Here is a 71,835-nt window from a genome sequence, read left to right as displayed (position 1 = left end):
TCTCTTCCCTCATTCTTTTCCTTCCTTCTTTTCCATTTCTTCCTCCTTCTCATGAAAGGGAGTAAGAAGAAAGGAAAACCTCGACAACAAAAGGCAACTTTTCGTTTCTTGGATAAAATGAACAACTCATATGTCTTTTTTTTCTCTTTATACCTAAGTTCCACTGAAGATGAGAGGATTTTGTGACTCAGTTTGAGTCTAAATACATTTCCACTGCTAGCTAACTGTTACACTTACTAAACAGCATGCCTTGTCATCTTTATGGACGACAATAATTTTTTTAGATAAGCATAAAATACTACATCAATTATGTCCTCTCATATTAAATGCTTCAGACTGAGCAGTGGGGGGACATGGGACATCTGTTTCAAACCCATTCAATCAAGCCTATTTCATTCTAAAGGAAAACCTACCCAAGGAAATAGGCTCAGGGCCTAAACCGCATTACTCATCTCACCGCCAAACTCAGGGGAAAATCCTTACATTTACAAACTGCCTACACATATATAAAGGGGTTATTATTGATTTTCCTTATATATTCCTAAATTTACTAATTTTGGTATCAAAGTTTACACTGAGGGCCATCCTAGCGGAAGTCCACCATACTAAAAAAGGTCAACATAGAGAAGTTCGACTGGTCCCAACATAAATTATCCATTAATACACACACACACATATACATATATATGAAAAATATGTGATGCAGATCGAACATAAAATGATAGTTTTAATTATAAACTAACAAAGAAAAAGAATCAAATTCTTTTCAAGCTAAATTTGAAGAAAATAATCCTAAAGGGTGAAAACCTAAGCCTCCAAATGAGTGCTTTTTATTTCAATTGATTAAAACATGCATCTTTTACAAAAAAAAAAAAAAAAAAAAACAATATGAGTTTATATACCTGGATTATAAAAGACCTTAAAGTCCTTAAAGCACTACTTGCATAACTTAAATGTAATAGGGCTAAAATGGACACAAAATAAAGTAATGGTAAAATAGTGAATAACATAATGATAGGAATTGTAAATAATGGGCGACAGACTTGTAATTAGGATACCGAGCTGAATTGAAGAACTTGCTGATTAAGTCGTGTCAAATGTCGTATGGCAAAAATGACACGTCGTGTGAATTAAATCAAAAGAAGCAGAAACTCCTTTTTTTTAGTCACATGTCATGTGGGTGCCTTGACAACTTTTCTTCGTTGGTGCTTTTAGGGTCATACGTGTTGCTGTTCTCACACGTCATGTGAGTCCTATTTCAGTGAATTCTCAATTTCCTTATTGATGACCTCATCATTCTCTCCTTCCCAAAAAGGGTTGGACCCCAAGTCTTGGATTGTGTACTTGAGAGACATATCTGGCTTGAAAGGACTCAAATCCCACACATTAAATGATGGAGATGTCTTTTCCAACCAATCCGAGAGTGCTACATGATAGGGATTGACATTGACTCTCTTGGTGATCTTGTAGGGGCCATATTTCTTAGGCCGAAACTTGCTACTTGGGGGACTAGCTAAACACTCTTTGATCAAATACATCACGACTTCATCCCCGACTTCAAATTGCACATTCCTTTGGTGCTCATCGACCTTAGCCTTCAACTTGACATTCCTCTATTCAAACTTCTCTTTAACTCCATAATGCATTTGTTGGGATTCATGAGCTAGATTTTGAGTGGGAATACTAAACTTTTCTCCTCATAGTAGGCTCACTATAGACCATCTCAAAAGGCAACTTTCCGATTCCCAAATGAATGGCCCCGTTGTAAGCAAATTCCATTTCAGCTATCACAAAGTCCCACATCTTCGACTTACATTGCACTCGCTTCCTTGGGAGATTCCCCAAGGTTTGATTCACCACCTCGGGTTGGTCATCAGTTTGAGGATGGGCGTACTAAACTTCAATGACGTGTCGAACAAAGCCCAATTGGTCCTTCAAAAGTGACTTGGGAACTTGGTATCTTGGGCTTATGCACTCTCTCACATAACCCATCTCAACTAACTCCTCGATCTTCTCCTTCATGATCTCGCTCTCCTTATGACTCATCTAATAATGTAGAAGACTCGATAAACTAGCTCCCAACACCAAAGCAATATGATGTTGGATGTCCTTCAAAGGTGGTAACTCATTTGGTAGCTCTTTGAGAAATAGCTCATGGTAATCCTCTAGCATGAAACTCACTTCATTAGGAAACTCATGTTCCTCTTCTACTTGCACCCCGCCATTAGGCTTCACCATTACCATGTACACTATTTGGCTCTCTTCACAGTCCCTAATGAAAGACTTGTGAGTTGGACACACAATTAGAGTTGCATTCTTCTTCTTCTTGTTTAGCTCTCCTAACATAGGAGTGAGGATGTACTTCACCTATTCCTTTACAAACTTGTAGGTGTTATGCCTTCCCATATAGGTGGAGTCTCTATTGTATTTCTAAGGTCTCTCTAAAAACATATGACATGCATCCATGTCCACTACATCATAATAGACCCCGCCTTTGTAATCCCCAAAAGCGATTAGCACTTTGAAATGTTGATTGACCCGAAGCTCCCCAACATTCTTAATCCACCCCACATCATATGAGCTAGAATATGGTTCCACAATCAACCTAAACTTCTTCATGACGGTATTACTAATTATGTTCTATTAGATCCCGCTATCAATGATGACATTGCACTTCTATCATTGCACTAGACATCGAGCTCGAAAAAATTGATGTCGTTGATCCTCTTCAACCTGGTTGGACATAAGTAACCTCCTCACAGCATGAATGACACGAGTCTCATCGAACTCCCCATCATCCTCATCCTCAAACGGTTCACAATACATTCCATCATCATCATAGTCATCTTATACCTCTCTACCATATTAGCACTTCTTTTCTTGGGACACTCATTAGAACGATGCATCAGCTCATTGCATCAAAAACACTTGAAAGGTGCCAATTTGTCATATGGGTTATTGTTTCTAAGTGGTGGTGGTGCTCTCACAACATTAGAAGCCTTGACCCCACTTGAACTTGACAATTGCTTTCTCTTATCTAAAAGCCTTAGTGGTTCCCGACTCATTGATGAACCTTCACCCCCTATCCTTCGATAGCTCTCTCAGCTTCGTATACTCAATTATGACTTCGCCTTAAATGCTAAATTCCTTGCATCTTGCACCCGGATTATTAGTTGAGTCCCAATCTTGTGCTATATATTGTTTGTCAACCCCTCTATATACCTCGAAGTCTTTTGGCTCTCAGATTCCGATATTTGAGCCCTTGTTGATAGCCTCAACAACTTCGATGTGTACTCATGCACACTTCGAGTACCTTGTGCATAATGTTGATATGAAATAAAAGGCATTGCTCATAGTCCGGTGGTAAGAATCTCTCCTTCAACATCGCTTTCATCTGTAACTAAGACCGAATCGGTTCCCGACATCCCCTTCTCCTTTTTTACCTAATATGATCCCACTATAATGATGCTCCGCCCTGCAATATATAGGCAACCAAACTCACTTTTCATTGGTCCAAAATTCTCAGATACTAAAAAAATCTCTCAACCTTCGACAGCCAATCAAGAAAACCTTTTATATCTAACTCTCCCCCCAAGATGGCAAATCCACTTTCAATTTGAATGCATCATTTATATCAAAATTGGCTTTATTGGATTTCTAACATGCTCATTACCACCGATTAGATTTCTCCTAACAAACCGTACATTTCTATCATCATAGTACCCATAATGTTGATCGTCAAATTCAAACTCATCACTATCACTAGCATGCTCATCAACTAGAAAATAGTTAGGTCCCCCTACCTCTTGTGGTCTCGGACCCCTCGAATTCAAGTTTGGTGGAAGCAGATTTCTTCTAAGTGGAGGTGAATGTGGTGGTGGTGGTTACGGATTAGGAACTTCCTCATGTCTCATTGGATGCCCTCCCAAGGCTTGTTGGAGCATATCTTGAAAATCAATTGTCATTTGTTTAACGGTGGCTCTCATTTTCTCATCCGAGTTTCTTCTTTGCTCATTTGCAACTATTAATTAGTTGCTCTCTAACTTCAAGCCTCAACTCATCAATCTTCTTGTCATAAGCCACCATGATTTTTTTTTGTTGGATTCTTGGTTGAACCATGTCAAAAGAAGTCTTAGGTTAGAAAACGATTGACTCTGATATCAACTGATACAGACCGAACATGAAATGATATTTTTAATCGTAAATTAACAAAGGATCAAACTCTTCTCAAACTAAACTTGAAGGAAATAATCCCAAAAGGTGAAAAGGCAATCCTCCAAAGGAGTGTTTTTTGTATTTCAATTGATTAAAAGATGCATTCGTTACAAAAATATAGGTTTATATACCCCTCAAACTCTAGGCTATAAAAGACCTTAAAGCCCTTAAAGCACTACCAACATAACTTAAATGCAAAAAAGGCTAAAATGGACACAAAATAAAGTACTGGTAAAATAGCAAATAGCATAATGGCGGGAACTGTAAATAAAGGGGTGACAAACTTGTAATTAGGACACCATGCTGAATTGAAAAACTTGTTGATTAAATCTGGTCACACGCCGTGTAGGAAATGTGACATACCGTGTGGCTGAAATTTGAAAAATCCAAACCCCGTGTGAACTAAATCAAAAGAAACAGAAATTCTCTTTTTCTGGTTACATGTCGTGTAGCTGTCTCACACGCTGTGTGGATCCCTTGATAGTTTTCCTTCACAAATACTCTAAAAGTAACACGACGTGTTGTTATTCTCACATACCACGTGAGCTTTGTTTCAGTGAATTCCAATTTGCTTATTGATGCCCTTAAATGAGTACCATTACATTCTACATTTACCAATGTTATATTAAGTGACAAGCTTTACTTTAGTCAATATTACATTTCCGGTAAAAAAAAAAAAAAATAAATAAAAAGATAAGATTACACCAATCTAATTAAATGTTTCAACTTTGTTAGACTACATATTTTTTTACATCTACAAGTTAATGAGTTTAACACCTAAAGGTGATTCTGTTTCTTATCCCTCTCTCTTTAATTGAAATTCAAATTGAAATTTTTGGTTGCCAGCTTAAAAAGAATTACTTACGGGGTGTTTGATATTCTATGGGGATAGAGATAAAATTGAGATATAGATAAAGATAAAAGATTGGGATAAGAATAAAAATAAGATAGGAAAGTTTATTGTCCTATGTTTGATATGTGGGATAGAAATAAAGATAAAATAATTTATTTTACTATATTACCCCAATCCAAATTTAAATAGAAAGTATATATTATTGTAGTATCAACGTGGACTGAAATTAATTAAATTTAATCTATCAACATAACTTGAAAAATACTTGAAACACTGTATTAAATTTTCAAAATACAAAAAATGGAATAACTTGAGAAATACTTAGAACACTGTATTAAATTTTTAAAATACAAAAAATTGAATAACTTGAGAAATTCTTGGAACATTGTGTTAAATTTTCAAAACACAAAAAATGGAATAACTAATATACTTAAGATGATAGATTAAAATTAATTAATTTTATTCGACATTGATACTACAATAATATATACACAAACTTAGGTTTTTAAAAGTTCAAGACTAAAATTAACTTCAGAAATATTTGGGACACCCTACTAAATTTTCAAAACACAACAAATGAAATAAATAATAAAATTTGAGGGATAAATTTGACTTTTCCATCTAAAAAAGTTATTCGCATGTCTTATACCATCCCCCTCTGGGTACAACTTTAGTGGGATAAGAGGATTATCTCTCCCTTGTCTCACTCTCATATCTCTCAAACAAACGCGAGATAACTTATCTCGTTTTTTTATTCCTATCACACCTCCTATATCCTTTTAACAAACATCATGTGAATAGAAAAATGAACCAGTTTTTATTGGAGTTATGTGATCTAAATATTCCATGGTGCATACTAATTTTATATAATATTTATGTGAAGAGAAAAATCAAAATATGTAGGATAAATGCCTTTTCTTGATGAACTTCAAAGCTAGACCTTCTTTAAGGGTATGATCAAATCTTGTCTTTACCTTTAATTCTTTAGAACTTACAAATTTTTGACCAAAAAAGACTCCCACTTGTCTAATTTCCATTATAATTCTCAAAGGGTATCAATGCATTCTTGAAACGTTTATTTTGGGTTAATTACAAATAACTATTCTATGGTTTGGCCGATTTGCAGACCGATATCTGTAGTATTTTTCTTTTACAAACGCAACCATGCGGTTTGTAAAATTATACAAACGCAATTTCGTGGTTTGCAAAATTTTGTATTTGAGTTCACTTTGTCAGAATTTGATCGATAACAACCTCAAAATAAAAAATTTCAAGAGTTAAATGATATTTTAAGTAACTTTAATTCTTCAACCTTTTAGGTTTAAGGTCATTTAGGTGTTGTTTTTTTATGAGAGAGAAAGATAATGTTTAGAGAGAGAAAACTCCGAAAATGATGATGTTGAAAAATTAAAATATAGTTCCATAGTAAATATGATACTAAACAACTTTAATTCTTGAAATTTTTCATTTTGAGGTCGTTATCGACCAAATTTGGCAAAACAAAAAACATGTAAAATTTTACAACCACAGAGTTGTGTTTGCAAAAAAAAAAAACACCACAGGTACCGGTTTTCAAATCGGCCAAATCACAAGATAGTTATTTATAATTAACCATTTTCTTAAAAATAAAAATGATAAAGGGCAAAAAATGCTCTTTATGTTGGGAGAAAAATGCAATTTTATCTCTAGTATACTATTACTGAAAAATTTGAGTATATAAAATATTTTATAGGTTAATCTTTCATCGGCTCAATATAATGGTATTTTGAATAATGTTAATATGTAAACATATTCTATACCATTTCAATTTATTGGCCAATTGCTATTCCCAAAACATATTTGCAATTCTTTCCATATATCTCGAAAAGAAGCAATATGCGGAATCCTCTGTCACTTATTTAGAGATTGTATTAATACTCCAAGATGATACTAAACAATCATGTTTCTTTCATCATATGTACTCAGTTGTTCATGATGTAGGAATCTCTTTATTTTTTTAGAACAAAATTAGATTTTTCTTTCACAGTGAGAACTCTTATCATAACATTGCTCTATGACAAGTAATTCGTTCTTTTAAGTTGTATATAGATCAGAATCAGACCAGAATTCTTTGTTGTAGGAGATGAATTTTGACGATTACTTACTTCAAACTCCATATATACTTCATCATAGAAAGGATCTTCATTGTTATCTTGAGTTTGATTAACTCTTCTTCAATGATGCATTTTCTCAACATAGTCTCTCATTCCATATAGCAAGAAAAAGAGAAATTTCATATTTTAGTAAAACTCAAGTGGTTCAGTTGCAAAGTCTCAAACGTTAGTTGTATGTACTATATTCAAGCTAGACATTTCATGAAACATGATCAATTACTCAAGAAGGTGGAAATAGTTAAGAAATACGTCAAATCTTATATATTGAAGGTAACAAATTGTTGAGCTAGAATTAGGATAAGAGGAGTTGTTGTAACGATTTGTTAGAACAGTTATATTTTGCTGTAATAGTTCTCGGAGTGGTATCGTGTATCTTGAATTTATGAAGGATGTTGAGAGGACAAGAAGGTGAGAAGTGAAATAAATGGTTGAAACACTTAATAATAATAATAATAATAATAATAATAATAATAATGGGGTAACTAGATTGAAAGAGACATAATATTGGGAAACAATATTTTAAAGGGTCTAAGATTAAGTGCCAAAATGTTGAAATAATAGGGCCCAGGAAGGAGGAAAAAAAAAAAAAAAAAAAAGAAGGGGGGTGCAGCCGACCATTGGCTTGGTCAAGTGGGCCTGGGGTAGCGTGGTTACAAAGACAATTCTAAAATTTTGAAGTCCAATATAATTAAAGGATTCTATTTTCCAATTACATCATCACTCATTTTCAAGAATTCCATATTTATATCCTTGCTCTCCTTCTTTACTTTTCTAATTAACAACAGATTATGCCTATTACCACTACTGAGACATGAATTCATATCTGGGCTAATTTTAAACCTAGAAGTAATTAAAAAAATAGCCTTTAATATATTAATACTTCATCATTTTGGTATGTCAACAAAAAAAAATTAATAGACATTTAATTTTCTACAATATAAACACTAATTTTTTAAAAATAATAACATTTTTATATTTTTTTCTATTTTTAGTTATAATTTTTTTTATAAATTAAAATTTAATTCAGAAATTAAGTTATTTGAATATAAAAAAATAAAAAAATTAAATTATTCTTTTTTTTTATGAAAAAATGATATAATAAAAAAGAATTAAAAAATGTTATGAAAAAAAATTCATTAAAAATTCTTTTAAAAAAGAGTCCATTTAAAATGGTATTAGTTCTATAATTATTTGGAAAATAAAGTTTTAAATAAATGAAATAAAATTGGTGGGATTAGAACACAAAATCTCTTACTTATAAATATTCATATTAAACTAATTTCATCACTCTTAAAAATATACTACACATACAGTAAATGTAAATCAATATTAGAGAACTACGATGGACGAAACTACCATTGCTTAATGATGGAGCCGGTGGCTGAAAAGTTACTTAGACTCTCGCAATTGCCTCTATGTTATATGTTTATTTAAAAAAAAAAAAAAAAAAGAGATTGAATCAGACATGCTAATTCAGGTTCATCTTTTACATATAAATGCATATGTTGTTTGTGTGTTTCACAAAGGAGTGGAGTGGAGATGTTGTTATACAACTGTTTTTCCCAATTTATTTAAAAAATGGAGTCATCTATCTAATTAACCAGCAATAAATAACTACGAATTACAAATTGAAATTACTCATCAACTTCATGACATAAAATATACATTTTTACTATAAAAACAATTGAGTTAAGATTCAAAAAATACTTATTTTTTTTGTTACAAAAAATACTTCTAATATTTGGTGACGAAAAGTATTAACGTAATAAATGGTTTAATTAAGGGTATACCATTCACAAATTGTATCAATTTCAAACATTATTACGAAATTTTCTCCGCAGTCACAAGTCTTGTTATCTTCGTTGTACTTGTATCTTATCATTTATTGGTAATAGATGAAAGATATGTGTAATCATGTGAAAATAATAAATAGAAAAAAAATACTATCTCGTATTTGACACGTGTTGGATAAAAAAATTGAATATTTGTTGAGTTTGAAAGTAGTTCATCTATGAATCTACTTTAAAATCAACAAAAGTAAAAAAAAAAAAATCTTTCTTTTTTTAGTAAATTACGTGGGAAATTCCCAAAAAAGTACAAAAACTAAGAAAAACCAACTCTATTTAAACTGATGTCGTTGCGTAGAATATCCTGAATGCCTGCAGGAGGCACATCACACTCATGATATCCTAGGGGTAGAGATCCTGCGTAATTCGCTAACCAGTCTGCTGCTTTGTTGTCTTCCATGTAAACGTGAACAAATTGGATCCTCCAACCCTTCTCCTTAAACGTTCTGTACCTGTTAATCAGCTATGAGAAAGAGTGGGTAGGCTGCATGCTGAACTTCATAAATTCGATAACAACAGAAGAGTCCGACTTAACTACAATCTGCCGAACACCTTTATGCCAGGCCAAATCTAACCCAAAAAATAAACCCCACAATTCCGATAGGAGTGCAGAACAAATTCCTAGGTTTACCGAGAATCCACCCCTCCAAGCAGCATTACAGTCCCGTAATAAACCACCTGCAGAAGCATAGCCAGTTATTGTACGACAAGAACCATCTGAATTAAGTTTAATCCAAGGCGAGTCCGACGGTGTCCAGGAGATCCAGATGTGAGAATCTGATCGGGCTAGGGAAGGACTGCTCTACAAAAATTCTCAAGCTTGAGTAAGGATCGATTGCTTATCATGCCTAACCTGAACAGTACCTTCAAAAATAAATTGATTCCAGCCTTTCCAAAGGAGAGATGCAAAAATCACCGGCCAGTCCACCTCATCAACCTTGTAATTCGCCTGCAAATTTCCAGTCATCCAGGTCTCTAGCCCAGACGCAAAGAAGATCATGTGAACCCGCCTAAGAAGGAAACATATCCATGCGTCTTTAGCCCACTTGCAATCCCGTAAAAAGGTGAAGTTCAGATTCGCTGTTATCGCAGAAACAATAGGCCTTCGAAACTGCTAGGTGTCCCCTTTTCCGATTCGTGTTACACATTAGTCCGCCATTAGTTGAAGCAAATAGTTATTTTAGAATCGATAGTTTGCAAGTGCAAGTAAAAAGAATTCCAAGTATATTAAGTTAATCTCTTATCTTTTTAATAGTATTACTGTTAAATTATGATTCAATAAAAAAAAAAATTTGATTTTGATGCAATATCACTGCTCACCACCACCATTAAGAGTGTAGAAACTCATCCCTTTCTCTTCAATGGGTTCAACCAATTCTAGTTTGATGACTCAACTCAATTACGAGTTTTTTAGGACGTCACAAATCGATCTTCATTTTTTGTATACTTGGATATGGAGAGTTGAGTTTCAATCTTAATTTAATAAGTTCTTAATTATCTATTTTTCATTTTTAATGGTTTGATATTTGAAAATGATAATTTGTCACGTTTCTTTAATTATTAACTCTAGTTAGTATATAGTACAAGTTAATTTTGCCTCTATCTCTATCTCTAATAGTTAAGAGAATGAACATATGAAAATGAAAATGGTCATAGGATAAGTTGTTGGAAAAATTGTTATTATTTGATTCTCTTCTATTTCTGAAAATGTTGAGTTTAATGACTTTAATTAATAGAATTAATTTCACATATTAATTTTAAATGTATTTTTTTTTGTATTGAGTAGTTAATTACAATTTAATTCTTTTTAACTCAAATTAATTTATGGACTTAATAATTTTTTTTATAATTTATCCGATTTCTCGGTTCGAGACTCGTCAGAGTCAGACATCCTGTAGGTGGATCCTATTCCAATTAAAGCTTCCTGTGTATGATAAGACTCCAAAAAGACATAGCTTAGAGGACCTGACCTGAGACCCTTAACCACTCAATCCGACCTTAATTGGTTATGGACTTAATACTTTATTAAGAAAAAAATTAATAATATATTTCTTAATTAATATTTTATTATTTATTATTATTTTACAGAATTTCTTTTAAAAAAATAATTGTGAAAGGGTAAATATTAAAATTATAAAAAAATACAAATAATTATTTTTTGTAAAAATAAATAAATTATTTACTTTTAATTAAAATTCTATAAAGAATTTATCAAATTTTATTTTCAAAATTAATTTAATTTGATTTAAATTATCAATAATATATATTTTTTTGAAGCAATCAATAATATATATTAATTTAAAAAACATATAATATAAAATCATTCAAAAAGTGTAAATTTATTTATCAAAATTATAGAAAAGCTTTATATCCGGGTTATTGTTCTAACATTTTAAATAGAGATATTAAACCATTCAGCATTTATCTTTAACACATTATTCACATATTTGATATGTCTAATTGGAATTTAATATGGTGTGACAAATAATGAAGTTCTCGTGACCAATCTAACAGAGATTTGACATATCTAATAATGAGGGGATAAAGTTAATTAGGTTCAGCGTACAAAATATAGTATTAATATTTAAAAAGGAATACCAATTTAGATTTTGATAACAAAATGTGATACATTATTTATATTATCCTGCTAACGGAGTAATATGAATTACGTGTTACGTTCTGTTATTAAGAAAACTCTTTCTGAACCAACTGATATGCACTGGTGTGAAATAAGCGAACAATATATCTGTACTTTTTAATGATCTGTTTGGTATTGATCCAATTTGTCAATTTCAAAGTTTTTAATTGTATAATTTATGATTTTAATTGTAAAATTACTTTTTATTGCTGAAGTTCTTTCTTTTTTCTTTTGTCCCAAAACAGTTTGTGATATAACCATTTGAATGGAAAAAAAAGTAATAAATTTATATTTGGAATGCTAATCACGAGTAATCTATTATTATTAGAAGACGAGTGATCTATCGCTGAATAGTAAATAAGAATCATAATGTGAATAATTGAACAGAATATTGTACAAAACAGGTATATTATATATTATATAGTGAAGTATTAGGGGGGAAAAGCATAAAAATGCAAAATATTAATTTGAGTTAAGGTAAGCAAAAGCAATGGAATATTATATTGGAGTTGGAGATAGTTCAACTGTCCAAATCAATCTATCTATTCATTGATTCCTTAAGTTGTATTCTTCAAAATTCGATCAACCATCAATTATAATATTAAAAATTAAGACCTAATTATTTAATAATTAATCAAATTTTTTTTAGTAAGCAAAAAAGTTATAAATACGAGATAAGAGGATCCTTAGGAGACTTTGGGTTAGACAACATTAATTAAAAGGAGGTTATTTTTCGAATCCTTGGAAATAAGTTTAAATGGAGATGGGGTAACGAGGGTTAAATGAATGGTTAGAAAATTTTGAAATAATCCCAATTTCAGTCTCACTAAATTGATAAGATAGGTTCACTAAATCAGTCTTGATCACATGCACCTTAATGAACATGTAGAATTTGCTCATTCACCATTAGATCTAGACTTATTAGAATCATAAGGTGGAGATTCAAAGTATCCTAAGACTTAGATTTAATAAGCCTGCCCCGTTAGATCTATGCTTATTAAATCTAAGTCTTAGGATACTTTGAATTTAAATTCAAAGTATCCTAAGACTTCGATTTAATAAGCGTAGATCTAACGGGGAATGAGCAAATTCAGTGAATTTGCTCATTCCCCGTTAGATTTGGGCTTATTAGAATCATAAGGTGGAGATTCAAAGTATCCTGAAACTTAGATTTAATAAGTCTAGATCTAATGGGGAATAAGCAAATTCACTTGCTCATTAAGGTGCATGTGAAAATTCCTGTCACTAAATAACCTCACTCCATTCCCTTTAATAAATCTTGTCAAGCCTTCATCCAAACAGACTTTTAGTCCACTCTCTAGAAATTATATAAATAATTGACTTTTAGTAGTTTGAGAGTGACTATGATATATCATTTTCAACAATACTTTATCTATTCTTTATTTATTATTTTATTATTATTAATTAATGAGGCACTAATATGTGGAGGAATGCTTTTCTTTATTAATAGATAGTGTTATAGTATTAATTCATTTGGGCTTATAACAAGTGAGCCCATTATGAATTATGATGCTCAAATAAACCTCGGCCCAATATAAAGAAGAAAGAGGATCCTTTAGGTAGGATTCGGGCATTGATCGAAGCCATCTTTCAGTCATTGCAATATGGCTGAAGGTTATTAGTCAAAAGGTATATTGAAGGACACGTGGACCAATCAGAATGATGATTCCAAATGTATGCTCCTTATGTGCATAAATGTAGTGACACGCAAAGATAGGACCCGCTGACCTATGAGAAGTTGCCACGTGTTTAGGATATTACTTTTTGTTATCTTTAAATATTTGAACCACTAAAGAGTTGAGGTAACTGATTCTAACCACTTTAAACACTTTGTCAACTGACTTTACCATTAGAGAGGGTTTGTCGGTCTCCAGCCCATTTTCTGACGGTTCTTGTGTTCGCAGGTGATCGGAATCTTAATCGAGAAGGCAAGTTACAAAACGATGGTAACATATAGGATGTAGATAGGATGAAGAGGCTCTTAATGTTTTGATGGGCCACTAAAAGAATATTGAAGCTGATTTTTAATTTTTCCTTATTAAATTGGGAGCCAAATTTAAGGGGTTAGAGATGCTGAAGAGGAGAATACTGTTATTGACCTTTAAATATTAGTTTAAGTTTTTTAGTTCAAATAGTTTCGTATTAGAGTCTCTTAGATCCAATGGTTAAGGGTTTCAAATTCTCACCATTCCATTTATTGATCCAATTTAATAAATAATTAGATGAACCTGTTGTACAGGTTTCAAATCTAAACATGAAAGGATAGGTTAAAAATAGATATAAAAGCTATTATTGGGCATTTCGCTACAAAGCTATTAGTTAAGAGTTTTGTTTGTTCGTGTAAACCTTGAATTTCCAAATAAACTTAAAAATAATAGTAGACCCATTTGGTTAGGGGTGAACAGAACCAAACCGAAAACCTAAAGACCGAAAAAACCGGACCGAAAAAATCGAACAAACCGGGCCGAATTATAATTTGGTTTGGTTCGGTTCCAATTTTTAAGCTAGTTTGGTTTTCGGTCCGGTTTGGTTTGGTCTGGTCCAAAACCGAACAAAACCAAATCAAAATACAATATATACTACTTTTAGTTTTAAGGTTTTAAATTAATTAACTAATTATATATAGAAAATAAAAAACAATTAAATATGTTTTTTTCCTCTCAACTAATTATATATACAAAAAAAAACTAATTATATGATTATTGTCTTTATATAATTATTTAGTTAGTCAAAACACAAGTAATTGTAGGTTTCTAGTGTTTTCTTTGGTCCTAACATGAATCAAACCGAAGCGGACCGAAATAATTCGGTTCGGTCCAGACCAAACCGAATTATAATTTGATTTGGTTTGGTCTTAAAAAATAGAGATAATTTAGTTTGGTCCAATTCGATTTGGTTCGGTTTTTGAACCGAACCGGACCATGCTCACCCTACATTTGGTAGAAGGTTGTAAAGAGACATACAAGTGGGAAATCGTGGAGAGCAAGAGGTTGATGTAGGCATAGCCAAGATAGAACGTAGAAGAAGAGATGTCCCTCACACCGCCAATGTCATTCCTTATCCAAAAAAAGCAGCGACCTTCCAATCAAAAATGGCATCATCAAGGACTCAAACGAAACCAAAGAGCCATCCCCTATACTATACTATATTAGAGAAATCATTAAACACATACTTTATGCTACGTCACAAGTGATTATTTACCAAACTTTTGTTTACCCCAAAGATCACAATTTTGTTTACTCAAAGGTTACCTTTCTTCTATTTTACTTAATTTCCAATCCATTTCATCATTTTTGACTTTTTTTTATAGAAAGCGGCAAATTTGGGCTCGGTTAGCAAGGGTGCAACGTTTGCTGACTCACTTGGGGTCGGGGAGGTATGATCAAGCTTGGGAGGAAAATTATGAATGAGCTTAATATCGTTTTCTGTCACGAGAAAATGCTCCAGTGTCAGAAGTCTATGGTGAAGTGGATCACTTGTGGGGACCAAAATACTAAGGTCCTGTTTGGTAAAGAGCGTTTTAGGATAAAAAGAGCGGTTTTGACCAACTTTAGAGGTTTGACCACTGAAACCGCTAATTGGAGTGTTTGGTGGAGAGAGGTTTGGAAGAGAGTTTTGGGATGAAAACGCTAATTTAGAAAAAGCTCTTAAAAGAAACTTTTTCAATTAGCGTTTTGCAATATTAAAATTAATGGACTTCTTTAACCCTAATGGATAGACTCCCTTTTATCCTGCACCAAAATTAATGTCCTTATTCGTCTTTTTACACAAACCGCTATTATCAATCACCTAATTTTTACCAAACAGGTCTACACAAACAGCTAATCATTCCCAAACAGGCCTAAGTTTTTTCATTCTTCAACCATTATCAGAAGGCGCGTAGAAAATTGAGGGGCTCAAGAGGTGGCTGGGTGTGGAATAAAATGAAATTGTCGGGTATGGTTCATGCCTTTTTTCTTCATTTGTATACTGAGGAACAGCCTTCGAGATCTCAGTTGGCTCTGCAGGTGTCTTTTTCGGCTTGGGAGGGGTCAGCTTTGGCTAATCTTGTGTTGCCATTTTCTGGGACTGAGGTTCATACTGTTATTTTTTCTATGTTTCCGTTGAAGGCGCCAGACCAGATAGGTATTCTTAGGATATGGTGAGGGTGGAACTTGTGAGTGTGATCTTCTTTGCTACGACATTTTGGAGGTGTGATAAGGTGTTCTTAGGTAAGATTGTGTTTCTTAAGCTTCTAACTCTATGAGATCTTTCTTATCCTCCAAGGTTGCCACTCCTCTGACTTTTGAAGGAGATTTATATTGTTTGGAAGCCTCTGGGTTCGACCAAATTAAACTATGACAGGGCTAGCAAGGGTAACCCGAGGCTCGCTTCAGCTAGTGGTCTTTTACAAGGACTGGCTCGGTGGCTTCATGGTTAACCTTAGAATTTGTTCGTCTGTCCTTGCCAAGCTTTGTGGCTTTTCTTCGGTTTGGAGCTAGCTTGAAATAAAGAGTTCCGGAGAGTGAGAGTCGAGTTAGACTCACAGGTTGTTATCAGTTTAATTTCTGAAGATACACAAACCCGTTATGTGTTGTATTAGCTTATCTCTAGTAGTGACGGGAGTACACAAACATATTGATGGAATATATTTTGATGGAATTCTGTCAGAATCTACGGACGGTTTATGTTCCGTCAATAAATTCCGTCAAACATGTATTTTCTAGTAGTGGATGACATGAGTTACTGCGCAAAGGCTGGAAGGTGACTCCGAGTCATGTTTAGAGAGAGGGAAACCTGCAGCGGACTGAATGATAAACTACGTAAGATTATTGTCATTGGCTTTTCACGAATGTGATGTACCTCATGCATGCATCCAGGATATTGTACATAATGGCCCTATAGGCTCTACCTCACCCATGACATGAAATAATTTTACTTAATTACTTAGTCTTCCTTGATAGCATTGTTATATTTATATAAGGATTAATTTACATTGTGAGTCAAATGCGGAGAATTTCTACGGTGGACTGGATGTAATGGATCCAACCAATGAAAAAAGAAAATCATACTACTTTATTGAGAGATGATTGGTGTAAGGAAAGAAAGTGTACAATTGTAATGTTTCTAATGGACCAGGACCATAATAGAATTTCTCGTGAAATGCATCCAAATTGATATATTTTAACATTATATGCGTTTTATTTTTAAGCTAATTTAATAAAAAAAATTCTAAATAATAAATTGAATTGATATCTAAAATTTATCTCAAATGAAGAATGGAGAAAGATGGAGATGGAGAGTTGTCATTGTAACGATGGTGAATTGAAAGAGGCGATGAAACAGTGAGTGGGATTGTGTCTCCTATTTCTTTCTTACTTTTAGTGGGCTGCTATATACCTCAATATTTTTTCCACCTACCGCACTTTTTTTGATAATTTTACCCTCCTCATAATTTAAACTTAAAAATTCAAAAATCTCAAATCTTTTCTAGCTTTTTGGTTTTTCAAAAAAACCCGACCTAAAACAACATGCCGCCAAAGCCAGGAGCGGGTAAAGGCTTCATGAAATCTCCGGTAAGTTTTTTTTTTTAAAATTACTCAGAAATCACGGCCTCATGATAAGGTAAACGGAATCGCCGTGCCGTTTCCACCACGGGTGGAACGGACGAACTGCCCCTTCCACCCGTGGTGGAAACGGCACGGCCGTTCGTTCCACAGTACGGTGGAACGAAATGCGCAATCATTCCACCGTACGGCGGAACGGTGCGCGCTGCCCGTTTAGGCCAAAAAAAAAATCGAAATTCAAAAAACGAAATTTTAATTTAAATTTATATCGTAGGATTACCTCGTGTTCGAAATCATGGTATTCGGGAATGCTCGGGTCCATTTTCGTCCAATTCGGGTTTTTAGGCTTGGGAGAGAAAGAGAGGAAAAAAAAGTTTTGGTTTTCGATAAAAAAATTATGACAAGGGCATAAATGTCAAAAGAGTGCGGTGGGTGGAAAAAATATTGCGGTCCTACTTTTACTTTCTTTGTTTTCTTCCTCAATTTCCCTCTCCCTCTCTCTCTCTCTCTCACTATATTACAAATAAAATAACTGAATTAAATGCCACATTGTATGATAGGGTATCATTAATTAATTGAAACTTATACATTTTATGGGAAATCAATGTAATTAATTAAAATAGGAATTGTTAACCAAAAAATGATGATAAATAGAATGATTGGAGAGATTAGCAAGTCACGTGGGGTAGCAAATGGCTCTCTCTCTCTGTACTGTATATAGTAATTCAAAAGAAATTAAACACAAATAATTGAAAGTTAAAGTTGCTGTAAACTTAAAGGCAAGCAATGTTTGTATTTTGGGATAATACTCTAAATTATTTCATATACTTCCTTCATGTTTTTTTGTCGGTTATCTCATAAAATAACTTTAAAATTTGCAATGGTGGGTAGATTTTGACCATCCAAGTCATTCTGCGTTTTCCTTTTCAGCCAATCACTCTTTTGTTTTAATGGTGCACATTCCAAAGGAATCCTAAGATGATAGAGCTCATAATTCTAAAAAAAACAAAAGGCTAAACCTTTCTTACACAAAGACTAAATTTTTTCTACTGAAAGAAACTGTATTAGTTGAAATCGTATATATAAGTTATTCTTTTCCATTCATTCACAAACTGTATTTTTTTATTAAAAGAAAAAAAATGAACTCTGTAATGTAGTATAGAATGATAAAAAAAATATAGGGTATACAAAAACAACGCCTAACTAGGACATCAACTCAAAACGTTGGCCACAGAAAAAAAAAAAAAAAAAAAAAAAAAAAACACTTACAAATATAAAGATCGGTGTGTTAACTACGAATGAGTTGTTACATAATACACGTGCCAACTTTTTACAAGCCAAGCCAAAACAAACGAATCAGAGATGTCTGCTGCAAACCCTCCATCCATCGATCTTGTGACCTTAACCCCCTCGGCTCTGCTCTGCTGTGCTCTCAAGACCAAAAAAAAACCCAACTCCATCATCATCATCATCTACATAACGATCTCCAAATTTAATTACAAAAGGCCTGTGCTCCCAAACGGATTATTAGCCTGATGATGCTGGTGTTGGTGATGATGACCCACGGGATTCACTGGAAATGTCCCGAATCCAGTTGTATCCCCAAACGGATTTGGAGAGCTCATCATCATATGTTGCTCTTGTGCCTGTGGATATGTAGCCTGGTATCCTCCAAAAGGATTTGGGGCCTGCTGATGACCCCCCATTCCTGCCATTTGAACTGTCACTGGAGGAGCAATGCCGTTTGACATTCCAAATGGATCATGTACCTCAAATGGATTCGGAGCTGCTGCTGCACCGTATACAACACCCTGCTGTATAGGTCTATATGCCACTTCATCATACAAACTATTCAGAGTCAACGAATCCAACCCACCCGCCTAACATTCATCACCAACTAATTCAATTAGACACATCAACTATACCCAACAAAATAAATAGTTTAAAAAGCACACAAGGCCACCTACCAATTGCCTGTCATTTACTGCAGAAATATTAGTGCTTGGAGCGGTAACCAAGGCAAGCTCCCATCCAGTAGGATCAAATTCTCTTGCCTGACTCGCACCAGAATTGAATGTTGGTGCAGCACCTGTAAAAATAAATAAAGGGATTGTATCTACTAGTAAAACTAACAAGAGAAACACAAATGATATTAATGAGAAAAGAAAATAAGGAACAATACATTACCTGCTTCGGTTGGAACTATAGCCAAAGCCAATGCGTTTCTTTCTTCAATGGCTGATGCATCAGCAGTATTATCATAATCCAATCCCTGAAACCACCATGTGCAAGAGAGTGGAAAAAGAAGGAAAAAGAAAAGGGGTGTAAGTTCAAAGAAAATTAGTATATACAAAGTCCACTAACAACTGAGAATTCACCAGTAAATCTCCAGTCCCAATGTTGTTTTGAGGCGGTGGAGGAGGAGCAGGAGAAGCATGCTCAATATTGGAGGGAGCAACATCAACTGAAGCCACTGGCTCTGGTTCATCACTGGGTAGTTCGATGTCTTCAGGTTCAGAAGGACCATCATCCGGTCTGTATGTCAACTGGAGCTGTTCGAATTGACCACATATTAGTCCTAAAGCAGCTGCCCTTTAAAAGTAATATTTCTTCACCAGGCAAAATAATTAACAGAAATGAATGGACACAAGAAGAAAGCAACTAAGCATGTGCTATTATGCAGCTTTCTCTGCTATAGATCTGTCAATAAAACATGCTCATGAAGATTAAGGATACATCATTCTCAACACAATGCACTTTCTCAGATTCATTTTTTATCCTTTTTTTTTTTTTTTTTTTGCCTTGTTGAACTTTTTTACATATCTATAGTTGCTTAAATCAAATTGTCATTCTTTGAAAGCAGCCCATCCAGACATGAAAGTTCTCCATCAGCCCAATTCAACCAGACATGAAAGTTCTCCATCAGCATGTTCTTTAAAAGCCAAACACTTCAATTCCACAACATAAAGCTGGTCTAACAGCTATCCTAACAACCCTATTGTTCCTGGATCCATTACATCATTTGATAAGTCATCCAACTATAGGTCTAGACAATACCCCTGCCCCTTGCAATATAGCTAACAAAGTTCAAAAATGGTCAAATCCTGATAAATCTTACGCCTTGATTTTCAGTCTCTCTCACAACTCCCCAAATTTGATGTCAAATGATCATTAAAGTTTATTCATCACTTTTAACTATTTTCCTGAAATATTTGCAGATTCATAATAATAATAAACAATAAACCTGAATATCGTTAATTCATTGAACTAATAAACTCTAATTTTTCACATATTAAGCAAAGAATATACTAAAGCCTCATGCTACTGCAACAAATATATTATTGAACAAATCAAAGTAATTGTACTTACCAATGGCTCATTTGGAACTGAAACAACTCTGGGTGCCTCTCTTATGTACTCTTCCATGGTTAAAAGAAAGGACTGAGGGGGCTGCAAAAAAAAAAAAAAAAATACAATTAACTGACTGCGGATTGCCAGCAGACAATTACGCCAAGAAAACAGTAGATTATGGCGTTGTATCATATACTTCTCTCAGAACGGGAAACTGGAAGTTCCTCGCAAGTTGCAGTCCTTTACAAACTTCATAAAAATCAGAAAGACTACAAGCCTGCAAGAAAAAATAAAGCCAATTAATACAACTATGAATTGTTATAGTTAATGGGACCTCACTTTCATAGTCCCTAGTAAAATATAAGGACCACTTGCCAAAAAAAGAGTAAAATATAAAGACCTTCCTTACAATATTGAACTTTTGAGCAAAATCATGTAATATGAAACTGAATTAGGAAAAAAATTTGCGACATGACCTGTTGTCCGGCTCGTTTGTAGACATCAAGGGCTTTGATAGCTTCATGTCTTGGCATCTCAAAAAACTGGAAGCATTCAAAAACTTTGATTTCAAAATAATAACAGCAAAATATCATCCCATTTGACAATGCAACTTTTGCATAACAAATATACTATAAAAACAAAACTACCTTATCCACAAGATTGATAATTCCATCATTAATAGCACAATATATTTTAAAGCTCTCCTTCAATACCTGAAAATTCCATACATCAACAATTTCATAAAATCATTTCAAATACATATAGAGGATACATAAATTCAAGCTTCACCCATATAGTTTTCGATTCAAACACTAAAGCCAGATTTATTGTCAGATTGTACAAAATTCCATTTCCTAACATGACTTTATTGGTTGGCAACGAAACATGTTGGCAACCAAAATTGCATAAACTGCAGTAAGTGGATTTCCTCTGTTACCTCTCTCGCTGAGTCTGGGTTTCAGAAAGAGACTGAACTCTTTCCATAGTAGAAGTTAGATTGATTTTCTTATTCTTTCCCTACCAGTCAGATAACCTTAATAGATTGACCATCTATAACTGACCCCAGGTACAGTTTGTTGTTTCACAACAGAAAAGAAACAGTTTTATTGTTAAGAATCCCATTGTCTATGAGCAGACATCCTGTCCACACTGTCATTAACTTTCAATCTTCTTAAACTAGAAATAATGATAAACATAGGAAACTATTAGAAGGATTTCCTTGCAGAACTATACTGAAAATCAGCAAGATTCCCTCCAACCAAAACCACCCACCAATATATATATATTTATATATACACACACACACACATATATATCTCATGTTGAACAAGGAAAGTTGTTGACAAAATCAAATAATGTAAATTTCAGTACATAAAACTAAGACTCTATGTATTACAGAAGTTTCAGAAAAGAAAGAGAAATACCAACGCTAGAGCATATTGAATAACATAATTGGCAACAGCTGCACCTTCTGGCTGTAAAGAGAAATACAATCTCAAAATCATTTCCACATTACCAATGCACCATGGAAAAATTAATATCAACAGTGACAGGAGTTCCATGGGAAATTACCCGACAACCAACAAGGCGATACAACAGCTGCTGCAATGAGGGCAACTGTTCCAACAGTTCTTCGCTGTCCAATTCCCTGGTTCTGCCGTAGCCCTGCTTAAGGAAAAAAATAATTTATAACAATTAATCCAGAGTGATGAAATTAATTCACATCCTGCTAAAATATCAACATTGTTTAATTCCAACAAAATCAGTATCAGCTTTAACACCAAAGGTCTGGCTTTTACTTTCTCAGGTTTATTAAAGAACATCACAAAATAGAAGACAGAAGACAAATACAAAGGCAATCACAACCTTTTATGTATGACTTTTTCTATGCCATATGGCAATGCAATATCTGACGAACTCTTGAAGAAAATATGGCAAACTTCAATAACCTAGGCCTGTTTCTCACCTTCATATACATGACTACCAAACTAGATTCTCTTCTTGAACTCATATGTCATGTATAGAAACCAATGAGTACAAGAATACCAAGAAGGATAAACCAAAATGTGACCATAAAACAGCACTAATGTAAATATCTTGTTGCATGGAATTTTATGTGTTAAGAATGGACAAACACCAAACTCAAATAAATTGAAAAGCAAAAAACTAGCAAGAATTAATGATTGAGAAAAACTAAAAATATACTTGAACATTATTTAGATCAAGAAGTGTAAAAGTATCATTGGCAATACCTTTTCCTGCTGCCCTTGGACAGGTTTTGGTACACGCTCCGCTTCAATGTCATACTTCAAAATTCTAAAGCATTCAAGCCGCTCCTCCAAAAATAAAGCATAAGTACGTACCCAAGCAGAGCAATCCCATGCTAAAGAAGAAAATGGAACCAATGAAATAATATAAGAATATATTAAATTGTATGCATTTGTCATTAAGAAAAGAAATAGAATCCAAAAAGAGAGAGGTGTGGGGGCATATATAATATATATATATAGAGAGAGAGAGAGAGAGAAGGATACGAAAGTACCAATTGGACTCGAATCATCCTTAAAATTTGAAAGTTGAAGAATACGTCCTCTCTGTGAGAAATTCAATAGTTCTTCTCTGAAAGTAGGATCACCCTCTCTTAGTAATCTATGGATGACAATCAATGTTTTCAATGCAACCTGTCAGACAAAAAGTGTGACATAACCAATTAAACTATCTATCTATTTTCATTGTAGTCATATAAAAGCACTACTGTTGCTTTGCAATTCACAAAATGAAATCTCCTCTAACTTAATACAACTTAAGTTTTAAGATCAAACTGCACATATAAATTTCTATTTAATGTAGAAGTTAATATTATGCCAGAATATAAATCTAAACAAAAGTCTGGGGAGTTGAGAGACTGCGTGAAATTTTACAGACAAAAGAAGTTTTAGTGCAAAACTCGCTTCCTGTAGAAGAAAAACAGAAATTAACTCTCTTATTTCTATGACACAATTCAACAAACAAATGCAATATGAAATGAATTTTTCTAGTGGGGAACTTTTTCCACTAATGTTCTAACTTAAGCATCCAAAATCTCAAGTGCAGACTGTAGGTATATTAGAAAACGTGAAGAATGTACACAATGAGTTGTAAGTTTAGCAGATATAGAAGCCCCAAGGAATATATGAGCAATGAAGCTTGCAAATCGCAACAGAATAATTCAAGTCATAATACTTCATCCGAAGGGTTCATAAGATATACAAAGTGGGATATAGTTGGTATGCAAAGTAACTGAATCCTACTAAGTACAAAATCAATATATTATTAAACAACACACCTATTTGGATTTTCAATCCCAATTAATCTACTGATAGAAATACTGAGAAAAGCAAAAGCATCATAAGTAATCTCAATTATGGCAGTGGAAGTCACCAAAATTTAACAAATGACATGAAATGAAATGATTAAATAAGTACCGTCCAATTATGAGTCTTGGACAATCGGCGGGAAAGAGCATGAATACAATAAGCAACATCGGCACGAGGCCGAATTGCTGAGGTCGCAACCAAGATTTCTGCGGAAACGATAAAAAAATATCTATAAACACGCACATATCTCTCCAAAGAGATAAGAAAAACAAAAATTGGATCTGCTCATCAAAAATCACGAAGAAAAAAAAGAAACTGACTTCTAAGATGTCTGTCTTTGGGCGGAGTCTCAACGTGATTGGTTGCTTTGACTATGGCGACATCGAGTTCCTAAATTGAAAGAAAGAAAATGGAATCGATAAGAAAAGGGGAAGAAAGAAAACAAGTGTTAAAGAAGAGGAATAGGGCATAAAAGAAGTACCGCATAATCGCTATTAACATGAGCGAGACCCACTTTAGTAGAGTCCTTAAGAGCGCCATAGGCTCTTCTCCAAGTCTGAAGCGTTCCCATTTCTGTAATATTTGGGTTGGGTTTATGAATTGCAGCGATCAGATCGGCTTCTCTTTCGTATGTATGGAGTAATAGTACGTGGGGATTAGACCTTGTTTTGCTCCCTCCACAAATCCTCCCTTCAGAGTCGAGTATGTGGAATTTGATCAACGAAGACGAAGGAATCTGGAGATGGCTTCTTTCTTTCTTTCTTTCAGTTTTTTTCTTTTATATAAATATTATTAAATTTTTTATATTTTATATTTTAATGTCCAACTAATATGCTTTCTTTTTAGTTGGGTTTTACAGGAGGGTTGGCTGTGGGTGGCCCCCGCATTTTGGTCTGTTATCATTTTTAATTTTCGGTCCAGTCAGACGGTGTGTTGTTATACTTCTCCACGTCACTCCAAACAATTTATAATAATTACCGTTTTGCATATTTTACGGTTCAACTAAATCTCATATATCTATTTTTCGGCATAATAACCATTTAACTCCTTAAATTAATCTAAGTCTTCAAAATCAATTAAGATTTTAAATTTCAAAATCTAATAAATTTCTAAACTAACTAAAAATCATCAATTGAATCCACATATTAAATAATAAACAAAAATCATCAATTCAGGTGTTATCGAGAATCATTCGGTTGAACAATTTCAAACTATATTCCTCAAATTCATTTTGAACCAATATAAAAATTAGGGTATTGTTATTTATCGCCTCCAAATTCCTTATCACCGTCCTCATTGGACAATTTTGTCATTGGTATAAAAAAAAATTTCAAAACTGGGAAAAAATATTTGAGAGAAAATTCAAAATTTAGCCTAAACGGATGCGGCATACCATTCAATCCATAGAGGGAACAAATGCCGCATCTGTTCCCACTATGGGTCGAGCGGTATGCCGCATCCGTTCCCGAGATGAGTCAAACGGTATGCCGCATCCGTTCTCACCATGGGTCCGATGGTACGCCGCATCCGTTCCCGCCATGGGTCGGGCGGTACGCCGCATCCATTCCCACCATGGGTCGGGTGGTATGCCGCATTTGTTTAGACCAAATTTTGAAATATGTAAAATCGTAAAATTTTTAGTGACGAAAAATACTAAATCATTCAATTTTTTATGACGAAAAATGAAAAATTCTCCTATTTTTTGTGACGAAAAATATAAAATCGTCATGAAAAATATGTATTATTTTCATGAGTTCTTTGATAAAAAAGATGTAAATCTTAATGTTTCCGACTCGTAATCATTCATTTTCGGGGTTCGGATTGTCACACATCAATTATTTTCATAATTTCAATTATTGTTGTTCGGGTTTATGATTTTAGAGAGAAAATTTTCAATTTTTGATCAAAATTATGAGAAGGGTAAAAAAGTCCAAAAGAGGCGGTGATAAAAAATTTGGGGAAGGTATTTTTTTTTTTTTGGTAAGAAGGGAAGAAAAAAAACAAACAAACAAAAACCTAACCCGGGATCAGTCTAGGAAGACTGACCCCAATCCTATCCTCAAGAAGAGAAGGTAACAGAAAAGAAGGAGGAACGGAAAGGGTAGAAACACCTAACATCCCCCCATGCCCAGCAGCTGCCAAGCGATCCGCCACGCGGTTTTGCTATTTGGGGAAGGTATTTAACAATTGACAAAGATTATTATAATTTATATTAAATAATTACAGTTTCTGATTTTAAAATGCGATGAAAACTTATATAATAAATTTTATTTAATTTAAAAATTTATTTGGTGATTTTGATAGTTTAAGTTTCTAATTAATTTTAAAAATTAAATCTTTAGTTTGGTACTAAAATGGGGTGTAATGTCTTATTTTTTTTACCCATAATTTATGTTGTAATTCTGTCTGTTCACCTTCACGTTTCGTTTGTGTTTGGCTTACTTTTTCCAACAAAAAGCAATCGTTTGATACAAATTTGATTTTGAGAAAAATCTTGCTATTTGTTGTCTTTTGGGAAATTAGTTTTAACACAAAATAGTTTTAGTTCAATTTAATTTAAAAAATATTCATAACTTTCAAAGTAATTTCGAAAATAGCCCTATAAATATTCAGTTTTTCTTAAAGCAAGTTTTGTTAATCACAACAATATCAAATTGACGCTTTATACATTTCTAATTTTTCTATTTAAAATATTTAAAATTTCCATATATATCATCTCAATAATAAAAAAAAACTGTATAAGCACCGTATAATATTAAGTGATATCATATAAATATAAACACATACATGTGACACGTACGAAGTCTGGACCACTATCCGAGAAATAGGATATGTGGAGTCATCGTAGTGAATTTGCTCAGTGTGACTCAGTCTTAGAGTCTTAGCTCGAGAAGTCTCCATAGATCCTATTAAGGGTCCCCCTGTTACTGCAATCACACTCAATCTTGTAAATCACATACCAAGTGGCTTGAGGGACACTAAGCCCTGATATAACGGCACATGTTCACCTATCAATAGGTAACATGTAGCACATTCCGCACCTAAACTTATAACCATCTCTCATAGCACAACAGATGGAATATTCTATTAAAATAAAATCATAGCATAACAGATCGAAGAAAAAACTTGGAAAGTTCAGTACAAAATTGATAAGAGAAACAATTGGAAAAATTTCTTTATATTCATTAAAGATTATTTGCAAACAAAAAAGAAAAACAAAACAAAACTACTCTATAGGAGTAACATCGTCATCCAGCTCATCACCAGCCAGAGGGAGACATTCGAGAGAAGAAAATTCACTCTCATCTAGAAACTCATCACCAAGCTCATGGTCGGTTGGAGGAAAAAGATTCACCTAGAATTGGAAACCAGCATCCGAATGTCTGCCACGCAGATTTCAAAAGAAAATAATTTGATGGAGGTTTATGATGGAGTTTTAATATGCTTTTAACTGTTTCAAAACTCATATAAACAAACAAAATACTGATCCACAAGGATCTACAATATGCAGTTAAGGTTAAGGTTATAAAAAATAACTTTCACTTACAGTGGATCAACAAGATTCCCTAACGAGATGGGTGATTTAAGATGCGAACTTCATCTACTTCGTCACTAGCAGAATAGGAACAACAACATTCTAATCGCAGGAATCAAATCCTCGCACTCAAATCAACCTTCTAGCCGAAATTGTGTTATACATGAATTGGTTTTTGCTTCTTAGAATAAGAACAGAGAGCCTTTTTTCTTCTTTCTTTTCTCAATATGGAAAAAACGAGTTACACAAGTGGCCGAATTCTATGTGTATGAGATAGGGAGTGGGTAGTTTTTTTTTTCTCTAAAACACTCCCTCTTATCCCTTTGATTTTTATTTAAAATTTATTAATTAAATTAGATTTAAGATAATCTAATTACCTTTTAATTTAATTATCAAAAAATTAAATCATAATCTAATTAACTTATTTACATATAACTATGTATTAAATTGGTTTATGTAAATTAATATCCAATATTAATTTACATAGATTATGTGGACCTTTAATTCAAATACCTTTAATCAAATTCAATTCGATTGAACATGTACTTGATTAGAAAATAATAATATTCAATATATTATCTAATTTTAAACTAAAGTATTATATTAGAATTAATTATACGTATAACATCTAATGTTATATTATAAAGTTCTAACTATAATATTAATTTTATTTATATAAAACTATATATTATTCAATTATATATATATATATATTCTGAATTTACATTTTCAATTTAATCTAATTAACATGAAAACTAAATTTTAGATTGAACTTGCCCCTATTATTTCTCCCATTTGGACCAGACCGGAACTGAATTCCACTATTCATATGTGTCGAATAACACTGTTCTAACCATTCTTAAGCAAAAACCCTAATTCTATAGTAGTTCTATTCCATGAGTGATCTAGATAGGTATATCTTGAGATGGTGGTTAGATCAAACTTATGTTTCATCTAATCCAATCATTAGAGTGAGAACCTAATATTAACCTCATAGTAATGTTGGGATTTAGTGTCCTATAGACAATTGTTCTAGGATATAAACCTGCTGTAAATGAATTGTTCTTTATGTCATTTGTTTTAATGAGATATGGTTACATAACTACATAAAGGCATCTACTTTTAAAGAACTAAATAAGTCTAAATAAAAGAAAATCCCTAAGCTTATTTAAAGTGATTATAAAGTGTTCATACAAGCATGAAGTGAGACGAAACATTATAATAAACTAATAAACTTAAAACCACCCCAAGTCAAGTGATATGTTTTGAATAGGGATTGACATAACACTGTTGAGACTTGCATGTAACAATGTTTTATGTCGAGACAGAGAGCTGGTCTCACAAGCCTCAGATATGCAGATATCTGGACACTTGCTGGATCCAATGAAAAGGGTTCATTAGGATTGGGGACCCGACTTGAGATAACAGGATGGGTAGATTCATCCTTGTCACCTGTTCATCTCATTGGTATTAATAGGTATAAGTAATCCTCAGACTCAAAAGAATGTTAATTAGTGATTCTGGATTAATGAATGTGATGCTTTGATCCTGTTGTAACACGATCCATAACAGGGATGACTCTGGGGTGTGTACGGCAGACGTTGGGTATCACAGGAAGTAATTGCATGATATTTAACATTGGATTGAGCATTTGTCACTCCTGATAAATAGGAGATACGTCCAAGGATCGCTTGTGGAAGACTTAACTCTAAATCCTTGCAAGGTGATAGCTTAAGACTTGAAATGTAGATTTCACTTAACCTATCTAATTTGAGTTAACTCGGCATGTACAAGTAAAACGAACGTCTCGCTATATATGACTTGACATCATCCATAGTCATAAGATTCTGTTCAAGGATGTAGTTGATGAAGGATCGAATTATACTGTAACTAATACGGAAAGGTCAACGACGGAATCAACATGTCTTCTTATAGCTCTGGGGGAATGTTTCGGATCTGCCAATCACAGTTCGCGTACTCATTCTGTTATACAAAGATTAAATATAATTTTGAGAAATTAATTTAATAGTCGTATACGGCTAGAAGCAATAAGAACCTAATGGGTCACACATAAGACTTGGAGCCCAAAAGAGAAACAGATGTTAATTAATTGACGGAAGCCCAACTGATTCCACTAAGGCCTAGTAAACAAGAGGGCGATTTCTATGTGTCAAAACACATAAGAAATTAATTTAATTTTAACAATTATAATTATATTATGATTCTGAATTAAATTAATTATAGGATAAATAAGTCAGGAAGTTTAATGAGATTAAATTACGTCTAATTATTATCCTATTAATAAGTTATTATTATCTTTATATTCAGATATAATTATAGATAATAATAATAAGAGTTTTATTCCGAATTAAATTCTTATTTAGTAACCTAATTTTATCTGATTAGGGTTTAGTTGGAAGAGGTTATATAAAACCCCCTTTAGTGTGAATTTTGACACACACATACCAACCCGGGAGAGAGAAAAATCGACCCCTACTGTAGTGGATCAATTCTTCACCGCTTGCTTCCGATCAATCGATTTTCATCTCTTTCTTTTGTTCTTTGATCTTGTGTTGATTAATTAGAGACAATCTACTTTGATTGCTATTTTACGGTTGAGTTCTAACTTCGTTTGAATTGTGTTTTTGTTTTGTGCTCGTGAACTCGGAGTAAGAGTTGAGGGCACTTCGATTGCAACAGTAGATAGATCTTCGAAAGGTATTTTCTTCTATCCCTCTTTATATGAAATAACGATTAACAGATCTTGGTTAAAGGAAATAGGTTAAAAAATTTATATTTCCGCTGCCAAACGTTTGCCTATTTTACTTCAAGTAATCCTTTACTAAATGATATCATGTTGAACATAAGGCGTGGTATAGTCATCCTTATATAGTGTTCAGACATTCCTTGATCTCTTAGTGAACTGATTAGTTCGAATAAGCAATATCCATTGCTTCATTCGGGTGTGGCCACATTGTTCTTAGTTCCACCAATCAATTGGTTGGTGATATCTGCTCTCCCTAAGGTGAGTATCAATCCCATCACTTCATTCATGGTCCCTCAGAATGATTCAGCACATACTTGGTTAACTTGTACTTGGCACCAAGTTACTGGCCCGTTAGGCGATAACCTAAAATATGTAGTGTCTCATCCAGGTCTTATAATGACTTTGGGTCTAAGGATTCATCTATGGCCATTACAGAGAACCACTTGTGACATTGATAACCATGTGGTGTTCTCACATCGGATCAATCCAGAGTTTACTTCCCAAATCTTTAATGTCTATGGTTTAATACTCCATGTCTGTGACTAGTGAAACACTATCACAACCAAGGCACAAACTAGTCTTTAGTTATTTTTCATTCCCACGATAATAATAGACAAGGGATATTTAGATCAGTATCTTATCGCCACACAACTTCACTTGACTAGGTCCTCAACCTGTCAAACGTGTGTAGATCACTAATCTTGGATACTCTGTTAATCATCTTGCACAAGTAAGCATGATTTAACATATTATTGCATTAACATTAATGATACCATTAAATATAACATCCCGGGACTAGGGCATACCCCAACAGTTTAGGTGATGGTAACCCATCTCACTCTCACCTCTACTGCGGCAATGGTCTGAAGGGTCGAATCATTCATAAGTTTCTTCTTAGACTCTTCAGCAGTCAACAACCTCTGCTCAAGTTGAGATATAAAGCATTAAAGAGATTGCAGGAGCAGAAGCTCCTGATCTAGAGCCCGCTTGGCATCCACAAATGAACGACTCTCTCTATGCAAGCTCCCTTAACAACTTCTGTGCATGATTCTGCATGATGGAGTACTAAACATTGTTCACTCTCTCTTCATTCAACTTCCCATCTAATTGGGAAATTTCAGCACGACCCACAGTGGCTTATTCCTTCAATGGTCGGACCCCATCACCCTTCCACCTCATGACATTGGGAAGATAAGCCACAAAATTCCTAACACCTTGCAGCATGCCCTCCAAGTCGGCCATACGACTAATATGACCCAAAACCTCATGCTCTCCAGAATGAGAAGCTTCATCAACTTTTTGAACCCGAGCAACCAAAGTAGCAACTTCCTTAACTTGAGCCTCGGGTTTAATTGCTCGAGTCTCATCTTCGACTGCTTGAATCTCAACCTTCTTTAATTCCTCAACAAGATTAGCACTCGTCCAGGCTTGGCTCAACTCTCTCTCTAAGTCCTCTGCTCAATAGGCAAAACCTACAAAATCTTGTTGTGTCATTTCTAATCCACATTTCAAGCCTTACATACTCCCTAGTAAAAAAAGGTGTCTACTGACTCACATCCTGATGCGGACATCCTAACTGGGATCAATAATAACACGCGCCTTGGCGGATCTCCTCTCGGCGTTCCCATAGAGGTTGTATCCAAGAGGGCGGATCCCCTGGACACGCGAGCGGGGCGGATCTAGACGTACGCCCTGAGGCGTACCAACAACTACACTGGGCGGATCTCAAGTTTACTTCCTGCCGAAGGAATTCACCAACAACCTCTGACGCTCCGTACCTGCACCTCTGTACCTGTTGTCTGGGCGCATTACCTATCTTACCCTCTTATTATTAACTGTATTGTAACCCTAGTAGGGGTAGTCCCTGTCCTTTGCTTATCTTTTAGAGGTTGTATTTAAACCCTCATTTTGTAAGGATATGGCAACTTTTTATCAATCAACTATCATTTCTCTTTGAGATTAAGGTTTATACCTTGTTTATCAGGATTCACTCCTTCTAGTCTAGCTAGAGAAGAAAATCTTTGTTGGTTTACGATTAAAACCTCCATTTATCGCTTTCAATCTGTATCAGTTGGTATCAGAGCCAATCGTTTCCTGACCCGAAACTTCTTTTGGCAATGGTTCAACCCCGACAACCGCAAGATTCCATAGAAACCAGTGATCGGAGATATGAGGAGCTGAGAGAGCACCTCGCGGAACAAATCCAGGCCAGCCTTGAGCAGCAGAAACAAAACGACCAACGGTTCCAGGAGCTAACCGCTTCCCTGGAAAACCTCAGATTGGAGATCCGTGCAGTGGTCAGACCAGCCGCCGGGGAGTCCGACCAGAGAAGGGAAGGAGTCCTTGAACCATGACCCCAAAGGCAACCCACGCCACCTCGACTGCCGTTGACAAATGTCCAACTTCCATAAATGGGTCCTAGGGATCCTGAGGTAAGAAGACCCAACTTTGTCCTTGTACATAACGCTGATAGTGATAGTGATGATTTTGAGGATATTGGGGACAATGGTGCCTTTAGAACTGTGAGGAATGGTGGTCCGATTGATAACCGGCGTGTGGGTATGGCTAGGGCAGAACCAGACCTAGGAAACTTTGACAGAGATGATGCCTTTAAGCTAAAAATAGATTTACCATCTTTTGGTGGCGAGCTGGATATAGAGGGATTCTTAGATTGGTTATCGGAAGTTGAGCGTTTCTTTGAGAATGCTGGTATTCCTGATGAGAGGAAAGTTAGACTGGTGGCGTATCGCCTGAAGGGTGGCGCATCAGTTTGGTGGGATCAGATGAGGGAGGAAAGAAGAAGAGGGGGCAGAGATCCGATTAGATCTTGGCTACGGATGAAGGCGATGTTGAGGGAGCGGTTCTTACCGCCGGATTATGAACAGTATATTTACAGCTCCTACCGGGGATGTTCTCAAGGGACCCGAAGTGTTCACGAGTACACCTCAGAGTTCTTGAGGCTATCAGCAAGGGCCAACTTGTCTGAAACTGAGAGCCAAAAGACCTCTAGGTATCTAGAAGGGTTGAGATACAACATCCAGGATCGTATTGGCACACAGATGGTGGTTCGAGTACAAGATGCTAGGAATTTAGCCCTCAAGGCTGAATCCCAACTGACTGGGAGATCCAGGAGATCCGTCACTACTGAGTATACGCCTGGAGGAAGAGATAACACGAAGTCTTACGACAAAGGCAAGCAGGTGGCGAGTGCCAGTGGGGCCAGGGTTAACAGTGTGGGAAGGGGATCCGTTGGAGATACTAGGCCATACAAAGAAGCACCTATACCACCCAAGAGCAACAATCCGTATGCAAGGCCAGCACCTTTCAAATGTTTTCGGTGCAATGAGCCAGGACATAGATCCAATGAGTGTCCTAGAAGGAAGAGCGCCAACATGGTGAAGAGGTACGAAGATGACTATGACGAAGAGGATGAAGTATTTTGTGAACCCTTGGGAGAAGATGATGAGGTGGTGGGTGAAGAGAGGTACGCCATTCATGTGGTACGGCGTTTGTTAGTCTCCAGCCGGATAGAGGGCGATCAAAGGCACCGACTATTCAGAACCCGCTGTCTTATGAAGGGTGGGCGATGTAATGTGATAATAGATAGTGGGAGCCAAGAGAACATTGTGAGTAGCAGCGCCGTTCAGAAGTTCGGGTTGTTGGTAGAGGCGCACCCTGATCCCTACAAGGTGGGATGGATCAAGAACGTGGGCGAGTTGAGGGTGACCTAGAGATGCAAGGTGCCGATTGAGATTGGTAACTATCATGATGAAGTCTGTTGTGATGTGGTGGACATGGACGCATGCCACCTATTGTTGGGCCGACCCTGGCAGTTTGATAACAACGCCACCCACGCCGGAAGAGAGAACACTTACAGATTTGTGAAGAATGGGGTGAAGTTTGTCCTTACACCAATGGTGAGAGAGCCAAAGGCCGACGAGAAGTCTACCTTGGTAGTCTGTCCTACACACAAATCGTTTGTCAGCGAATGTGAAAAGAGCCAAATGGTATATGTGGTAATGGTTAAGGCGAATCACGAATCCGCCCAAAGGGACGAAAGGGAGATGCCGAGTGAAGTGACCCGCCTACTTGGCGAATATCAGGATCTGTTCCCTAACGAACTGCCAAGTGGGTTACCACATTTGAGGGACATCCAACATCATATCGATCTTGTGCCCGGGGCTAGTTTACCAAGCCTCCCACACTATCGAATGAGCCCAAAAGAGAATGACATCATGAGATAGAAAGTGGAGGAACTCATCGAGATGGGATACGTTAGGGAAAGTATGAGTCCTTACGCCGTTCCAGCTTTACTTACACCGAAGAAGGACGGGTCTTGGCGGATGTGTGTTGACAGTAGGGCTATTAACAAGATCACCATCAAGTACAAGTTCCCGATTCCAAGGTTGGATGACATGTTGGACCAACTTGGCAGATCTCGAGTCTTCTCCAAGATTGATCTCAGGAGTGGGTATCATCAGATACGAATCCGATCTGAGGATGAGTGGAAGACTGCCTTCAAGACAAGGGATGGATTGTATGAATGGTTAGTTATGCCCTTTGGGATGACCAACGCCCCTAGTACTTTTATGAGACTGATGAATCAGGTGCTTCGCCCAGTGATTGGGAAGTTCGTAGTTGTGTATTTTGACGACATTTTGATCCACAGCCAGACCTTGGCGGAACATGAAGAGCACTTGCAGACAGTGTTTGACCTGTTACGGAAACACCAGCTATACGCCAACACCAAGAAGTGTGACTTTGTCATGGAGAGCTTGGTTTTCCTTGGATTCGTGGTCAGTGGGAATGGAATCCAAGTTGATAGGGAGAAAGTAAGAGCCATCCGAGAATGGCCTACTCCGAGGAACGTGTGGGATATCAGGAGTTTTCATGGGCTAGCAACGTTCTATCGCCGATTTTGACAAATTGTTTGAAGTTGAGTGTGATGCCAGTGGAATTGGGATTGGTGGTGTCTTGATGCAAGAAAAGAGGCCCATTGCATACTTCAGTGAGAAGCTCTGTGAGGCACGGCAAAAGTGGGCAACGTATGATCAAGAGTTTTATGCTGTAGTGAGGGCGTTGAAAGTATGGGAACATTACTTGGTGGGAAAAGAGTTCATCCTCTACACTGACCATCAAGCTCTCAAATACCTGGGAAGTCAGAAGCAACTTCGAAGCTCCATGCACGCCCGGTGGTCTGCCTTCATAGATAAGTTCCCCTATAAACTTATCCATAAGGCGGGAAAACAGAACATAGTGGCGGACGCCTTGAGTCGGAGGGTTGCACTAATAAAAACAGTCAACCTGGAGACCGATTGTTTCGAACACATCAGAGGAGAGTACGTGGCGGATCCTGACTTTGGAATTATCTGGGAGAAGTGCCAGCGCCAACATGGGGATGGGGCGTATCACTTGATGGATGAGTATCTAATGAGGGGAAACCAACTTTGTTTACCCTGCACTTCTATCCGCGAGAAGGTGGTCCGAGATCTACATGGCGGATCCCTGGGGGGACATTTTGGGCGAGACAAGACATATGCAGCAGTGAGTTCCTGTTATTTCTGGCCCAAAATGAGAAGAGATGTGGCGTACCTGGTAGAACGATGCTATATCTGCCAGACCGCCAAGGGACACGAGACAAATGCTGGCTTACAGCTACCTTTGCCTGTACCAGAAACCATATGGGAGGATCTGTCCATGGATTTTGTCCTAGGGTTACCCAGAACTCAGAGAGGCATGGATTCCATCTTTGTGGTTGTTGACCGGTTTTCGAAAATGGCACACTTCGTACCATGCCGTAAGACTAACGACGCCTCAGCAACTGCCAAGCTATTCTTCAAGGAGGTTGTCAGACTACATGGTGTACCAAAGAGCATTGTCTCAGACCGTGACACAAAGTTCCTGAGTCACTTCTGGCGGACCTTGTGGGCTCTTTTTGATACTTCTCTGAAGTTTAGTACCACCGCCCACCCTCAGACAGACGGACAGACAGAAGTGGTCAATCGGACTTTGGGAAACTTACTGCACAGCAAATGTAGGGATAAGTCCAGGATGTGGGACGTGGTTTTGGCACAAGCTGAGTTCGCCTACAATGGATCTGTACACTCGGGAACTGGGAAGTCACCCTTTGAGGTGGTATACACTAAGACCCCGAATCACGTTCTTGATATAGCCCACCTTCCCAAAGGAAACGTGACTGCAAACCAGCTAGCCAAAGACTATGTCCAGATGCACCAAGAGGTGAAGGAGACTCTTGAGGAGAGAAACTAGAAACTAAAAGCTAAGGCGGATGAGCACCGCAGGGACCTACAGTTCGAAGTGGGAGATGAGGTTATGGTTCACTTGGGAAAAGAGAGACTCGCCAACGCCACAAGCAGTAAGCTTCGACCGAGAAAGTACGGGCCATATAAGATCACCAAGAAGGTCAATGCCAATGCCTATCACATAGCTTTTCCAAATTGGCTTGGTAAAGTCTCACCGGCGTTCAATGTTCGTGACCTTAGCCCGTGGAAGTCAGATGGCCCTTTGGAGAACAACACAGACCAGCCAGTGCCGAATTCTTTTAAAGAAGGAGAGAATGATGCGGACATCCTGACTGGGATCAATAATAACACACGCCTTGGCGGATCTCCTCTCGGCGTTCCCATAGAGGTTGTATCCAAGAGGGCGGATCCCCTAGACACGCGAGCGGGGCGGATCTAGGCGTACGCCCTGAGGCGTACCAACAACTACACTGGGCGGATCTCAAGTTTACTTCCTGCCGAAGGAATTCACCAACAACCTCTGACGCTCCGTACCTGCACCTCTGTACCTATTGTCTGGGCGCATTACCTATCTTACCCTCTTATTATTAACTGTATTCTAACCCTAGTAGGGGTAGTCCCTATCCTTTGCTTATCTTTTAGAGGTTGTATTTAAACCCTCATTTTGTAAGGATATGGCAACTTTTTATCAATCAACTATCATTTCTCTTTGAGATTAAGGTTTATACCTTGTTTATCGGGATTCACTCCTTCTAGTCTAGCTAGAGAAGAAAATCTTAGTTGGTTTACGATTAAAACCTCCATTTATCGCTTTCAATCTGTATCACATCCTCAACTGATGTCAAAGCCTAATCAGAAACAGAAGGTGACAACTGTATAATATATAAAGATAAATTTGTTGAAACACATTTCCACACTGATTTTGATTTGACAAATCTATTTGAATTAGAATTAAATCCCTAAGATAAATTTCCAACACATTAAATTTAAATGCTTTGATTTATTTGTTACTAATGTGTTTGTTGAGTATTGTTTGGAGTATTTAAATATACAAGTGCAAAAGACATTAAGATAAATCCCAAGCCTAATAAGCAAGGTCAAGATCCAAACAAAGTCAAACATATCGAAAGGCTTGTAATCCAACTCAGCCCAGCAAGTAGAAGGATCTAGAAGATTGGCTAATTCCTTCAAAATGAAGCCGCTGAGTTTAATAGACAAGAAGACAAAGCAGAAGTTGACTTGATAAACTTGGGGACAAAGGCTATCCAAATGAGGAAAGGTTCAGACGCAACAGAGAAGCTGTCTAGGAATCTTTGCCGAAAATGGAGAGACAATCTGACGCTTACTGTTGAGCCATTTCCGCAAGTGCAGGTATACGCTTGTAGTAATAAAAGATATCGATCCCACAGGGAACATTTTTTAACAAAAACTTATTTTGAATTGGTTAAATTTACTTTTAAGGCTTATAATATGGAAAATCATTAAATCGGATTTGGTTTTGAAATTGCTAGAATAAGAATTAGATTAGAGTATAACAAATGTTAGAAAATGCTTCTGATTTAGGGATAAATTTACAAAATAGAAATGTTTAGTTCTTTAGAAAAGTAAACAAATGTATTCGTTTGCATTAAGCAAAGAAAACAACTTTAAACTTTGCATAAATTAAAACAATGAAATAAACGTCGATTCCTCTAATTTTAGGGCTTTGAACTGCAGTCAATCCTCCTACGGTCGGGTTAGATCGCTACCTTAACCAAATTGATACTCTACTAATGATATCAATTTGCCTAAGTGTTCAACAAAGTTTCCTTGTAAAGATTTTGAATTTAACTACGTTTTAATGAAAACACCAGCATCCACTTCGGATCCTTTACCAAAGTGCTGCATAAAAATCTATCGAATAGAATGAACTTTATTAGATGAAATATGAATTTGATACAAGTTTACAGAGAACAAGAAGTATGAAAACATTTGATGACTTGCAAGTGAACGGGTTGTCAATACTTTCCTTGGGTTTCATTAGAGTTTGTCAGACTCAGGGCGGATCCTCTACTCAATCTTCTCGCTGTAACTTCGTAATAGAGATACGGTCGGCTACTACCAAAATGTAAACTAATATGAACAAATATAAATGCTACTGTGTTTGTAATTATTGAATAAACAACGTGTGTACATCATATTGCTTTTACAGAAATGAACTCTAAATTCGAAATCGCTTGACTCAGAATTCCTGCATTAATTCTATACTAATCTTCTTTTTTTTTTCTATATCTCCAACTCTCCATCAACTCTTTATTTATAGATGTTGAAGAGTCGTGATTGAAGTGTCGTGTCCATTGTGAAGGGTCGTATCCTCTGCGAAGAGATGTTTTTATCCACCCGAACGAACACGTTTCGTCAAAAATGAATGTGTGCGAATGGCTCTCCAGGAATTTCTGAACTTGCCGAGAATGCAAATTCTCGGCCGAGAATGGGGGAGAAAATATTTGGTCTTTGGACGAAAGGGAGGGAGATCTGGACGACGGGTGTCGCGACCGAGAATTTGAGATTCTCGGTCGCGGCTCACAAATTCTCTACCGAGAATTTGGTTTCCTTAACCGAGAATTTGGCATTTTTCTCTGTTTCTGACTTCGTCTTTGTCCTCGTTTTGGTGTAATTGATCTTCGTCGTTTTTGACTCCTTTTGTAGGATTTTTATTCTGTTTTTAACCTCTTTCGTTCCTATTTGGATTTTACCAAATATTTAGGTACCTTGCAAGAAAGAAACATATTCGAACGTAAAAGTATTCTAAACAGGTATAAATAGTATGAATTCGAAGCAAAACTGATGTAAATATTAATGATATTTTAGGTATATTTTGGGCTTAACAAATCTCCACACTTAATCTTTTGCTAGTCCCAAGCAAAATTTCACTGAATTTATTCTTTAACTAATCTCTTTATGAAAATAAAACATATATCTTGTATTACTTTTTAAATTAGTTAAGCCGAAAAGATTAACTTCGCATGGCAAATTTATACGCAAAATATCAAACTAACTTAGTATAATAGGCAATATATCATTCGTCTTGTATTTTTATTTTTGATTTGAAGTATTCGGGACGATATAAGCATGAATGTTATTGAGTCTTTCGTCTCAAGGCATTTCAAAGCACAAAATTTTCTTCCCAAACCTAAACTAATATATGAGAAAATGAATAAGTACTTGGGTTAATCTTATTTACTTAGTTACGCCCGAGATAAGAGTGGTCTTGATCGTAACCTTATACGTATTTTATTGCTTTGTGTTCGCTTAAGAGGTACCGACCATGCCATGGGTGGACGCAATCGTTACTTTAAACTTAAACACGCTTATTATTATTATTATTATTATTATTTAACGTTCCTTCCATACTTCGATTGTGATAAGGGTGGTCGCAACCGTGGCTAAAAGTAAACGGTACTTAATTTTCTTCCCTTTCATACCTCGATTGTGATAAGGTTGGTCTCAATCATGGCCAAAAGTTAAGAATTCAACTAATTGATTAATTAATATGAATTATAAAATTTAAATTGTAAATTGGGAAAAAGAAAGATAGCACATGCATCCTATATTGACTTCAAATTCAACATGTATTATGGCTAAAGTTTCCTTAAAAACTTCAATTGGTGTTAATGTAAGACGAAATCAAACCGAGCTAAAATTGTTAGTTCAATTTAATGCCTATAAACCTAATTGAAAATTTAAAATAAGATTTATTGTATCATGAATTCATGATATAAAATAGAGACTTAAATAAAGAAATTGTTTTACTTAAATACATTCACTCGAGACGTTTTTTACTTAAATACGTTTTAATGAAAACACCAGCATCCACTTCGGATCCTTTACCAAAGTGCTGCATAAAAATCTATCGAATAGAATGAACTTTATTAGATGAAATATGAATTTGATACAAGTTTACAGAGAACAAGAAGCATGAAAACATTTGACGACTTGCAAGTGAACGGGTTGTCAATCCTTTCCTTGGGTTTCGTTAGAGTTTGTCAGACTCAGGGCGGATCCTCTACTCAATCTTCTCGCTGTAACTTCGTAATAGAGATACGGTCGGCTACTACCAAAATGTAAACTAATATGAACAAATCTAAACGCTACTGTGTTTGTAATTATTAAATAAACAATGTGTGTACATCATATTGCTTTTATAGAAATGAACTCTAAATTCGGAATCGCTTGACTCAGAATTCCTGCATTAATTCTATACTAATCTTCTCTTTTTTCTATATCTCCAACTCTCCATCAACTCTTTATTTATAGATGTTGAAGAGTCGTGATTGAAGTGTCGTGTCCGTTGTGAAGGGTCGTATCCTCTGCGAAGAGATGTTTTTATCCACCCGAACGAACGCATTTCGTCGAAAATGAATGTGTGCGAATGGCTCTCCAGGAATTTCTGAACTTGCCGAGAATGCAAATTCTCGGCCGAGAATGGGGGAGCAAATATTTGGTCTTCGGACGAAAGGGAGGAAGATCTGGACGACGCGTGTCGCGACCGAGAATTTCGACCGAGAATTTGAGATTCTCGGTCGCGGCTCACAAATTCTCTACCGAGAATTTGGCATTTTTCTCTGTTTCTGACTTCGTCTTTGTCCTCGTTTTGGTGTAATTGATCTTCGTCATTTTTGACTCCTTTTGTAGGGTTTTTATTCTGTTTTTAACCTCTTTCGTTCCTATTTGGATTTTACCAAATATTTAGGTACATTGCAAGAAAGAAACATATTCGAACGTAAAAGTATTCTAAACAGGTATAAATAGTATGAATTCGAAGCAAAACTGATGTAAATATTAATGATATTTTAGGTATATTTTGGGCTTAACACTTACTGACCAAAAGCAACTGAAGCACTGATCAAGACACAAAGAAGACTACGTTCCTATTGGCCGCGACACTGAGCACTAAGGACGAAAGAGACAGTAGAGCCGTTTTCTCCAACGGTTATTTCGAAATTTGAAATGACTAATGGGTTCAAGTGTCACTATAAATAGGCCTCTCATTTGCTTGAATCGACACAGTTCTTCAACAAGTCGAAACGCTGACCAAATTCTCTCTTGAAGTTCTGTGCAAAAAGAAAAGCAAAGCAATCTTACACCAACTCTCATTTTTGTGTAAACGATTAGATTAGATCTTACAAAATGTTCTTTGTTATAGAACAAAAACCTTATCAATTATCAAATTGTTAGGAGACTCTGAGTTGCTCGGTATTTAGCACTCAAAGGTAGATAGTGTTGAGTATAGGATATAAAGGATGGTACTCTGTATACTCGCTGACTATTGTAAGGGGTTTGTGCTCTATCCAAAAGAGCTCAGTAGTGGATTAAAGCTCGGAAGGATTCCGGAGACTGGATGTAGGGGTGGGCAAAAAAACCGATCAAACCGGTAACCGAACCGGAAACCGGTAATCCGAACCGAAAAAACGGTTAACCGAACCGGCGGTTTTCTTAATGGTTAAAAAAATAAATGGTTACCGATTTCGGTTTCGGTTTCGGTTTCGCTTGGGAAAAACGCGATTAACGGTTAACCGAACCGTTTAATAAATATAAATTAAAAAAATATATATATTAATATATAACCTATATTATCAATATATATTATATTTTTTTTTTGGTTTTTGAGAAAGAAGCAGCATTGCCTACCGCGAAGCTAAAATTCTCTAGTGTTATCAATATATATTATAATATAAGTCATAACATAATATATTTTTTTAGCAGATATATTATATATTATTAATATATAAAATTAAAAAACAAAAGCAAAAACCAGTGAGTGAAACCCTATTTTCTTCTCCTCTCTCACTCTCACCCAGCACTATCGTTTCTTCGTTTCTTTCCTTAACAGCTGCCGCCGACCGCCTCTCTTCCTCTCCTCTCTCACACCGACCGCCTCTTCCAATCCCGTCGTATCTCTTCCTCTCCTCCTCTCTCACACCGCCGCCGTCTCTCTTTCGATCTCCCACAGTCGTTCCGATCTGTCACTGTTGGTGATTGATTAAGGTATTTCTGCTACATAGCTCATTTTGCTATTTGTTTGTTTGGTTGATTAAGGAACCTTTGAAGAAAGTTTTAGATTTTTAGTTTGAAAACTATGATCAGGGACAAGCACCTACTGGCCCTCTTATTTTCGCTCCTGTTTCAAAGGATCTTACTTCATTGTATGTAGATCCGTATCTGTTTTTTAATTAATTAGTCAAAGTTTTCTTTTCACCATTAGAAAGGATGAAACAAGAAAAACAACATAGAATTGTTGGTCTTATTGTTTTTAGTGTTAAATGCCATTTAACGTGTATATTTGTTCTGTTTTTATTGTTTTTAGCATCAGGCCAAGCCATTGCATTAAATCTCTTAATAGCAATTTTCTAACCCAGATTAGGAATTGATTAATTAATCTTGGGATCTAATCAAAATAGCATAAAAATTCAAACCCAGATTAGGAATTGAATTAATTATAGAGAGATGTTGAATATTAAAAGGAACTAGTTTGTTTAGTTATGGTTGGAGGAGCAGTAATGGATATGATTATAATAGAATTAGTTTATTATAATGAATATGATTATAATAGAATTAGTTTATTATAATTCTTCCCTTTTTTTCTGTTTTTCCTTAGCTTTTCACAGTTGTCGGATGAAACGACGCAGTTCTCTTTGCTTATAATCAAGGTTCTAAATCCTGTTTGCTGGGTGTTTTTTGAATGGGGCGTCTTAAATATTTTAACAGGCCATGTTAAATTTATTTTGTAAATTTGGGAATTTTCAATGAGTTTGATTGTTCAAAATGACTATGTTGTAGTTGCTCCAACTTAGTGGTCCTATTCATCTCAACCAATGCATTTAGATAATATCTTGAAACAACCAATTTGAGACCATCAACCTAGGTAACATGAATTTAGTTACTTTTGTTATATTAAATTTAGTTAAAATTTGATATTTAATTTAACTATATGTTTTTTTTTTTTTTTGTAGAGGATTCTTGTGTCACTGATAATCATCCTCTTTGCACAATTGATGATTGATGATCGAGAAGATGTGATGAATAGGGATTGAAAAGATTTGATGAATTAATGTTGTATTAAGTACTTTGACGAAATATTATTTACGTTTCTTTATGTTTTAAATGTAAACTTGATGGATTGTTTTTTAGTTCGTTGTTTATGTTTGAATTCTGAACTTTTATATGAATTCGTTTCGTTTGAATTATTCTTAATGTGGATTTTTTTAATATTGTTTAAAAATTTAGGTTTGGATAAAAATTATGATTAACCGTTGGTTTTTGGTTAACCAGTATGAATTGGTTAAAAACCATTAACCGAAAAATCTAACCGACATTAATGGTTAACTGGTTGTTCGGTTAACCGATTTATCTGGACCGATTTCGGTTTATATAAACCGAAAGTAACGGTTCGGTTAATTGTTTTCCTTATTGGACCGGTTAACCGAACCGTGCCCACCCCTAACTGGATGTAGGTAGGAGGCCGAACCAGGATAAAACTGCTGAGTAACCTTTTCTATCTCTTAACTCCTTTATCTGCTTGCTTTTTATTTTGTTTTGTAAACGCTTAACTGAATGAATACTGAGTTGTGTGATTTGGTACTGAGCTCAGGAATAGACTCCCAAGTGCTATTTTCCGACTCAATGTTAGAAGTAGCTTTAGTCGTTGATCAATTAAAGCTGCCTCTGACCTTACCCAATATCATTGTGCTAAGAATCAAGTGAAAAACCTTAACTCACCCCTTAGGAACTTATTGTTGAAACACTTTTCCACATGATTTTGATTTGACAAAATTATTTAAGTAATTGATAAAAAATATTCTAACACATTAAATTTAAATGCTTTGATTTATTTATACTAATGTGTTTGTTCAATGTTGAGTTTATTTATCTATAAGACATTAAGTTTTAAAGTCTAAAAGCCCATGAGTGGAAGTCAAGCCCAAGTCAACATAATCAAGACCTCACGGCCCAAGAAGATGAAACGAAGTCGTTTCAAGCAAAACGATGACTCAGCGTGTAGAAGGATCGAGAAGCCTTCTAGCAAAAGCTTCAAGGAAAAGCTGCTGAGTTAAGCGACAAGCAGTCAGGACAACGGCAGACAAGATTCAACTTCTAGACAAAGTATTTCTACTTTGGATAAAGTTCAGAAGGCGCAAGAAGCTGTCTGGAAGACTTTGCCAAAAATGTCGAAACATTCTGTTTGCCAGACGAAAAGCTGCCGAGCACTGCCGTGGACAAAAGATGCATGAATCTTATTGGCCAACGACACTGAGCGCGTACTGAGTGACAACGACAGGAAGCCGTTTCCCTCCAACGGTTATTTCGAAATTCGAAATGACCAGGTGCCTCAAGTGTCACTATATAAAGGCCTCTCATTTGCTTCATTTGACGCAGATCTTCAACTAGTCAAAACGCTGACCAAATTTCTACACGAAGTTCTGTGAGAAAAGCAAAGCAAAAACCTTACACCAATTTCCATATTATTGTGTAAAAGTCTAGAGTGATTTTCAATCATCTAAAGTGTCTTATCAATTGTTGTTTAGGACAAACACTATATCATTTCTAGAAGAATAGAAATGAGAGGCTGAGTACTCGGTTATAGTACTCAACGGTAGATATAGGAGTGAGTAGAGGTATAGAGGAAGGTACTCTTGTATACTCAGCTTCTATTGTAAAAGGTTTCGTGCTCTACCTTTAAAGAGCTCAGTAGAGAATTCGAAAATCTCGGAACGTGTTCCGGGGACTGGACGTAGGCGGAGAGGCCGAACCAGGATAAGTCTGCTGAGTAATACCTTTCTAACCCTTAAACTCCTTTACATATTGCTTACTATAAAACTGACTAAGTAACGAGCTCACGCTGAGTTAAGTATACTAAGAAGCTGAATTCAGGAATAGACTCTAAGTGTTATTTCCTGACTCAAGGAAAGAAACAGACTTAGTCACAAGTTGACTAAGCTTGTGTTTTCAAACTACTTAGTCACGTTGTGTAAACCTTTTCATAAGAAAAGAAGTCAGCCTTAACGGACAAAATTTTAAATAGTTCCTACCCCCCCCCTTGGAACTAACTTGTCACGTTATAAGGGACCAACACTTATTCTTGTATCACAAGGGACCAACAGAATTAACCAAATGATGACTTACATTGGTAATGCGGCTAACATGCATATCAATCACCTGTAAAATTGCCATATTATGAAAAACCTTACTCTCAGTAGGTACTAGAGTAAGACACCCAAGATTATGGGTAATTTAGGGATCACTTAAAGAAATATGACCCATATGTCAACTCGTGATAACAACTTTCTCTATCAACTTGTACAAGTCTTGAGGTTCAAGCTCCTCCGAGTTCCCATTTGCCACTGACTCGATTTGAATCTTGTATGTATTGGTTACTCCATTGTAGAAGTTCTGCACTTGCATCCACATAGGTATGCCATGATTTGGAACTCTTCTCAGCAGCTCCTTGTACCTCTCCCAAGCTTCGGATAGAGATTCACCTTCTTCTTGAAAGAAATGAGATACCTCATTTCCAAGTTTGATGGCCTGTCGAGGTGGAAAGTACTTCATCAGAAACAAGTTGCCATTTCTTCCCAAGTAATGATTGAACCTGGCTGAAGATTTTTCAGCCAGTTCTTGGCCTTGTCCTTCAATGAAAATGGGAACAGTTTGAGTCTGATCACGTCATCACTCTCATTCCTATTCGTTCGAAAAGTATTGCACATCGTAATGAAATCTTGAGTGTGAGCGTTTGGATCTTCATTCGGATACCCACAGAATTGCACGACTGTTTGCAGCATCTGAATCATTGAAGCTTTGATTTCAAACAGGTGGTTCCCCTCATTGAGTAATACAATGCATGATGAATGACCTTTAGTAGATGGTCTGGAATAATCCTTCATCCGCAGCCTCTGATTACCATTGTTGTTATTATTACCATTAACTCTGTTATTTTCACCATGACCCTCCTCATGGTTCTCTGGTTGTTCAGGTTCTGGTATCTCATTCTCGCGGTTCATCTTGGCAAGTCTACTTTGTCTGAACAGTCTCCTTCTTCTTCTGTAGGTTCTCTCGATTTCAAGATCTACAGGAACAATATGAATACATGTTCTTCGCATAAACATCTAAAATTTTAACAGACACTAAACAAACATGTGATTTACAGGTAGCAAATTAAGCGTACTAATTCTGAAACTTAAGCCGTCAATCCCCGGCAACGGCGCCAAAAACTTGGTCTCTCGAAATGGGACACTAGCAAGTATACTAGGTCAATCGTAGTTGGGCAAAACCAAGTGTCATTTCCACAGGGATTGGGTTAAGAGCAGGAATAGTTACCTTAATCACTAGATCTAATAACTTTGAAGTGGGTGTAGTGAACATGCAATAAAGCAATAAAAACAGGAATAAATTGAATCAAATAACAGGTTGGAACAACTACTGGTCTAGCATTATACCGAATGGCAATTGCTCGTATAACTAATCTATTAACATAGACATCTTTAAGGTTCTTGGCTTGAGTTTCTCCTTTTTAAGTTATTAAGGTCAAGTGTCCCTTTTTCCATAGATTCTAAGAATAGTGCTTAACCAATGCGAGCTAAGTTATTCCAGCATTATGATTTAGGAGCATTCATAAATGAAATCTCAACATATAGTTATATTCGTGTCCGTCCAAAACAATACGCATCAAATGGTTGTTTCCATGAATCAGGAGCACGGTCATGTCATCCCTTTTCACTACATCCGTCCCAGCCATTGGCTAGACGGGTCCAGCACCCTCCTAGACTAAAATTTGTGCTTGGCACAATGGTAGGCTTTTTAGTGACGGAAAATGTTAAATCGTTCAATTTTTTACGACGAAAAATACAAAATTCTTTAATTTTTTGTGACGAAAAATACTAATCATCAGAAAAAAAAAAAATATGCACTATGTTCATGATTTTTTTGATAATCAAAATGTAAATTTTAATTTCCGACTCATAATCATCCATTTTCGGGATTCGAGTTGTCACATATCAATTATTTTCATAATTTCAATTATTGTTGTTCGAGTTTGTGATTTTGAAAAAATAATTTTCAGTTTTTTATCAAAATTATGATAAGGGCCAAAAAAGTCTAAATCGGAACGGTAACTAGTAATTTGGAGACGGTATGTAGCAATTCACTCTATCAATTAGCTGAATTGCAGATACATAAATAATTATCCATGAGAACCAAATCAGTACTTCTGGTCTTCATGAGTAAGCCGAAGAAATGTTAGAAGGGTAAAAAGAGGTAGAAAAAACCAATCATTTCCATTAATTCAGTTTCAGCTTTTAACATCAAGGAAAGTAACTTTTGGTTAAAAGCACATGACTAATTGACGAAAATCACCTAAAGAGTCTTAAAAAGAATATTATATCTACTGTTTGAAATAAATAAAAAAGAAAGAAGCCAAAGCCAACCCTTCAGTTATGCTTTCTTTATTCTTCAATTCTATGCTGGATGATAGCAACTGATTTGGATAAAAGCTTCCACTCCACATATTTAAAAGGCTAAAAAGCTTATCAAAATAGGAAAGGGAAGTTGGGCATTTGACATAAACCATGGGAGGAGACAAGGGGAACTGGAAGGGCCCTGTCCGCCAAAATCACCCTTACTAAGGATGGTTTCGGGAGCCTGTCGCCGGAAAATCGGAGTTGGGGGGGCAAGATAGTGTGGAAAAAATTTATATACGCAGATGTAAAATTACTCCCTACCACCGTAGCAGTTATGGATCCGCCACTTACTAAGGATGGTTTCGGGAGCCTGTCGCCGGAAAATCGGAGTTGGGGGGGCAAGATAGTGTGGAAAAAATTTATATACGCAGATGTAAAATTACTCCCTACCACCGTAGCAGTTATGGATCCGCCACTGAACATGATATTACAAGTCAAATGAAGTTTTCCTGGTAAAAGGGTGTACTTTTTACAAGGAAACGAAGGCTATGCCATAACATTGACCAAAGATTAGAATTTTCGTTCACTGGATGAAAATAGAGCTTCTAGAGAATATGAAATGGCATATATAGGAAACAGTAATAACATAATCAATAAGTTTATATATATATAATAAATGGTCCTCTTGTTTGTCTCTCCTGCAACATGGAGCTCCTAGACTAGGGGAGCAAGAAATTATTACATAAAAACCCACCCATATAGTCTCCTCTTCTAAAGTAGTGTTTGCAGGAACAAGATTCCAAGTAGACATCACTACGGAAAGGCAGAATCTAATAATCTTGTTTAGTTACAGCAATTCAAATGCATGTAATACAACTAATCTGAAGGATGTCAGTCAGATTGATAGATTCATTTTCCAGAATTCCACCCTTGATCTATCTGTTCATGCATTTTATGTTTTAGGCAGTTTCCATAGATGCTAAGCTGCTGCTATTTATGGATTTCATTATGATCAAACTAACAATAGATTCTTGTGGCTGAAATTGGCCTGTACTTCACAACAATCAAGCATGTATAATAACTTTGTTTGGATTTTAACTATCATCTTAAGTTTTTAGTTCAATTTGTTCCTTGATAAGGCAAACTACAATTTGGATTTGAATTTGAAAATTGACACCTTCACATTAGCATATCCTCAAGAAATGGAGTGCTCCAGGGTAGTTTAACAGTTCCACTAGTCACCAAGAACATCACAATGTAGATTGGCAGAACAAGTTTTAAGAAGAACATCAAAATCTTTTTACCTGCAAATTACAAAAACAAAATTTGACCAACCTACCAAGTAGAGATTTAATTTAACTTGAAGACAACAATGAGAAACGTTTTCTAAACTAAGCAGATCTGCTGAATCAACGTTTATTCCTTGTTCAAAACTAGCAGGAGGTCTTAAAATCAAACTATACTGATATATAGCAAAAGGATATAATGAAGTGAAGTACCAGAGGCTTGAAATTTTCCCTCGGCTGTGACGGTAACCCACTCTCCGGTCTCCCGTAGCTTCTTCTCAACGGGAGTCTCGAAATTACCGGCAGAATTGGGCAATAACCCTTTCAAAATAGAATCCCGGGGCTTGGAGTCCCTGATTATAGACACAAATCATTTAAAAGAAAGTAGGATGGGAATGGGAATGGAAAGGAAAGAAAAGGAAAAGAAGTAAGAGTGAAGAAGGACAAACGGGGTGTCAGAATCGCGATAACTGCCGGCGCCTATAGCACGTTCAATCTCCATTAGAGAGAGTTGTTGTTGGATTTTGGTTTCCAGAGATCTCCTGGGAGTTCTGGTTTTTGATTTGGGCTTAGAATGGGAAGGAGGAGTGGAAGATGAGGCGTCATTTTGGGGGTTTAGAGAGGCATGGACGAACGACTTACTGATACAGTGGCAGGATAAGCAAGCCATCTTCTTTCTTTGTTTCAGCTCCTCAGAGTCAGAATAAAAAATCTCTCCTCCTGCCCAAGACAAAGTTTGATATATTTGGGACCTGATTCAACCATCCCTCTCCACTATATTATTATCCAAGGGATAAAGGTCCAAATTTTGTAAAGTTTACCCTAACCTAAAACTTTTTTGTTCTCAACATTTATAAAATGGAAAGATTTATGACCAAGACTAGAGCTGTGGCAGAACTATAAATCCAACTTATATGGACTGAATATAAACCCCTTAACTACGACGATGTCATTTTAATCTGGATAGGAAAAAACTTAAAATGCACAATTCTTGATAGGACAGTTTGAATTTATCAAAAAACAATACACGGATGAAGATGGAAAAGTAAGAAAAGACTCATCCACTCCTATAAGGGGTGAACGGCGGTCATGCTTTAGGCAACTCATTTCAAGCATACATTGGAAATGATATTTTCTGTCCGGAATTTTTAACTGTGGAGTATCAAATAGGCAAAACAGATGAAGCTTCATAATAAAACGCCCAGGTTAATACAAATATGCACAAAATCATTATGATTTATTTATCCCATCAAGTAGGCAAAGTCCTCAACAAATGCAACGCTTGCTTCCACTGTGGCTTTTCCGACAAGACTATTCTCCTCAGAGCTGGCACTGCACCAGCAGCTACTATTGCAGAATGATTTTCAACGTTCATGCTCAGATTGTAGAGGATAGACGTTGCTGCTTCAACAGCCCTCTCGCTTCCTCCTCCTATTACCTTCACCAATGGGAATATTCCCCCATTTGAAGCAACTGCTCGAGTTGCATCTACCACCCCCTCAGATATTATTCTGTTGAGTTCCACAACAGCAGCTTCCTGCACTTCTGGAGGAGAATCGGATTTGATCTGCTCAATTAGTCTTGGAATGGTGTCATAAAGAGTTACTTCTATGTTGATTGGATTGTCATATATTAGGCTAGGACTAGACATAGAGCTGAGTTTCACCATACATGCAGCAACCCAATCCTTGTACTGAAGAGGGATATTTGACTTCAAAATTTTACTTAGTAATTTGGTGAAATGGGTTGAGTTTATGGTGCGGGAAAACTGATCCGAATCAAGAAGCTTTGTGAGTAACCGTGATGCTGCAGATATTGCAAGACCAGCTTCTTCAATTTGAACAGCATAAACCTCCGGTTGTTGATCTTCAATATCAGAGTCTATTTCTGCAAAACATTATGACGCATGATGAGATGAGCCTATATGGACCGAGAACTACAAAAAAGAGAAAAAGGAAACATTACTGGACCAATTACTGAAGCAGTGTAATTTAGAAAATGCAAAGCATGTCAAAACTCAAACCCAGTTAAAATAGCTATTCAATTCAGTTCTCATCTCTTATGTAATGTATTGCTAGCGCTTCAAAAACCACATATGCTCAGCTGGTTAAGATCTTGCACCCATTGATCAGCCTACAGTTTGAATACTTAGGCTGGTCTGCAATCTAACACTAATGCTCACAAGCACACCAATTTGGTAAAGACAAGGAGGTTGAGCATTTGGCAGGGTTGAAATCCTAATCCTTGCGCACTTGTTAGTTGCTTCAGTTATGGTGATAGCTGCTTTAAAACATGAACCCTCATATATGATGAAGTTCGATAGATATCATTATGAACAAGAACCATCCTCACTCCACCTACCCGATTTCAGCCATGTCATACAAAATGGAAATATCATGTGAATTTATGGAGTTTAAAGTCATCAGATATCATGTGCCGTACCACTTAATACTTTTTGTTGGAAAACAGCATCCAGACAAGATTCAATATTTGCTGAGATGATCGTTTTCATGCTTGGATCAATAATTGTCACAAATTCAAGAACATTAGCTGCTTTTCTTTGCAAATTTGACGATGGGTGCTTCAGCATCTCAATAATGCAACCAATGATGGAGGAATCGAACAAATCTCTACATAGTTTGCAAGTTGCAGACAGTTAATGCAAGATTCTGTCTGTGTGTGTGTATAAATATACGTATATAGATAATTAATCAAACACAAAAGTTCACTTGTTATATGAATAAATTTAAATGTTTATAGAAAGCAAATCTCATCATAGGCAGGCATTATTCAGACAAACCTACAATCCCAACCTATTATATATATTTATTTATTTCCTCTTTTTGCCTCTTATTTTGTTACTACCAAATACTGTAAATAAAAAAATGGATAAGATAACTGAAAGGTTACAATTTTTTTAGCACTAGCCACATCTACGTATGTGTAAGAATGAAAATGCAATTGGAATTACCATGGGCAAAGTAGGCCCAACGATCTGCAGCTGGAAGCTAATGAAAGTGAGCTTCAAGAGTGCAGTCCTCACATCTGATGAGACATGAAAACGTGAAATGCAAAAGAAGATTACCCGGTATTCAGTTTTGTCATCGAAATTTCATCAACTTTTGTACTTAATCCACCAGATTCATCCAGACCTGTTGCTGCATCTACTTCTCTTTTAGATCCATTCACTGGTCCATTATAAAACTGCAGTGCAGCAACCTACCTGGTAAACTTGTGAGGAAAAACTGCAATAAGATGCTTCAGAATGAAAGGAAAAACTTACTTTAGACTTCATTTCTTTGTTAGGGTCTAATATTCGATCTAGCAAAGTCAATACCTGCATGTAACATTTTTCTCATCATCAAACCAAATCAGAATCATCATCTATACAAAACATTTGGCACAGAACAAAACTGATATAAAATGACAAACAAGTAGGAACCTTTTCCATCATAGTTTCAGAGGTCTCTGAGTTCTTTAAGATGTTAACCAAGGGAGGCATAATCCCTTCTGCTTCAATCGTCTGGCACACACTATTGCTGCACCCATAATAAATAAATAAATGAAACTATAAGCACCACATGTCGGGAAAATACAAGCTAAGACTCGGGCACACATTTACTAAAATTAAGTTAGAAGAAAGAAACTTCCTCCAACTGTTCACAAAGTCAAACAGTCTTACTTCTAGTTTGATTTAGAAACCTTGACCTCCTTTCTTTAGACCCACCAGGACAGTATTGGAACTCTCAAGCCACTGAAACATCAATCTCAGCGCTTCTCATTCGATTTATTTATAACAAAACTGCATAATATTGTTTGCATTGCAACTGAAAAGGCAGACAAATTAATCTGATTGCTTCTCTGTTGATATAAATTGCTATTGAAAAGTGCATACTATTTTTAGCATGTGGTCTGTACACATGAATGCGTTGATGTGACAAAACAACATATTTATATAATAACTACACACGTGCGGTCATCCCTATTTAAATTTTCTTAATTGCACTCCACAACATCCAGAGTCTTATAAGATGACCATAACATCCAGAGTCTTATAAATCTCACAACATAAGATGGTGTAGTTAACAAAATGAATTTATTATAAAAAAGGATCATGGATTGTGTTTGTACGAAGATCACTTGATCAGATAAAGGAAAGGATGATGGAGTTCATTAACAAAATCTGGAGTGAGAATAACCATACTCCAATCTAGATGCTTTTGGTACACTTGAAGCAGGCAACAGGATATTCACATTTTTTACCGGATTTAGACCAATTTAAAAGTTGTCGCAACATTCTTTAAATGCTATTTATCATACACTATCCAAGAACGAGAAAGTTAACAAACAGCATAAAGTTCAAAGGTTTAGCCATGACTAAATCGGAAGTTGCTCAGTGCCCTTAACCTTGTAACCATGTAATTTGGTTGACCAACAGTAATGAAGCAAACACGTATATTTCCACAAGAAACTCCTGATATAAAGACAGATATTTGAAACAAGGGGATCAACAAAATTACCTAGCAGACAATCTCTCCAAAGCACCGAGAACAGCTACCTTGATACCATCATTCTTATGATCTAAGAGACGGACCAAATGCCTGATTGCACCAGCTTCCTTAAATGAATTTCGCATATGTTCATTAATTGAAGCATCCGCAATTGAATTTGCAGCCCTTGATATGGCCAATTCATCATCAAGTTCCAGGATTAAGACTAATCTGGCCACACCATCCACCCATGGCAAAATTGTAAATCGCTGATTGGTTGAGGCTTCATTTTGAGATGATTTTGCATCCTCCACTTCTATGGAACCAGAACGAGCAAGAAATTGCTGCTTAGACCGTCCAATTATTGCTTTCATCTTTGCCTCCTCAACGTTTGCTTTCTTGTCATCAACATTTAATCCAAGAAGCAACTCAGAGGCACCAAATCTTGAAGGGGTAGTAGAAGTACGTTGAATCCTTGTACCATCAGGTAAAATAGGCCATGAATGCAATGGTGGGGTAAATGATTTATAGGCAGCTGCACCAATTAGTGGAACAGGTATTAAACCTTCATCTATGATAAGGATCCTATAATAGTTGTTCTTTGCAAGTTCCACAAGGGCATTTCTTGCTTCCTTCCTAATGACCCTGTAGTCATCTTCAATATCAGCTTTTAAGTACTCTGCCTGCAGCAATAACAACGGAGATCAGGCTTCTTATAATATCGCAAGCAACTATTAAAGAAGAAGCACATTTAGATGCGTAAAAAATTGAAATCCTCCATGTAAACTACATATGAACTTGTTCCTTTAATTTCATCCTGAACAGAAAAAATAATGGGAAACAGAAATGTTGAATCTCATTTCCCACATAAAACTTGGAAGGTACAGATCTCTTATTCATTGATGCAAGAAACTCTTAAAAATCAGCATTAAGAGAAAGAATGAAACAGAAATAGAAGAAGTGAAGGCATCATCAAACAGAGATGAACATTATCATATTTATAGTCCTAGTGCAAGTATCATGATGTGAACTTAGAGCACTGTGTATTGTTTTGAAGGAACGTATTGCTAGTTCAAGTTCAACATAATTCAATTAGAAAATGTGAAACATGCCAGGTCTCAATTAGCCTACACAACTTCCAGTAATCAAATTTTGCCAGCTAAGTGACACTATTTACATTCCTAAAAATGTACATAGAAAAGAAGATAAGAAAAGCTCCTTAAGACAACTTTATTAACCACCATCTCCAACCAGTCTACACTAATTCTTAAATAAATAGGCCTGAAACTACCATGTCAAAAGGTTAAATCTTGGATACACAGTAATATGAGGTTTGCGCTTACAGATCATTAAACTATTTACACCCATGTTTCTTTTTCACGGGATGGAGTGCAAAAGAGGTAAAATCCTAGAAAGTCCAACCAGAAAAACAGCTAGACCCACTTCTTTGCACCTTAATTTGATCCAAAACTGCTCATTAAACAACGAATGTGACGGTGTTTTGCAGCCATGAGAATCCAACCTCACCCACTTCAATGTTTTTCCCTACTACATGCTTTTTGTTTTCGTTACATAATTTACCATATGCTAAATTTTCTCCAATTTAGAAGACAGAATTCTCACCAACTTAGGAATAACACCTGCTTCAACCATAATCTCATGGTTGGAATGGGTCAATGCCAAATTTGCCAAAACACCTCCCGCTGCTTCTTTCACTCTGATGTCCTCATCCCCCAGGAATTTAATGAGTAATGGCACAATATCACTATTTGCAATTTTCACCCGGAGCTTCTCATCTGCAGATAAGTTCCACAAAGTACAAATACTTTGCTCCTTCACCTGAATAACAAAGTTAATCCACTCAATCTTGCAACACGAAAATCATGTTGAGAAAATTCAAATTGTAACTTCATATACCTCAGAAGTCAAGGAAGGTTGATAGAGCAAACCAGTAATCTCTTCTATTGCTCCACTTTCTACTACCACATCTCTATATAGATTAATAGAAGAAATTGACCGCAGAAGCCCAGCAGCTGCCTCACAAGTAGAACTTGACTCCGACTTAAGCAGATTCACAGTGAGATTGATGCATCCCTGAAACTGCATAATGTTATCGATGCACTTCTTCCCTCCAAGTGAATATTTCCAGATAGCCACTATTGCCTGTTCTCTATCAAGAGGATCATTGTCTAGTCCAAGCATCCGAACAAACAAGGCAACATAGCCATCGCCAAAACTAGATGAGCCATTGTTTGTTTCCTCAATTTTCTTAAATGAAAGAAAACAAGATATATCAGTATACAACTAAAATAGATGATGACTTGTTTTCTCAAAGTATAAACAACACATAAACAATAGACATATCAGCGTTCTAATCTAACCATCTACTTGGACAATCAGCGTCAAATTAGGAACACGTTCAAGAAAGAAAAACGCTAAAAGAAAAAAGATTTTGGATGCCTAAGACAATGCAGTGGTATGGTTGCTTCAGAAGTTCTGTAAATTTGAGGAGTTGAAAAATTACCAGTTAACATCGAAGAAGTCAGAGATATAGGCTTTAATGGAATTAATCAGCAACTAGAATTGCATTTCCTTTCGAAAAAGTAATAAAGACATAGAAGTTTGGGGATTACACTGTATTCATGTGGTGGAGTAGCACCAGCACCAGCACCATCAGCGGAGACCCTGGCGGTCCCGGTCCGTAAAGAGAAGGATTTGAGGCTGGAAAGGGCATAATAATTAATAAAATGAAAATGGGTAGGATTAGAAGAAGAGAGTAACGGTTTTCTAGAAGTGGGTTTAATTGTTGGAGTGAGTTCCATGTAGATTGGGAGATGAGGGGGCTTCAGCTTCAAGTGGGTAGGAAGTGTTGTGCCCATCATTTCTTCGCGTTTTCCCTCTATTTCCTGCACTAACTTGTTTCCATTCCAATACTGAATTGGGGTTCTTTTTTATCTACTTATTGAGTATTTATTAACAAAAGCATATTTAACAGCTATTTATTTTATCAGTTTCCCGTTATTTTATTACTTCTAAAAATTGTTAAGAGATGAAAATCAGAATCTAATTTAAACGAGTAAATTTTCTATTTACTCAATACATCTTCATTTAGTAAAAATTTTATTAAAATTGTCTTAGAAATAAAATAAGAGTCATAACTATAATTGTGAGATTGAAAATTAGTATCTGGAAGTAAGAAATAATCCAACGACAATGACAGGACCAATTAGAGCATTTTTTGTTCCAAAAACACAATAATCTTAGAAAAACTTTTTGTGGCCTTAAATGCACAAAAGATTAGAGAGTTAGCCTCCCAAATGCCATGAAACTCCCAAAAGAAAAGGATAAGGAAACACAAGCATGAGCAGCTCTTTCATCCCCAAGGCTTTGCCTTGTATCTCCCCTGGCCCTAAGTTGAGAAAATCTTCTCTCTTTATCACTTGTCAACTCAAACCATTCCACAATTCCAAGGTGCACTTTTGCTTCTCCAGATTTATTTTTCCTTATATAAAGAATTTCTGAAGCAATCAAAATCTCTTAACAGAAATTCACAGGGATAACCACAAAACCTCAAGATTGGAATGATGTGAACAAGTTAAGCTTGGCTGTTCAGCTTGGTGCATTCTTTGCAACTGTAAGACATTTTGCTTTTTTTTTTGTTTGAATTCTGTTTTATGAGGTTGAATATTGTGAAGATAAAGAATTAATAGTTTCAGGTTGAGCAGCCAGCATATGCAATTACTGGAGTGAACAATGAAGAGGATCTTACCTCCATTTTGATACAATTGGCCATTCTAGGTTTTGGGTATTTCATAGTTATGCCAGTGAGTCAAAATTCAATCTTTTTGCATTTGTCTGTTTGATGATGAATTAATCAATATACTAATTAGAATGAATTTGATGCAGCCTATAATCATGAATTGGCTTAGAGTAAGATGGTACAGGAGAAAGCTCCTAGAAATGTACTTGCAATTCATGTTTGTCTTCCTCTTCTTTCCAGGGTAAGCTTTCCTTTCCCTTTCTTTCTTTCTAAAGACTCAACCTTTGTGTTTGTTGTAATGTTTCTTTCAAATTTGAATGCGTGTACAGGGTATTGCTATGGGCACCATTTTTGAACTTCAGGAAATTTCCAAGGGATCCATCCATGAAGTATCCATGGTCTACCCCTCAAGACCCTTCCAAAATTAGAAATTCATATCCTAAGTTTCCTTTTGCTACGCCTGAAGATTATGACAACTTCTGACTCTCACAACACAACTTGTCCATGCTCTACTGTTAATATTTGGTGCCAAAATATATTAATATTAATGTATCAACTTCCTTTTTGACTTCACTACCATATCCATCTAACTAATAGCTTCACAATTTTATAAAATAAAGCATCAATCTCTACTACTAACACTCTCCTTAATATTTCTTTAAACTACTCCTTTAAAATGTTGTGTTGAATTGTGATTTTGTGTGTGTTTTTTAATAAATTCTACTCACTTGTTTTTAACAGTTATACTACAGTTTGTTTGTGTTATGCTTACTCATGTGGCCGATTAATTCTCTTCTAATTAAACATAAAAAAATAGGTTTCAACAAATAAAAGTTATATTTTTATTGGAATGTCAATTCGTAACTCAATAGCAGTAACAAGATCAGAAAAATAGGTTCCAATCTTGAGGATCAGAATGAAAGCTAGAAATTCGAGTAAGCATATGAACTACCTGATTCGTTGATCTTCTAGCAAAAGATACCTTAAAGTATCGAAAATGAGCACTTACACTCCTCTCACAATGCTTGGGTTTTGATTTTAGGATATAGTGTATATTTTGTCTAGAAAATAATAATGGTAAAATAAAAATAAAAATACATATGTAAACTAACCTCCAACCGATGAGCACGTCTTGCACCACGTGGGGCATAACTCTAACACGCGAAGCGTATTAGCCAGCCCGCGAGGCGTGGAAGAAGCTACTTCCGAAGGACAGCTCGAGAGCTCAACCACGCGGGGCGTTCCTTCTCATACGCGAGGCGTAGATCAGGCACCCGGAGAAGTTAGACTTCAGAGGCTCCACTACGCGGGGCGTACCTTACTTTACGCCACGCGTAAAACGCACCAACAAGACGCATCAGGTTCAGAAGCTGCACTACGCAGGGCGTAGCTAGACTTACGCGGGGCGTGTTCTTTCTCTCGGCGAATTAGAGGTCAGTTCTCGCCCGGAGCCCGTTGTCGATCACCGATTTCTCAGAACGCATCCGGACACAGCCACGGGCTAGCCTACAAGCTTAGCCACATCCCCACATCTAGGCCCAAACCTTAAGATTTTCTCTAAACCACAAGGTAGTGGAGTGATGTGGCATGGAAGTTAGTGGAGGTTAGTGGTAGTTGGAAGAAGTTGAGGAAGTTGATGATGTGGCAAGGTAGTGGGCAAGGTTAGAGAGAAAAATAAGGGGTAGTTGACCAATAATTACCAAAATACCACTAAATAATTACCAAAACGACACTCCAAAAACTATAAATAGACCCCCTCCCCTTCATAAAAAATCACTCATTCAACACACAAAACCCCCTCTCAAAGCTCCAATGCTTAGTCTCTAGTTTCTTTTGTTCTTAGTTCTTCAAGTTCTTCAAGTTCTTCAAGTTCTTCCTTTCGTTCTTCATTTCTCTTAGTTTCAATTCCTTCTTTAGCTCTCCTTTAGCCTCAATTCAATTCCAATAGCCTCTTTTCAAGTTTTTCAATTCAATTTAGCATTCCTAAGCTCTTAATTTGCTCAATTCTTAGCTAGAACTCTGTTTCCAAATTAATTTTCCAGATTCATCCATTTATTTTCAAAGCCCGATTTCGTCCATTTAAATTCATTTTCTGCTTTCAATCCCTTCGACAAAGGTGTTCCTGACGTCCTGAAGTTCGATCTAGTGTATTTATTTTCCCAATTCCGTGCACAGAAACCATAGTTACAAGCCAATCTTTATAGTTCAAATTCTTTTAGATACTCTGTTTCCAGAATTTCCCAAATTCGTCCAGTTATTTTCAACTCTCAATTTCTCCCTTTTAAAGTTCGTTTTAGCCTTAGATCCCTTATAGAAGTTTGTTCCTGACATTCCGAAGTTAAATTTAGACTATTTAATTGTTCGATTCCGAGTTCTTAAGCATCCAATCGAGATCCCCAAAGTTAAAGATTAAATCTGCCCCATTTGCCTACCACACGTTTCGACATTGCCAAAGATCACGTACCGTACGGGCCCGACCGGCTGCAGCTCTCCGAGGACCTCGCACCAACACCAAAATTCAACATCAATCCGAGATAGCTATCGTGGCTCCGAGTTTGTTGTTGAATTTCAATTTATTTTATCGCATTTCAATTCTTTGTATTGATTTGTTTATTCTAATTCAATTGATTACCTATATGTTTAATACAGAGATTTCTCAATTGTAATTTATTTCATTTTTCAACTCTCAATTCCAGAATTTCCCAAATTCGTCCAGTTATTTTCAACTCTCAATTTCTCCCTTTTAAAGTTCGTTTTAGCCTTAGATCCCTTATAGAAGTTTGTTCCTGACATTCCGAAGTTAAATTTAGACTATTTAATTGTTCGATTCCGAGTTCTTAAGCATCCAATCGAGATCCCCAAAGTTAAAGATTAAATCTGCCCCATTTGCCTACCACACGTTTCGACATTGCCAAAGATCACGTACCGTACGGGCCCGACCGGCTGCAGCTCTCCGAGGACCTCGCACCAACACCAAAATTCAACATCAATCCGAGATAGCTATCGTGGCTCCGAGTTTGTTGTTGAATTTCAATTTATTTTATCGCATTTCAATTCTTTGTATTGATTTGTTTATTCTAATTCAATTGATTACCTATATGTTTAATACAGAGATTTCTCAATTGTAATTTATTTCATTTTAATGCTTACTTTGAACACATGTATTCAAATACTTATTCATATCAATAAATATCATTTTCTCCAAAATCTCGCGTCAATTTCACACTTTAATTTCCTTTTATTTTTCCGTCTTCAATTTGTACGCTTAGCTTAAATAAAAATAATCAATCTAGCAAAGTTTCTATAACGGCGCTAGAGACCCAAAATGGACTTTTTCAATCCTTGCGTCCCTCGCCAATCGCTTCGATTTAGAATTCATGTCTTCGGCGCACAATTTCACAAACATAACCGTTTTTCATAATTGAGAAATAATTTCTCTGGCACGCCCGCACCCTAACCACACGTGACAAGGTTGAAATTAGCATATTTCGAAAATATCGCTAACAATTTTTGGCACGCCCAGTGGGACTTTTGTTTTTTTAGGCTACCAAAAATTGAATACCCATCACACACATTTCGTTCTCTTCACACTCATTATCCCACTTCCACTTTACCAAAATTTATTAGCTAACGCTAACAATTTTTGGCACGCCCAGTGGGACCTTTTTGTTTTTAGCTTAGCCAAAAATTGCAAAACCCATCACACACGTTTTTTTTTCTTCTCACACTCAGCTTTTCAATTTAGTTTATTATTATTCCATGCTCTTACTTTATGCAATTTTATTCGCTTTATTTTCATAATAAATTTGATTTAATCATTTTTTCTATTATCCACGGAGAATGCCTCTGAATATCAATAGGTGCATAACAATTAAGCCATGACGAGGATAGCATACGAAGATACGAGGGATGCTACGATACCAGTGTATTTTGGTGGCTTCAATCGAGATCGTCATTTTACAATAAATACAACAGTACCATGGGTCCATTGGTACACCGTTTTTAGGTGCTACACTGATGGCTATATTCAATATATTCATAGTGATGAACGTGATATCGACTGTGAGTGTTGTGCTTATGTTCAAACCGCGTCATTCTATGATGATCAATATGGTTGCTACGTGGAGAAAGTCCAGGAGTCCCATAAAAATCCACATGGTCCTGATTATATTGAAGTATGGGAGCATCTACGGATGAGTAATCCTCATTACCGAAATAATTATATTTGCAATTATAGGGATGAAAACCTCCATTTTCATCGTCCGTGTCGGCAATCTTGCTTTGAAAGAAGTACGGTCATGGCTCCAATCGAGCATAAGACATATGAAAATGTTGTGTGCTCTAATATGAGTTATGACCAAAATTCTTTCAAGGATTCTAGCCGTGTGGCAGAGGTGGAAGCAGTCCAAGTTGTTGAGGATGATGGAGAAATCGAATCATTACTTATGGAGGAGAACCAATCAAAGGACAATGAATATCAACGACTTTTGGATCAACTCGAGAAACAGAGGGCTAATATAACAGCTTCTCTCAGAGTCTGCATTGAAGGCTGTATCGGGGCCATCCAAGATGGAGTACTTCATCACTTAGAAGCATTTTCCACACGCCCGACTCTTCCAGAAACGAAGATTCCTAACAATGAGGCGGTGATAGAAAGTCAAGAGGATGGAGACGATCCCTATGACTATGATTCTAGGTCCATGCAAGAGGATGACGCCGCTTCCAATGATCTTGATTCGGGTGGCATCCACGAAACTCCTATAGAAATTCAAGAAGAAGAAGGAGATGTTCTTAGGAGCTATGACTTAGAACCTAACGAAGTGGATGATGTCGTGTCTAGTGATCTTGATTCGGGGGACAACATAGAGGAAGCAACTCAGCAAGAACCCACTCTAGAAGTACTGCCCATATATGCAAATCCCCAAAGGTCAATGGGATTTTTATGGAGCCTCGACATGAACGAGAAGGGAGTTGTACAAACCCAAGACGAGGATGAAGATTTATCTCATGACCTCAATTCAGGTTCCAGCCAGGAGGATGATGACCTATCAGATACTCTGAACTCGGGGGGCATCCACGAAACTACTATAGAAATTCAAAAAGAAGAACGAGATGTTTCTAGGAGATACGTTTCAGAATCCAGCGAAGAGGATGATGTCGTGTCTAGTGATCTTGATTCGGGGGGCAGTAAAGAGGAAGCAATTCAACAAGAACCCACTCTAGAAGTATTGCCCATAGATGAAAATCCCCCAAAGTCAATAGAATTTCTAGGGAGTCCCGACGTGAACAAAGAGATAGTTGTACAAGCCCAGGAAGAGGAGGAAAATATATTTCATAACCTCAATTCGGATTTCAGTCGGGAGGGTGACGACCCATCAAGCACTTCTAACTCGGGGGGCATCCATGAAGCACATGTAGAAATTCAAGAAGATGAGGAAGATGTTTCTTGGAGCTATGATTCAAAATCCAGTCAAGACGATGAGGTATCCAACCCGAGGGACATCCAACCGGAAGAGGTTCAACAAGAATTTATTCTAGAAGAATCTCTCATTCTTGTGAAGTCTTTAAAATCAGAAGATTTTATGAAAAGTTGTGATATCGAAGAAGAAGTGGCTTCAGAAACACATGAAGAAGTTTTCTATGATTATAATTCGCAACTCAGTCATGATGAAGAAAACTTCTATGATCGTGGTTTGGGGGGCAGTCAAGATCAAGAGATTAATCGAGAATCCACCCCAGAAATACCTCTAATGATTCTTCCAGCAACTCATGTTTTTCCAAAGCCTATGATCACTCTGAAGTTGGTTAACTCGAGTAGAAGATCAAGTTTGCAATCCATGATTCTACTTGTCATCAGTCTACTTCAGTTGTCCTACCATCCAGACAAGTCACAAGGTTTTTACTTCTTAACCGTGTTTATTCATTTAGACTCTAGTTTACAAATACTTTTTATTATGCGGAAAGAGAGTCATGAAAATAAGAGTCTAGACATGGAAACTCATATCCCTCTTGTAGAGATGTTACTGAGCATTTTATTGTATGAGGCGATAACATAATGCTGTACTTACAACATAGCCCATAAGACCATTTATGGTCAAAATAAGTTGGTGTTTTTGCCAGCACAAAAAAAAAATGAAAAAATATTTCAGTTTTCAAAATAAATTATTTATGTTCATGCTTCCATTTGGTTCATATTTTCTACTTTTGTTTTCGCATCTTCTTCATTTGCTTCAAACTCTAACTCACGAACCAGAACACTCAATCATTACCATTTCTAAATCGTATTTGTTGTCTATTAGTTGATTCCGGTTAATTAAAATATCCAGAACCAAGCTTTTGGTAATTATTGATCTCAAAATCATAATTTCCATCAAACAACTGTTCTGGTTAGTTTTTTTTTCCAAAATTGATTTCATCCGCCATAAACCACCTTTTCCTTCAAAACCAATCTCAAGTTCTTCGTTGATATCCAAATTATAAACTTTCATTTTGTTCAAAACGATTTCCTATAACCTCAATTTTCTCACTCGAAATCACCTCATTGCCATTTGATTTTTCTTACATCAGATAACTCGTGTATCCAAATTTTAAAATGATTCTGACACTTCCAATTTCTACGTCAAATTCAACAAAGTTCAATCTGATTATTCTAGAAGTCCATTTAGCTTAGATAAACATTATACACTCCTCAATTCAAGGCAATTGTGTCCAAATTAATTTTCATCATCATTGCTTCAAGTCATTTTTTTCATTTACCTGGAATCCTTCAAGCCATTTCCATATCATTTTCAGAAGCAATCTCTGATTCTAAAGTATCAATTATCTCAGAACCAAGCTTTTGGTATTTATTTGATCCGAATCAAATTTAATCCCATCAAACAATTGTTCTGAACAACTGTTTTGATCTCAAACCATTCATCGGTCACGAGGTCAAGTTTGTTATTATTTATTTATTTTTGTACAAATTATCTCCAATAATTTCGTCGTACATATTGCTTTGTAATTTTCCTGCTTTATTTCTCACATTTTCACAAAAAAAATCAATGAGCTCAAACAAGGCTCTTATAAAAAAAACGAAGCAAAATAAAAAAAAAAAATTGGTTCAAAAAATCCTAAATACATTCTTTTGTGTACAAATTTTCAATTCTAGTCAATTTATACACAAAAGAGGGGGGCAATTGTTGGCCCAAAATAAAATAAATTTTATTTTATGTATATACAATGCTTGGGTTTTGATTTTAGGATATAGTTTATATTTTGTCTAGAAAATAATAATGGTAAAATAAAAATAAAAATACATATGTAAACTAACCTCCAACCGATGAGCACGTCTTGCACCATGTGGGGCATAACTCTAACACGCGAAGCGTATTAGCCAGCCCGCGAGGCGTGGAGGAAGCTACTTCCGAAGGACAGCTTGGGAGCTCAACCACGCGAGGCGTTCCTTCTCATACGCGAGGCGTAGATCAGGCACCCGGAGAAGTTAGACTTCAGAGGCTCCACTACGCGGGGCGTACCTTACTTTACGCCACGCGTAAAACGCATCAACCAGACGCATCAGGTTCATAAGCTGCACTACGCAGGGCGTAGCTAGACTTACGCGGGGCGTGTTCTTTCTCTCGGTGAATTAGAGGTCAGTTCTCGCCCGGAGCCCGTTGTCGATCACCGATTTCTCAGAACGCATCCGGACACAGCCACGGGCTAGCCTACAAGCTTAGCCCCATCCCCACATCTAGGCCCAAACCTTAAGATTTTCTCTAAACCACAAGGTAGTGGAGTGATGTGGCATGGAAGTTAGTGGAGGTTAGTGGTAGTTGGAAGAAGTTGAGGAAGTTGATGATGTGGCAAGGTAGTGGGCAAGGTTAGAGAGAAAAATAAGGGGTAGTTGACCAATAATTACCAAAATACCACTAAATAATTACAAAAACGCCACTCCAAAAAACTATAAATAGACCCCTCCCCTTCATAAAAAAAATCACTCATTCAACACACAAAACCCCCTCTCAAAACTCCAATGCTTAGTCTCTAGTTTCTTTTGTTCTTAGTTCTTCAAGTTCTTCAAGTTCTTCCTTTCGTTCTTCATTTCTCTTAGTTTCAATTCCTTCTTTAGCTCTCCTTTAGCCTCAATTCAATTCCAATAGCCTCTTTTCAAGTTTTTCAATTCAATTTAGCATTCCTAAGCTCTTAATTTGCTCAATTCTTAGCTAGAACTCTGTTTCCAAATTAATTTTCCAGATTTGTCCATTTATTTTCAAAGCCCGATTTCGTCCATTTAAAGTCATTTTCTGCTTTCAATCCCTTCGACAAAGTTGTTTCTAACGTCTTGAAGTTCGATCTAGTGTATTTATTTTCCCAATTCCGTGCCCAGAAACCATAGTTACAAGCCAATCTTTATAGTTCAAATTCTTTTAGATACTCTGTTTCCAGAATTTCCCAGATTCGTCCAGTTATTTTCAACTCTCAATTTCTCCCTCTTAAAGTTCGTTTTAGCCTTAGATCCCTTATAGAAGTTTGTTCCTGACATTCCGAAGTTAAATTTAGACTATTTAATTGTTCGATTCCGAGTTCTTAAGCACCCAATCGAGATCCCCAAAGTTAAAGATTAAATCTGCCACATTTGCCTACCACACGTTTCGACATTGCCAAAGATCACGTACCGTACGGGCCCGACCGGCTGCAGCTCTCCGAGGACCTCGCACCAACACCAAAATTCAACATCAATCCGAGATAGCTATTGTGGCTCCAATTTTGTTGTTGAATTTCAATTTATTTTATCGCATTTCAATTCTTTGTATTGATTTGTTTATTCTAATTCAATTGATTACCTATATGTTTAATACAGAGGTTTCTCAATTGTAATTTATTTCATTTTAATGCTTACTTTGGACACATGTATTCAAACACTTATTCATATCAATAAATATCATTTTTCTCAAAATCTCGCGTCAATTTCGCACTTTAATTTCCTTTATTTTTTTTTGAAACAAACGAATAAATATATTAATGAATAATTGAATCCCTATCGTTACAGATTATTAGCCAAATCGGAGCAGGACAATCTTCTATAAATACCATGGGTTCAACAATGTCTGTTGCCCACATGGCAAGAGAATGCGCAGCTTGATTTCCTTCTCGGTAAACAAATTGAACCGAAGCTTGTTGAAACACGGAGAACCAAGCAGCCACATCCTCATATTGGAATTTCAGTGAGGATTGCGAGAAGTTGTTGGTTTGCAACTTCTTAACAACCGTCTGTGCATCCGACTCAATAATAATACTATTGAAGCTGCAGTCCCAGGCGAGAAGAAGACTTTCCTGGATCGCTAACAGTTCGGCCTCTTCGACATCAACGCACTTGCCCAACGGGATCCCTGTAGAAGCCATTATTTCGCCTAAGTAATTCCGAGCAATTAACCCAGCTCTACACGCATGGCCGTTTTCCCCGAATTTGGCGTCACAATTAATTTTTATGACACCGTTTGGGGGAGGATACCATACTCTTGTAGCATGTCGGGTTAACCGATCCGAATTATTAGCTAGGCGTGTCGATGGCTGCTGAGGGATTGCACCATCATCAATTTCGCGTAGAAAATCCTTTGCCTTTCCAATTAGCATCTCTTCGCTCATCCATATATCCTCATGCAAGTATTTATTCCGTCTAAACCATAGCCACCATAAGACAATTATCGTGAGGCGTCCATCCCGTTTCGTCAGCTTTTCTAAGCTTATTCGCACGCAGGTTTCAACATCCTGCTTCGGTCGTCCAGCAAAGTGACTGGGCAGTCCAGCTGCATTTCAAACCTTTTTCGCCTCTTTGCACCTGTAAAAGACATGGGACAGATCCTCGTTGTGCAGTTTACATACCTTACAGATTTGATGGGTGGTTATGCCTCTTCTCCCTAGTTCCGTCAGGCACAGGAGAATTCCTTTGATTAATTTCCAGAGGAAGTGAAGGATTTTTATCGGCAATTGTAGCTTCCATATGAAATGGTACCACGGAGTTGAGGCATCAGATTGCTCGGGACAGTCGGCTTGTGTTTTCCTTTCTTTCTCAGCCAAGTAGTACGCACTCTTTACCGTGAATACACCATCCTTTGTGAGGCCCCAATAGATCTCGTCTTTGGGCCTTCGAAAGCTAAGTCTCACATTCAAAACCTCCTGGATATCTGAGGGAATCAGCACCTCTTCTAGTTTCTCCCTGTTCCAATTTCCAGAATTCTCATCTATCAGTTCACACACCAGTTCAGGGCCCGGGCTGCTCTTCAGGCAGATCGGTCTTCGACAGTTCAGTCCGAGGACCCAATTGTCTGTCATTATTCTGATGTGCCTCCCATTTCCAGCTCGCCACATCATACCTTTCTGTATCAGTTCCTTTGCTTTCCTAATGCCTTGCCAGAAGTAGCTCGGGTTTGCATAGGTTTCTCTGTCAAGTAAACCTGAGTTTGGGAAATACTTAGCTTTCAGTACCGTGGTACATAAAGAATTAGGTCTGGTTAGAAGCCTCCAGCATTGTTTTGCTATTAAGGCCATGTTGAAGGACCGTAGCCATCTGAACCCAAGTCCCCCACATTCTTTCGACTGACAAATTGCCTCCCAAGCTAGCCAATGAATTGGACGCTTCCCTTGGCTTCCGCCCCACTAGTACCGACTAATCATCCCCTGTATTTCAGTACACAGCGTCTCTGGGATTAAAAAGCAGGACATTACATATTGTAGGATTGCCTGTATCACTGCCTTGATCAGGACCTCTCTTCCTCCTACTGACAGGTATTTCTCCTCCCACCCCTGCATTCTTTTCTGGATTCTTTCCTTCACAACGGTAAATACTGCTTTTTTTGATCAGCCAATGATCGTTGGCAGGCCTAGATATTTTGGGAATGCGCCAGTTTCCCTCACATGTAGAACAGAGCAGATGTCAGCACGGCGAGCCTGAGGTACGCCCTCACTGAAAAAGATTTCCGATTTCTCAAAATTTATAATTTGGCCTGATGCCTGAGAATATCTCTCGATCGTTTCCTTAATTGCCCCTATCTCAGTTAATTTGGCCCTCCCAAAGACTATCGAGTCGTCTGCGAAGAATAAGTGTGAAATAACCGGACATGTTCGACTAATCTTGATTCCATGTAATTGTCTCAGTTCAACAGCCTTTCTTAGATTTGCAGATAACGCTTCAGCACATAGGAGAAATAAATATGGGGAGATTGGGTCTCCTTGTCTCAGCCCTCTCTTAGGCTTGATATCCCTAGTTGGTCTACCATTAATCAAGAAAGCCATTGAAACGGAAGACACGCACATATGAATTAATTTAAGGAAATGTACCGGAAAGCCCATACGGCTCAGAACTTGTTGTAGAAACGCCCATTCCACTCTGTCATATGCCTTACTCATGTCCATTTTAAGTGCAAAATGCCCCTTTGATCCCTTCATTTTGGTTTTCATGCTGTGGAACACCTCAAATGCAATAATTGCATTATCAGTGATGTGGCGCCCAGCAACAAAAGCAGATTGGGAGTCATTGATCAAATCTGGCAAAGCTGCTTTGAGTCTGTTGGCAATAGTTTTAGAGGCGATTTTATATAGGACATTGCATAGTGTGATAGGCCTTAAATCCTGCATTTTGCTCGGGTGTTTAACTTTAGGGATCAACGCGATGTGGGTGTGGTTCAGATCCTGAGGCATCTCTCCCGTCTCCAAAATTTTCAAAATAAATTTGGTCACTCCGTCCCCAATAATATCCCGATATGATTGATAGAATAAAGCCGACATACCGTCCGGGCCCGGAGCTTTATTAGGGTTTATCTGCTGTAGGGCCTGAAAAACCTCCTCCTTGCTAAACGGTTCCTCAAAACCTCGAATTTAGTCAATCGAAAGTTTAGAATCCACCACATCAGTAAAACTTTCACCTCCCGTCGGGTTTGTCGTAGCAAAAAGAGACCCGTAATACTCCAGCGCCAATTCTGAAATCTGCTCTGTACCCTCTGCTGTCCTCCCCTGCGCATCTTGAAGACAAGTAAGTTTGTTTGCTCTTCTTCTAGCGTTGCATTTAGCGTGAAAATACGCTGTGTTCTTGTCTCCCGACCTGAGCCAATCAATACGGACTCGCTGTTTCCATTTTCGTTCCTCCCAGAGCAGCAATTTAGATATTTGTTTTGTCAGTTTGGCTTCCTGTAATTTACTGTCCGGGTCGAGAGAGTTCTGAAGCAGCTCCAGTTCCCTGTTGTAGTTTTGAATATGTCTCCTTATGTCCCCAAAAGTAAGCTTATTCCATTTGCCAAGGTTGCTTGCAATTTCGCTGATTCTGTCCTGAATTTGGTTGTTATCGTTATTGCTGTTGTTCCATGTTCTGTTGACGATTTCACAGCATTCAGGTTGATGCTGCCAGATTTCTTCAAATCTAAATCTCTTCCTTTCCCTCACCTGTGTATGTCGCATTGTAGTGTCCAGAATTAATGGATTGTGATCCGAAGATAATCTTGGGAGTTGTGTGACAGACGCTTCAGGGTGCTTGACCAGCCAGTTCGCATCAGTCACAAATCTATCAAGCCGCTCCCAAATCGCTGCCTCTCCTCCCCTTCGATTGAACCATGTGAATCCCGACCCTTCCGCTTCCATATCCTGTAAATTGCATTCCTCCAGACAATGTCAGAATGCCTCCATGTCCTTATCATCTCTCGTCCTCCCTCCAAGTTTTTCGGATGCCCAGAGAATCTCATTGAAATCTCCAAATCCCAGCAACGGGTACGATTCTAGACCACTCAAGTGTTTTAATAGCTCCCATGTCAAGGTCTTCCGTTGCTTCTCAGGCCATCCATAGATTCCCATTCCTCTCCATTGAATTACTTTATCCTGTAAAAAGAAGAAATACACACAGTGCTGCGAGTATTGTTTTATTTCAATCTCAAGTTCCTTTTTCCACCCAAATATTAGTCCTCCACTTTTGCCAATCGAATCCACAGTGAAGAAATTAAAATCTGGGAAATTTTGGCTCAGATAGCATTTCCCTCTTTTCCTTATCCGAGTCTCCATCAGGAAAAGAATGTCTGGATAATTCTCCCTCATGATCTTCTTGAGGGCTCGGAATGTCCAAGGATTACCCATCCCTTGGACATTCCAGCTGAGGATTTTCATTGCTCAGGGTGGGGCTCCGCGGAGTCTCCCACCCTTGTACTACCTGCTGTAGCCATGCATTTCTTCTTCTGCTTCTGTGCCTCAGCCATGACAGTATCTTCCTCCAGTCGCCTTTTATTCACTGTCTCCTGTCCTTGTGGTATCGTTGTACCATGCTGTATTTGTCTGTCTCGTCTTATCTTCACTGTTCTCACTTTTCTCGAACTCCCTCCCTCCTTACTACTTATTTTACCCGACCCTACCTCCTCTCCTCCATCGTTACTAGGTGTATTTGTGCCTTGTGTTTCTTTTTCTCCGCTGTTATATTTAGCAGCTTCCTTCTTCTCCAATTCAAGTCTTCTTCTCGGCTGCTGATTACCCACTGAGCTTGCTTCTGCTTGCAGGTGAGAGGCATTTCTTCCTGCTGTATTTGTACTACTTTTATCCTCTCGTATGTTGTCTCTAGCTCCCACTGGCTTTGAGCTTTGCATTTTCATAGGGGAGGCGCGCAGTGAAGGTCCATGAGGCCATTCCTCGATATCTATTTCCTCTTCTGGCATGTCCTCACAATCGTCATGTGTATGTCCCAGCTTTCCACACCAATAGCAGTAATTGGATAACCTTTCGTATCGGAAATATACCCACACAGGTTCCCCCTTGCTGTTCCGAACTCTAATCTTCCTGAGGAGCGGTTTTAGTATGTCTACCTTTATGCGGACACGTACATACTTTCCAATAGCCTTTGTTTCAGTATCCACCAATTGTATCACTGGTCCAATCTTCGATCCAATGGTTTGCACCATTGATGGGTTTCTTTGATTAATTGGGAGATCATAGATGCGGACCCACATAGGGCAATGTTGTAGAGGAATCTCGGATGGTTTTTCATGCCCATGAACACCTGCTAGGATTATCATGTTGCGTTCGAAGGTCCAGGGGCCCTCTCTCAGGATTCTGTCTCTGTCCCGTCTTGATTTGAATTCGCAGACAAACCGTCCCTCCTCTCCTTCCTCGATCACGAACCTATCCATTCTCCATTGGCCACGTAACGCCGAGGTTAGGATCCTCACGTTGAGTGGCTTCGGAGTTAGTATTTTCCCAGCCACACACCATCGTACCGTTTGTTCCGTGTCTTCCACGTTCTCAACAATATCCTCCTCCCCCTCATTCAGATTCACATTACTCAACAGTTCCTCCAAGTTTGATTCCATCAGT

The 71,835-nt window shown here is 36.8% G+C and overlaps 4 protein-coding genes, 1 long non-coding RNA gene and 1 other non-coding gene across 9 annotated transcripts; 3 read left to right on the top strand and 3 right to left on the bottom strand.

The window, feature by feature from the left end:
* Window positions 1-18,418: 18,418 nt before the first annotated feature.
* Window positions 18,419-24,766, bottom strand: LOC136208734 (putative clathrin assembly protein At2g01600). Its single transcript, XM_065999876.1, has 15 exons — window positions 24,462-24,766; window positions 24,301-24,370; window positions 24,089-24,186; window positions 23,167-23,305; window positions 22,877-23,007; window positions 22,197-22,289; window positions 22,049-22,099; window positions 21,272-21,337; window positions 21,101-21,166; window positions 20,821-20,901; window positions 20,643-20,723; window positions 19,652-19,825; window positions 19,461-19,545; window positions 19,241-19,362; window positions 18,419-19,153 (listed from the first exon to the last, which is right to left on the bottom strand). The coding sequence occupies exons 1-15, from the start codon at window positions 24,549-24,551 to the stop codon at window positions 18,770-18,772; spliced, it is 1,731 nt and encodes a 576-aa protein (XP_065855948.1). The 5' UTR covers window positions 24,552-24,766; the 3' UTR covers window positions 18,419-18,769.
* Window positions 24,767-42,303: 17,537 nt separating this feature from the next.
* On the top strand, window positions 42,304-43,714 carry LOC136209306 (uncharacterized). 2 transcript variants are annotated; one of them, XR_010677461.1, is made up of 3 exons: window positions 42,304-42,572; window positions 43,365-43,449; window positions 43,538-43,714. It is a non-coding gene; the product is annotated as an uncharacterized lncRNA (long non-coding RNA). The 2 variants fall into 2 exon arrangements; XR_010677462.1 differs by lacking the exon at window positions 43,365-43,449.
* Window positions 43,715-45,996: 2,282 nt separating this feature from the next.
* LOC136210135 (small nucleolar RNA R71) lies at window positions 45,997-46,103 on the top strand. Its single transcript, XR_010677843.1, has one exon. It is a non-coding gene; the product is annotated as a small nucleolar RNA R71 (small nucleolar RNA).
* Window positions 46,104-48,616: 2,513 nt separating this feature from the next.
* LOC136208646 (probable NAD(P)H dehydrogenase subunit CRR3, chloroplastic) lies at window positions 48,617-50,043 on the bottom strand. The gene is made up of 3 exons (XM_065999731.1): window positions 49,713-50,043; window positions 49,477-49,616; window positions 48,617-49,281 (listed from the first exon to the last, which is right to left on the bottom strand). Exons 1-3 carry the CDS (start codon window positions 49,931-49,933, stop codon window positions 49,157-49,159), a joined length of 486 nt encoding a protein of 161 aa, XP_065855803.1. The 5' UTR covers window positions 49,934-50,043; the 3' UTR covers window positions 48,617-49,156.
* A 266-nt stretch (window positions 50,044-50,309) lies between these two features.
* Window positions 50,310-56,699, bottom strand: LOC136208645 (uncharacterized). 2 transcript variants are annotated; one of them, XM_065999729.1, is made up of 9 exons: window positions 56,387-56,699; window positions 55,671-56,021; window positions 55,377-55,592; window positions 53,784-54,436; window positions 52,706-52,802; window positions 52,547-52,600; window positions 52,349-52,467; window positions 51,706-51,893; window positions 50,310-51,150 (listed from the first exon to the last, which is right to left on the bottom strand). In XM_065999729.1, the coding sequence occupies exons 1-9, from the start codon at window positions 56,633-56,635 to the stop codon at window positions 50,513-50,515; spliced, it is 2,565 nt and encodes an 854-aa protein (XP_065855801.1). In that variant the 5' UTR covers window positions 56,636-56,699; the 3' UTR covers window positions 50,310-50,512. The 2 variants fall into 2 exon arrangements, with proteins under 2 accessions (XP_065855801.1, XP_065855802.1); XM_065999730.1 differs by having other exon boundaries at window positions 56,278-56,413.
* A 342-nt stretch (window positions 56,700-57,041) lies between these two features.
* On the top strand, window positions 57,042-58,086 carry LOC136209243 (NAD(P)H-quinone oxidoreductase subunit L, chloroplastic). 2 transcript variants are annotated; one of them, XM_066000668.1, is made up of 5 exons: window positions 57,042-57,224; window positions 57,298-57,387; window positions 57,470-57,577; window positions 57,660-57,754; window positions 57,843-58,086. In XM_066000668.1, the coding sequence occupies exons 1-5, from the start codon at window positions 57,114-57,116 to the stop codon at window positions 57,994-57,996; spliced, it is 558 nt and encodes a 185-aa protein (XP_065856740.1). In that variant the 5' UTR covers window positions 57,042-57,113; the 3' UTR covers window positions 57,997-58,086. The 2 variants fall into 2 exon arrangements, with proteins under 2 accessions (XP_065856740.1, XP_065856739.1); XM_066000667.1 differs by having other exon boundaries at window positions 57,464-57,577.
* The last annotated feature ends 13,749 nt before the right edge of the window (window positions 58,087-71,835 follow it).

The sequence above is a fragment of the Euphorbia lathyris genome, chromosome 10 (assembly GCF_963576675.1).
Source record: "Euphorbia lathyris chromosome 10, ddEupLath1.1, whole genome shotgun sequence".
NCBI lineage: Eukaryota > Viridiplantae > Streptophyta > Magnoliopsida > Malpighiales > Euphorbiaceae > Euphorbia > Euphorbia lathyris.
This window is presented reverse-complemented; position numbering and strand designations above follow the sequence as displayed.

Coding starts and splice junctions, on each gene's coding strand:
- LOC136208734 (XM_065999876.1), bottom strand. CDS start 24,551: ATGGGAACGCTTCAGACTTGGAGAAGAGCCTATGGCGCTCTTAAGGAC. Junction 22,290..22,876: donor TCCAAGGGCAGCAGGAAAAG/GTATTGCCAATG, acceptor TTCCTTAAGCAG/GGCTACGGCAGAACCAGGGA. Junction 21,167..21,271: donor TTATCAATCTTGTGGATAAG/GTAGTTTTGTTT, acceptor GAATGCTTCCAG/TTTTTTGAGATGCCAAGACA.
- LOC136208646 (XM_065999731.1), bottom strand. CDS start 49,933: ATGGCTTGCTTATCCTGCCACTGTATCAGTAAGTCGTTCGTCCATGCC. Junction 49,617..49,712: donor TATCGCGATTCTGACACCCC/GTTTGTCCTTCT, acceptor GTCTATAATCAG/GGACTCCAAGCCCCGGGATT. Junction 49,282..49,476: donor GGGAAAATTTCAAGCCTCTG/GTACTTCACTTC, acceptor TGTAATTTGCAG/GTAAAAAGATTTTGATGTTC.
- LOC136208645 (XM_065999729.1), bottom strand. CDS start 56,635: ATGATGGGCACAACACTTCCTACCCACTTGAAGCTGAAGCCCCCTCAT. Junction 56,022..56,386: donor CTCCACCACATGAATACAGT/GTAATCCCCAAA, acceptor CTTTCATTTAAG/AAAATTGAGGAAACAAACAA. Junction 52,468..52,546: donor ACAAAGAAATGAAGTCTAAA/GTAAGTTTTTCC, acceptor GCTGCACTGCAG/TTTTATAATGGACCAGTGAA.
- LOC136209243 (XM_066000667.1), top strand. CDS start 57,114: ATGAGCAGCTCTTTCATCCCCAAGGCTTTGCCTTGTATCTCCCCTGGC. Junction 57,388..57,463: donor TTGGTGCATTCTTTGCAACT/GTAAGACATTTT, acceptor AAGAATTAATAG/TTTCAGGTTGAGCAGCCAGC. Junction 57,578..57,659: donor GGTATTTCATAGTTATGCCA/GTGAGTCAAAAT, acceptor AATTTGATGCAG/CCTATAATCATGAATTGGCT.